This window comes from Lepidochelys kempii, chromosome 23 (assembly GCF_965140285.1).
Source record: "Lepidochelys kempii isolate rLepKem1 chromosome 23, rLepKem1.hap1, whole genome shotgun sequence".
NCBI classification, from domain to species: domain Eukaryota; kingdom Metazoa; phylum Chordata; order Testudines; family Cheloniidae; genus Lepidochelys; species Lepidochelys kempii.
The window spans coordinates 17,265,720-17,332,652 of record NC_136402.1 but is presented as its reverse complement, the minus strand read 5'-3'; the positions used below and the strand labels follow the sequence as shown (position 1 = coordinate 17,332,652).

Here is a 66,933-nt window from a genome sequence, read left to right as displayed (position 1 = left end):
CCCACTCTGCACTCTGGGGTACAGATGTGGGGACCTGCATGAAAACCCCCGAAACTTATTTCTACCAGCTTAGGTTAAAACTTCCCCAAGGTACAAACTATTTTACCCTTTGCCCCTGGACTTCCACTGCCACCACCAAACGCTTCTCTGGGTTTATTGGGAAAGCGTTGTTTGGAAACCTCTTCCCCCCCATCCTCCCAACCCTTGCACCCCACTTCCTGGGGAAGGTTTGGTAAAAATCCTCCCCAATTTGCATAGGTGACCAGAGACCCAAACCCTGGGATCTTAGGACAATGAAAACAACATTCTGTTCTTGAAAAGGAACAAGAAACAGTAAAAAGAATCACCTCTGAAATCAGGATGGTCAATACCTTACAGCTACAGCCACACATGGGGGGGGCCCCCCCCCGAAAAGCTTCTGCTCAAATAAATAGGTCAGTCTGGAAGGTGCGACAAGTCCCCCTGGTCTTTTTGTGAACACGGCTGCTACTCTGAACCCTGTATAAATAGTGTTTATCTGTGTGTACACAGTAATTTGTGTATAGTTATATTTTTAGTTTGGGCTTATACCCTGTTTTTTTATATATAGTGTGTGTATCTTTGTTTTATATATAGATCAACTCTATATACATATTTCTCCTTTAATTTGTATAGTTTTTATATATAGTCTATAAGTAGTCTATCGTCAGTGTATGTGTGTCTAGAATAACTTGTTTTATATACACAAACTAGATCTAGTTACATGATTTCGTTTATTTTGCTTAGATATACTTGTCTATGTAGTGTGTAGTTTGACATACGATGTCTTTATACTATCCACAGCATGCACATAATGTAACTTATACGGTGTATATGAATATATGTATACTTGTAAAAATTGATGATAAAATGGGGCATACAGACAGGAATTGGGCATATACACGTGTTATGTGTAATAGAGATGAATTATACCCACACATGCAATCGTGTATGAAATTTTTGGGCATGCAAAATTTTTACCGATTGCCATAGATATCACTTCACATTACACTCATAGAAATAAGAATGTGCATATCATGACTCAGAAAGTTGATTTAGAGTGCGGGGACTGTATGTAAATACTTGTTTAACATGTAGTGTGTATGAATGATGCATACACTATACAGATACTGTGAAATAATTGTGTGTGTGTGTCCAGCTTTGATTAGCAAATTGATTGCATAGCAATTGTATGTCTAGATTTAAATGGAGTTTTATTATAGAGGAAAGTTGTGCAAATGTGGGCATCAAATGTTCTTCAAATTTGATTATCGCATAAGACTTGCATGCCCAGAGAATGCTAGTCTAGAAATTGTATCTCCGTACAATCAAATTTGGTTATAAAAGGGGATGGACGGGAACTGCATGCTGAATGCAAGTTTGATTATAATAAAGCGTCTGCCAAATTGGATTATAAAATGGAAAGAAACGCCATTTAAATAGAAATTGGATTATAATTGGAAAATGGATGTATGGAATCCATGTTTAATTAGGTAAAAGAATGTGTATAGAAAATTGTGTGTAATAAAGCTTGCATTATATGCAGCCACAATATGAAACACACACACGCATCCAATTCTACATGTATTCTGTGATCTAAAATGTATGATAACCCTGTATGCTGATTCCAGGTACGTGTGTGTGCAGGCACGGGTGTGTGTGTCCTCTTTCATCCATTTGAAGTTCTCCAAATGCTCGTCCTCAGATTTACCTCCCACGCTATTCCTCTCCATTTTGGAATTCTTTGCTGTGGGGAGCAAATTCGGACTAGAAGTGGGCTCCGTTTGGTTCAGAGGAAGTTGCTGCCAAAGTGAACTCTGCTGAACCAGACTGAGGTCACTTTCTTTCTGAAGGAGCAACCACATGGGTGGCTAAATCAATTAGGATTAATTCGGACGAACCAAGACATTTCAATGTTAATTCAGATCATCTCCCTGTGTAGATGAACAATCTGTCTTGTTTGTTGAGAGTATAAACTAAAACATGCCTCATTTTGGCTTTATCTTGGCCTGGAAAAATGAGTGTTTTAGTCACTAGAGAACTGCACACTAGTTGTGTGTCTTTGTGACTATGGACACACCTACACACAACCCAGTGCAGCTTGTGCAGCACAGCTGGCCTAAGTCTCAGAACTCCTGGGTTCCACTCACGCTGCTGGCCTGCTGGGTTACCTGGCACAAGCCATTTCCCCTGCACTGTGCCTCAGTTTCCCTCTTAAAAAAGAGAACACTACTGGCTGCTGGTGTGAAGTGATTTGAAATGCTGGCCCATGTCAGCGCTCTGTGCTCATCTGGGGATGTATGCACAGTAGGGTTTTGGGGGGGGGTGCCCAAGGGGCCATCCACACCCCCCCCCAGTGGCCGTCCACACCCCACACAGACAATGGCACTTCTTTGTGACCTCAGCTTCAACTAAGTGCTATATTGTTTGTGTGGGGCAGGGGCCAGGCTGTGCAGCAGGGGTGAGTGGGGTGCCCCCAGCCCCCCTCAAGCCAGGATTTGCTGCGAGGATGGGCTGCTCTATGGGGTGGGGGTGGAAGAGGGCGCCCCCCAGGGGTAGGAGCAGGAGGTGACTGCCCGCCCCTGGCCCAGACAATAGCACTTTTTTTGCTCTGCTCTCTAGGAAAGTGCTCTATCGTTTGGGTGAGGTTCGGGACGGACTCTCTGCAGGGACCAGGACCGGGCGCCCAGACCCTCCCTGGCTGGTCCTGGCCCAAACATTGGCACTGTCCTGCTCTCCCCGCTGGGAAAGTGCTGCATTGTTTGGGTAGGGGCTGGCTGGGCTAGCCATCGATGTCGGAGGTGGGGGGGGCAATCTGTTGCGAGCAGGGGGGGAGTGTGGGCAGGGGCAGGGATGAGGGGGAGAGCGGCCGGGCTGGACTTGAAACCTGTCCCCTCCCACCCCAGCCCCCTATTCCCATCTGACCCTCTGCTGCAGCCTGCCCCAGAAGAGCTGGCTCAGTGTGTCCCTGCTGCCCCCTGCTGGAGGGAATTAGTTCTGTGCGTGGGCGTGCGCAGAGCAGGTGTCCCTGCTGCCCTCTGCTGGAGGTTGAAGGCTCTGCAATCTGTCCCCACTGCCCCCTGCTGGAGGGGATGAGTTCTGTGTATCCCTGCTGGACAGGATGAACCCAGCTTTTTTTGGGGGGGGGTGTCCCTGCTGCCCACTGTTGGAGGGGATGCCACCTGCAGGATGTGTGTGTCTAAAACCAGGGCTCAGCTGCTCTGAAGGCTGGGTGAGCAGCAAGGGCCTGGATCTGCAGCCAGGCCAATGGGAGGTTAGAGATTAGGGGAGTTCAGCTCTGGATAAGGCTCCCAAGGGATCCCTGTTAGTGTGAGCCACACACCAAGGCCCATGGACCCTGACATAGAATCACTGAATTATAGGACTGGAAGGGACTTCAAGTCCAGTCCCCTGCCCTCACCGCAGGACTAAGTATTAGACCATCCCTGACAGGTCCAACCTAACTGCCCACTTGCTGCAATTTAAGCCCCTTTCTTCTTCTATCCTCAGAGGTTACATAGGTACCTGGAAACCGGCTTGGGTCCCCACCATCTGAACATCCTCCAGATAATGACATTGAGAAGAACGGGTTTGGTGTTTAGCTCTATGAAATGCCGGTGGCAAATCTCACTTGGAACACCTGCCACCCTGTTCCGTGTTACGAGGTGACACACAGGAAAGAAAAAAGGGGCCATTGGGATGCACCAAAGAACAAAGTCTTGGTCGATCACTATCCCCATCCGGGTAGAGGACACATGCAGGTGGACTCTGAGCTCTGGGGGAAGGGAATCAAAACCCCCTGACAAGAAATTGTAAGGCACAGTGCTTATAGAAGCATTCCTGATTTGTGTGTTCCTGTCACCTGCTTTAACCTTGTAAATACCTCATTTCTTTTGCTTTGTTAATAAAGCCCTAGTTAATCATAGGATTGGCGACAACCACTGGCGGGTGGTTTGGATAGCAGAGATCAAGCCCACTGCGGTGTTAAGGGAAGTGGGTGGAGGGGTCGGCTTTCCACAACGCCCCCTGTGGAGATGCCTTGAACAAACACTGGAATTGGGGAGTCTCATGTTCTGGCTTGCACTTGAGTGTAAAGGGTAGTGACTTTTCACTAAAAACCTTGTACCAGAACTGACAGGTTGGTTGCCTTCTGCTTTGCGTGCCTTTATAGTGGAAAGCTCCAGTGAACCTCCGAGGTGACAGCAGGTTAGCAAGAACCACGAAGGTGTAATGAATGCCTCTAGGACAGCTGAGCGCTGAGGCCGTGCCTGTCTACACTACGAAATAGGTCGAATTTATAGAAGCCGGTTTTTTAGAAAGTGTTTTTATACAGTCCGTGTGTGTCCCCACTAAGCGCATCAAGTCGGAGTGCGTCCACAGTACTGAGGCAATGGTCGACTTCAGAGCATTGCACTGTGGGTAGCTATCCCAGTCTCCGGAGCCCATTGGAATTCTGGGTAGAACTCCCAATGCCTGATGGGGCAAAAACATTGCCCCTTCCCTCCCTCCTTCCATGAAAGCAACGGCAGACAATCGTTTTGCGCCTTTTTTCCTGGGTTACCCGTGCAGACGCCATACCACAGCAAGCATGGAGGCCGCTCAGCTCACCGTCACCGTACGTCTCCTGGGCGCTGGCAGACGCGGGACTGCATTGCTACACAGCAGCAGCTCATTGCCTTGTGGCAGCAGACAGTGCAGCATGACCGGTAGCTGTCGTCGCCGTACTCCAGGGTGCTCTTTTAGCCAACCTCAGTGAGGTCGGTCAGGGGTGCCTGGGCAAACATGGGAGTGACGTCAACCAGGTCATTTCCCTTTTAAGTTTCAGAACAAGAAATTAGACCAGATTTGTTTTGTATTCATTTTCTCCCCACTCCCTCACTCTGTGAAATCAACGGCCTGCTAAACCCAGGGTTTTGAGTTCTATCCTTGGGGCCATTCTGTTTCTCCTTGATGCAAAGCCCCCCCCTTTGTTGATTTTAATTCCCTGTAAGCCAACCCTGTAAGCCATGTTGTCAGTCGCCGTCAGACAATCGTTTCATGCCTTTTTTCAGCGCAGACGCCGCAGCACTGGGAACATGGAGCCCGCTCAGATCACCGTGGCAATTATGAGCACTATAAACATTTATCCAGCAGCATATGCAGAGCCATAACCTGCAACAAAGGCGAAACCAGGCGAGGCGACTGCAGCACGGTGACGAGAGTGATGAGGACATGGACATAGACTTCTCCCAAAGTATGGGCCCTTGCAACATGCACATCATGGTGCTAATCGGGCAGGTTCATGGCATGGAACGCCGATTCTGGGCCCGAGACACAAGCACAGAGTGGTGGGACCGCATAGCGCTGCAGGTTTGGGATGATTCCCAGTGGCTCTGAAACTTTCACATGCGTAAGGGCACTTTCATGGAACTTTGACTTGCTTTTCCCCTGCCCTGAAGCACAAGAATACCAAGATGAGAGCAGCCCTCACAGTTGAGAAGTGAGTCGCAATAGCCCTGTGGAAGCTGGCAATGCCAGACAGTTACCAGTCAGTTGGGAATCAATTTGGAGTGGGCAAATTGACTGTGGGGGTTGCTGTGATGCAAGTAGCCAACGCAATCATTGAGCTGCTGCTATCAAAGGTAGTGACTCTGGGAAATGTGCAGGTCATACTAGATGGCTTTGCTGCAATGGGATTCCCTAACTGGTGGGGCGATAGACGGAACCCATATCCCTATCTTGCACCAAGGCAGCAAGTACCTAAACCGCAAAGGGTACTTTTCAATGGTGCTGCAAGCCCTGGTGGATCACAAGGGACATTTCACTAACATCAATGTGGGGTGGCCAGGAAAAGTTCATGACACTCGTGTCTTCAGGAACTCTGGTCTGTTTAAATGGCTACAGGAAGGAATTTACTTCCCAGACCAGAAAATAACTGTTGGGGATGTTGAGATGCCTATAGTTATCCTTGGGGACCCAGCCTACCCCTTAATGCCATGGCTTATGAAGCCGTACACAGGCACCCTGGACAGTAGTGAGAAGCTGTTCAACTATAGGCTGAGCAAGTGCAGAATGGTGGTAGAGCATGCATTTGGACATTTAAAGGCGCGCTGGCGCAGTTGACTGACTCGCTCAGACCTCAGCGAAACCAATATTCCCATTGTTATTGCTGTGGAGCACACAGCAAGCAATCTCTGAGAGTAACGGGGAGACGTTTATGGCGGGATGGGAGGTTGAGGCAAATTGTCTGGCTGCTGGTTACACACAGCCAGACACCAGGGCGGTTAGAGCACAGGAGGGCGCGGTACACATCAGAGAAGCTTTGAAAAGCTTTGAAAACCAGTTTCATGACTGTCGTCCTGTCCTCCTGTCCTCCTGTCCTCATGTTCATTAGCCGCTTTGCTGTACTGTGCTACTGTGTCCCTCCACACATTCTGCTGAGCTCTGTCAGTGCCGCACGACTGCATGAGCTCAGAGAACACTTCATTGCGCGTGCGTCTTTTTCACCGCCTTAGCTGAGATAGCCTCTGAGACAGAGGAGGGAGGTGGAGGGGAAAAAAGGGAGAGAAGTATTTAAAAAGATACATATTACAGAACAATGGTTATACTCTTTCACAGTGAACACCACTATTCACTTTACATAGCACATGTGATTTTGGTACAAGGTCGTATTTTGCATCTTATAGTGAGTGCCTGCAACTTTGGTGTTAGAGATCACACACGCAGGGCCGGGCAACAGAATTCGGCTTGCAGGCAGCCATGGTAAGCCATAGTCTTTTGGCTTCTGCAACCTTCAAAACAGCTTTCAGAGTAACAGCCGTGTTAGTCTGTATTCGCAAAAAGAATACATGAGCTTTCGTGAGCTACAGCTCACTTCACTGGATGCATGCTCAAATAAATTGGTTAGTCTCTAAGGTGCCACAAGTCCTCCTTTTTGCTTCATAACAGCAGCACCCTCCTTTCCCATACCAAGCAAAGCCTGTTGAGTTGGCCATTTAGTGCTGCGGTTTTTGTGTTAATATGCAGCAGCAGAAACCAAACTAACCACCCCACCCCATCCAATTTTCTGGGATGATCACTTTACTCCTCCCCCCACCGCGTGGCTGGTATCAGGGAAGATCCCTGCTAGCCAAACGCGAACAGCTCAGCGCCAATAGCAGCCCCCCCCCGCCTCATGGCTAACTGGGGGGAGGATTTCTTTTCAGCCACAGGCAAACAGCCCAGTAGGAACGGCCTTCTCTGAATGTCCCCTTAATTAAATTCCTGTATTTCAACCAGGTTACCATGAATGATATCACTCCTGAGGATAACACAGATAAGAAAAGGAGGACTTGTGGCACCTTAGACTAAGAAATTTGAGCATAAGCTTTCGTAAGCTGAATGCATCCAATGAAGTGAGCTGTAGCTCACAAAAGCTCATGCTCAAATAAATTTCTTAGTCTCTAAGGTGCCACAAGTCCTCCTTTTCTTACATTTAAAAAGTTACACTCACCAGAGGTCCCAGGTCCCTTCTCCAGCTTCGTTGGGTTGGGAGGGTATTTCAGTCAGGGTGATAAAAAGATCCTGGCTGCCAGGGAGAACTCTGTGCTGTGCTCTCAAGCTCGTCCTCATCTTCCCCATCCACAAAATCCACAGGCATGGCGGAGAGTACCCCATCATTGGAGCCACTGACAGGGGTGGGGTAGTGGTGCCCCCCCTCAGAATTGCATGCAGTTCAGCGTAGAAGTGGCATGTCTGGGGCTCTGTCCCAGAGCGTCTGTTTGATTCTTTGGTTTTCTGGTATGCTTGTCTGAGTTCCTTAAGTTTCACGCGGCACTGTGTTGCATTCCTGCTGTAGTCTCTGTCCATCATGGCCTGGGAGATTTTTTGAAATGTTTTGGCATTTCGTCTTTGGGAATGTAGTTCTGATAGCATGAATTTGTCTCCCTGTACAGCGATCAGATCCAGTACCTCCCGTTAGGTCCATGCTGGAGCTCTTTTTCGATTCTGGGACTGCATGGTTACCTCTGATGATGAGCTCACCTGGCCAAACAGGAAATGAGATTCAAAAGTTCCTCAGGCTTTTCCTGTCTACCTGGCTAGCGTATCCAAGTTCAGAGTGCTGTCCACAGTGGCCACAATGGCGCACTGTGGGATAGCTCCCGGAGGCCAATACCGTCGAATTGCATCCGATGTCGATTTCAGCACTAATCCCCTCCTCAGGGAGGGGTACAGAAATCTGTTTTAAGAGCCCTTTATGTCAAAAAATGGATTCGTTGTGTGGACGGTGCAGGGTTAATTCGATTTAATGCTGCAAAATTCGACAAACTCATAGCGTAAACCAGGCCTTAGGGGTTGGCTGAACAAGAGGTAGGACGGAGTGGACTTGTAGGCTCTGAAGTTTTACACTGTTTTGTTTTTGAGTGCAGCCATGTAACATCTACATTTGCAAGTTGCACTTTGACGACAGATTGCACTACAGTACTTGTATGAGGTGAACTGAAATCATTTTTACTGTGCAAATATTGGCAATAAAAATACACTTTGATTTGAATTACAACACAGTACAATATATTTGAAAACATAGGAAAACATCCAAAATATTTAATGAATTACAGTTGGTATTCTATTGCTTAACAGTGATTAAAACTGATTAATATTTTTTAATCACCATTGAATTTTTTTTAACAAAAAAATGCATCAGTTGAATTGTTTGTGGTTTGAGGGCTACCATTGAGAACTTCCACCATTTTCCCTAGGTGACCATATGCGATATCCCTCTCCTGAGGGAAACGGATGCTGCAAGCATCTTGAGTACAGACCTCATCCTTATGCTGCAAGCCACAATGATGCCAGCGGAGTTAATACAGCAGTGGGGTGGGAAAGTGCCATCCTGTGGCGGAGAAAATAAGGCAGCCCTTCCCAGAAACCTGCAAAGGATTGTAAAGTACCTCCATGAAAGGTTCCTAGAGGATTATTCCCGGGCCATTCCAGTGCACATAAGCACCCGCTGCATAGCTGGAGTGCCCACTGATACCCATTTCATTTTTGTTCAGATTAAACAGCATGTAACCCCTACAGTTTGATTGGTCGCCAACTGGCCCCGTGATGGGCTCCTGGGTTAAAAGCAGTTCTTGCCTGCCAAGGGAGAATGGAACCTCTGCTTGCCTGGCCCCCATTCTCCTCCCCTTCATGTTGCTGGAGGTCGCCGGGGCCTCCTGGGAGGTATCCACAGAGCTTTTTGGGGTAGGGGTGGGGTTGCCGCCACAAATCTTCAGCTCATAAAAGCGGCACGTCTGGGGAGCAGAACCAGGACGACTGTTCGCCTCCCTTGTCTCCTGGTACGCTTGCCGGAGCAGTGCTGCGTGTCTCTTGTGTAGCCCTTTCCCCCATACTTTGGGCAATTTTGGCATAGATGTTAGTGTTCTGGCTTGGAGCTCTACCTGCAGACTTTTCCCCCCACTCCTCCCAACAATAAGAGCCACCCCCTGTCTACTCCATACTGGAGTGTTTGTGGCCTTGAGTCTCCATGATCAGTGTCAAGGTTCCTCCCCCACTCTGAACTCTAGGGTACAGATGTGGGGACCTGCATGAAAAACCTAAGCTTATCTTTACCAGCTTAGGTCAAAACTTCCCCAAGGTACAAAATATTACACCCATTATCCTTGGACTGGCCGCTACCACCACCAAACTAATACTGGTTACGGGGGAAGAGCTGTTTGGACGCGTCCTTCCCCCCCAAAATACTTCCCAAAACCTTGCACCCCACTTCCTGGACAAGGTTTGGTAAAAAGCCTCACCAATTTGCCTAGGTGACTACAGACCCAGACCCTTGGATCTTAAGAACAATGAATAATCCTCCCAACACTTGCACCCCCCCCTTCCTGGGAAATGTTGGATAAAAAGCCTCACCAATTTGCATAGGTGACCACAGACCCAAACGCTTGGATCTGAGAACAATGAAAAAACATTCAGTGTTTTACAAGAAGACTTTTAATAAAAAATAGAAGTAAATAGAAATAAAGAAATCCCCCCTGTAAAATCAGGATGGTAGATATCTTACAGGGTAATTAGATTCAAAAACATAGAGAACCCCTCTAGGCAAAACCTTAAGTTACAAAAAAGATACACAGACAGAAAGTTATTCTATTCAGCACAATTCTTTTCTCAGCCATTTAAAGAAATCATAATCTAACACATACCTAGCTAGATTACTTACTAAAAGTTCTAAGGCTCCATTCCTGGTCTATCCCTGGTAGAAAACCAGCATACAGACAGACACAGACCCTTTGTTTCTCTCCCTCCTCCCAGCTTTTGAAAGTATCTTGTCTCCTCATTGGTCATTTTGGTCAGGTGCCAGTGAGGTTACCTTTAGCTTCTTAACACTTTACAGGTGAGAGGAGCTTTCCCCTGGCCAGGAGGGATTTCAAAGGGGTTTACCCTTCCCTTTATATTTATGACAATCAGATTTAAGGCTAGGGCGCGGCTTGTTTCCTGTGTACCTGGCTGACCCGCAGTGAAGTTGAAAGTAACCTCCAGCGCCGTGACAGCAGAGCTCTATGGGACACCTGGAGGCCAATTCATTCAAATTGCACAATGCAGCGGTTACACGATGTCGAATCTTCAACTGCTATGCCTCTCGGGGAGGCAGAGAACAGAAGTAGACTTTTATAGGCCACTTAGGTCAGCAGAAGGGACTCCTAACTACTTTGTAGGGTGGACCAGGCCTCAGCTCAGAGCCTGGAAGATCTCACAGTCTCAAATAGTGGAGGTGGAGACACTCCCAGGAGCGTGAGGCGGCCATGCAGCATGAGTACAGACCTGGTCCTCATGCTGCAAGCCACAATGATGCCAGCAGAGTTAATACTGGAGTGGGGTGGGCCATACAGCATGAGATGCTGCGCCTTCTGAAATCCCTGCTTTGAGCAGGGGGTTGGACTAGATGACCTCCTGAGGTCCCTTCCAACCCTGATATTCTATGAAAACCCATCAGACATCTGGAGGCATCTGCTTGAGCTTCAAGAAAAACAGCTTGAGGCTAAACGCCCTCTACACAAGGGCCTGCGTGGCCCAGTTCCCCATTTCCCATAAACTTAGCACCTTACCTCACCTCCTGCAACGAGCAAAAGGCAGGTTTTTGAAGACCTTCGATGCGTTATCCCAGACTGGCCGGCGTGGTTTCTCCCCTCTCAGTTTTAATCACTGTTTACCCAAGGTTACATGATTTGGTTTCAGAGTAACAGTCGTGTTCGTCTGTATTCGCAAAAAGAAAAGGAGGACTTGTGGCACCTTAGAGACTAACCAATTTATTTGAGCGTGAGCTTTCGTGAGCTACAGCTCCCTTCATTGGATACATCCGATGAAGTGAGCTGTAATATGCTCAAATAAATTGGTTACTCTTTAAGGTGCCACAAGTACGCCTTTTCTTTATGATTTGGTTTGTGCAACAACAGTCAAGGTTTCAAAAATGAAACACGCTATTGTGGGGGGCATTGGAGGGAGATGCAGGGAGACTGATGCAACAGCAGGAAAGGCATTGGAATGCAGATAAGCAGCGCACATGGTTTTTTCAAAGTCTCCTGCAGCCTTATTGCCCTGGTATCGGGCTGCTGAAAATTCGCTGCCAGCCTATCTGGCTCCCTGTCCCACCCCTGCGGAAACATGTCTCCCTTCACAAGAAGACTGCACAGCTGAGAAAGGTCCATGCGCAGCTAAGCCAGGCTTTTGAAAACACAAACATGGGGTGGTTTGGGGTTCATAGTGGAGGAAGGAAACTGCATCACGGGAGGTCAAAGCCACGTTCCCATTCCCCCTTGCCGTTGCAAGCCTTACCTCAAACCCAGGCAGCTAGTTGCACTGTGGGATAGCTACCCATGGTGCACCACTCTGCATCAACATTAGCAAGGATGCTCGCCACCGAATAGACATGCACATCCGACACTGCGGAGGCTGGATGTGGATTTAGATTTAAGTTGGCTTAATTTTGCTGTGTAGACATACACACAAATGAGGTAGTCTAAGGGTGTCTCAGCTGCTTTACCTTTGTTTAAGCTTTTCCTTTAATAAATCTCCAGTTAATGATAGGGTTGGCTGCAAGTGTTGGCTTTGGTGTCACATCTAAAGCGCAAGTGACCTGGGGAGTTCTTTGGGACTGGAGTAACCACACTATTGTGATTTTGGGTGTAAGGGACCATCTACCACAGGGAACTTTGCCGAGGTAGCAAGATAGCCTAGGGGACACTGGGGTCTGTTGTAAAGCCTGAGTAGGTTTACTTGGACCTGCTTCAGTGCAAAGGGCCTGGACATAATGGCCTCTTCTCTAATATTTGGTGTTTATGCACCAGGCAGGTTTCCAGGCATTACTGCAATGGAGCAGAGTTTCTGTATAAAGTACCCGTGTTAAAAACACTCTGCTAACCCCTGCGGTGCCGATGAACGGGGGTGGGGTGAGGGAAGACCCTGACCCTCAGGTTGAGGTGCAACAAATCAGAAATGCAGAGTGCATTCTGACACCACCCCACCTGATTCTCAAACACTGCACCCCTCACCTACCTGCAGGGTCTGATTGCAGCAGGTCGAGCGCAGGGGGGCTTTGAACCCTGGTCCTAACAGCCTAGAGGTGTGCCCTGTTTCTTCTTGGAGATGGAAGGTATCTAATGCTACATCTTCCCGTCCCTGCCCTGCAAGATGCCAGGCTTTTCAAATAAAGAGCTCTTTAACCTAGCAGGGAAACCCACCTCCCTTGAAGTTAAATCCAGCCACATTTGAGCTGGGAACAAGCCCCCCATTTATAAGGGTGACTGACCTCAAGAGAAGGTTGTCTAGATCAGGTGTAGGGAACCTTTTTTCTATCACAGGCCATTGGCCCACAGGGAAAAAAACAAAAACAATTGCAGGCCACACAGAAAAACTAAATTACTTTTTACTTGAGAGAAATATAAAATGTTCAACTCACCCACCTGGGAAGGCTCAGAGCTTCACTCTGTGGCAGGGCGAGCTGGCGCTTGGGGATCCAGCCCTGTGGTGGGTAAAGGACCAGCTTGGAGCTTCCACCAGCGGTGGGGTGAGCTGGCACTTGCGGCTCCAGCCCCGCGGGGGGGCATCACAGAGACTTGCCGAGGGCCAGAGGAAATTAAGCAACAGTGGATGCAGCCCACGGGTTCCCCACCCATGGTCTAGATAATATTTAGTCCTGCCCTGAGGGCAGGAGACTGGACTAGATGACCTCTTGAGGTCCCTTCCAGTCCGAGGATCTCTTCAATGTTTGGCAAATTGAGACTTGACTTCAGCCACTTCAGTGCCCAATAACAGGAACGCAGGTGAATTTCTCCTGTCTGATACCAAGATTGTCCCAGGAGAGACAGATCCTTGAAACAAATGATAGCCACCATTCTCACAGCCCTTCTAAGTACCCTTCTGCATCATCCAGTCCCTTAGTGTCCTCAAGTGTGCAGCTCGCTGCTCCATCACAAATGGCGGGACAGTGAAAAACACCCTTCCCAGGAAGGGAAACCATTGATGGGTTGAGATCTGCATTAGGCCAGCCTTTGATCCTCTAATGCTCTGAGAGGCTCCCAGCCCTGGACAGCTACTATAAGATGGTGACACCCTACTAGACCCTACTCCCCAAAACCAGGGATAGAACTGAGTCTTGGATCTGCCCCCAAGACCCCACTCGCCTCCCAGAGCTACAGCCATAACCCAGGAGTCCTGGCTCCCAGCCCCCCTCCTGCTCTGACTTTCCCCCATCCCCAAGATCAGCTCCCAGCTCTGCTAATCCATCCCGATGTGAGCTTCCCCCCAATCAACTCCCCTCTGGTGCCTCAACCTCCCAGGAGACCCAGCCACAGAGTGACAATCACTCAACAGCTGGAAGCCAGGGGGCTGCTGGGATGGTTCCGGCCCCCAAAGGCAGCCAAGCACAGACCCCATCCCTAGCTTTGGCCTTGTTCCCTTCTACCCCAGCAGGGGATGAAAGGGTTTGTACTGGCCACGAGATCCCACGCCCGCTGCCTTTAGCCCAGCCCCGGATGAGCATCACCATGCAGGCCACAGCTGTAACACCAATGCTGACATACCGGGTCCCCGCCCTTTCCCCAGTAGGATGCGGCCAGGCTCGCAAGGCGGAATAAACCCCACCCAAGGGCAAAGGGCCCTCTGCCACCTGCAGAACCAGCCAGGAAAAGCCAAGCTGTATCAGAATTGGAAGAGGTGCAGACACCAGCAACCAAAACAATCAGGGGCATGGAACAGCTTCTGTATGAGGAGAGATTAAAGAGACGAGGACTGTTCGACTCGGGGGGGGGGGGGGGGGGGAAGAGAGAAGGGATATGGCCCACCGAGGTCTATAAAACCATGCGTGGGGTGGAGACAGTGGGTAGAGAAACACTAAGTGTTCTTTACCCCTTCACATGACGCACAAACCAGGGGGCACCCGTGAAACGAACAGGCAGGTTTAAAACAGACAAAAGGAAGGATCTTCGCCCAACGCAGCCCACATGTGGAACTCCTCACTGGGGAATGTTGTGAAGAACAAAAGTAGAACTGGGCTCAAGAAAAAAGCTCCTGGAGGACAGATACTTCAGTGGCTATTAACCAAGATTGTTAGGGAGGCAATCCCATGTTCCAAGTGTCCTTAAATCTCCCAAGTGCCAAAAGCTGTAGACAAGGGATGGATCACTTGATAATTGCCCTTCTGCTCATTCCCTCTGAAGCACCTGGCACTAGCTGCTGTTGGACAGGATACTGGGCTATATGGGCCACTGGCCTGATGCAGCTCAGCTGTTCTGATGCGCCCATATTGTCCCTTTTTATCTGAGCAGCTAGCCAAACTCAGGCTTCTGCAGGAGAAACTGGTGCTGGAGTCAGCTGGCCACCCCATTTCTATTTCCAGAGCCCCTGAACAGGTTCCTTGCTCCTAGCCTCTTTCAGCCAGCCCTCTGCCCAAAAGCTCTCTCAGGGCTCTCTCAGGGCTGTTCCCAGGCTTGTGCTACCAGCTCCCGTCTCTTTGTGCTCCTCTCTTCCACCCTTGGAAATTGTCAGTGTGCAAAGTGGCTGCCGAGCGGACGGACAGACATGCCTTATAAAGAGAATGCACTGGCAGGCTGAGGGGGCCCAAGACCAGCTCTGGGTGGTCTCCTGACACCCTAGTATTTCCCTGCCCTCCCTTACCCACTTTGGCACAGCTGCTTTGAAACGGATGGCTAAAGGATCTGGAATTGAGCCTTGGAGGTCAGGCTGCCCCCTAGGGAAATGTCAGACCTGCCCCCTAAAGAAGGGCCATAGCTTGTATTAGCTGTAGAACGCACCCTGGAGGAGGAATGTGGAAACAGGAGTTCTCTCAAATCCCATGTGGGTTGGCCTTGGCCTGGGTCTCACACACTAGCAGAGAATTCTGCAGGTGGCCCATGCCAGGATAGAGCTAGCTACACACAGGTCAAATTCAGCCCTGCCCAACAAGGCTGAGAAGAGCCCTTCCTCGAGTCCAGGCCCGGCTGGCATACCATCAGGAACGCAACCCCATGCTTGGGGCAACTCTAAACCTCTGACTACCAGAAGCCAAGGGAGGCAGATGGGGGTGAATTACTCCATAATTGCCCTGATCTGTACGTTCCCTTAAGACAGGACACAGGGCTAGATGGCTGCTTTTATGGATGCCTTTTTCACAGCCGCCTCAATAGCTCAGTCATCCTGCGATCCAATTCCCGTCGTCCCACCCACTCCATCCCATCTTCTCCAACATCCACACACCCGTCCGACTTTGGCTGTCTTCGCTACAGGCAAAACGTCAAGAGCAGAGTTTTGTTTCGGACTGTCTTTAATAGGCTCCGTAAAGCCGAAGAACTGAATACAGGAATTCCTTCGCCACTTCAAAAAACACAGTATCAATGGAATTATGAGCGCTTCTTCCAGTAAAAAAAAGGGACGATATAAACAAACATTTTCGAGAACCTCTCGCGGAAAGCTTTTGCAAATCTAAGCTCGGGCTTGGTTACATCTCGCAGGAAAAATACCTTTTGCATACGAGTCGTGAGTCTCCCTTTGTTCTACCTGAGAGATTTACCTCTCCCCTTCCTACAGGCTAAAGGAAATTTACAAAAACTACAAAGGTGTTATAAAAAAAAAGTGAAAACCCCTCCACAGCTCACGCTCTACAGGTCAGTCAGGCCCCACCTCCCATTTTGGCCAATTAAAAAGCCGAATTGGAAACGAACAGATAAACAGATCCCCAAATGCTTAACTCCTGAAACCAGCCTGATCTTTGCTTTGCAGGGGATGGGGAGGTGGAAGGGAGGGGGACCCCTGGAACGGGTCTCTCCTCTCAGGGCTGCATGTGACCAGGCTACAAAAGGGAAAGTACAGGCGGATGTAACAGTAAGATTCAGCGAAGCTCCAAAAATCTTTATAAATACGGCCATTGGAAGGACGATCTCAGTTCGGGAAGGGCTGTTGTTCATTGCCGGGCTGAGGATAAGAAGCAGGTAGAATGGTAAAGGCACTGCCGCACACAGATATGCCGGCGGCATTTCGCACCCCTGCCTCCTTCCCTGGCATTTGGGGGGGGGGGCGCGGGGGAGAGGCGCATGCCTAGGAGGATGCTGTTCTTAAAAGGACCCTGGTAGCTAATGGCGCTCGAGAGAAGGCACTTATTTCCTCATTTGGGCATTGTCTGTAGTCCCCACTGATTTGGAGTAGGTCCTACGTGAAGGCGGGGAGTTAAATCCCCCTACAAACTTACAGTTTGGCGGGTGTTTTCCCCCAGTCGCGTTAAAAGGCAGCTCTGGGGTTTTATAAGACGGCCCAACAGCACCCCTTTAAGAGAGAAGTTGGATGGATTAAAAGTCCCTGGTGGGTTAGAGTCTCCACATGCATTTAGGCTAGACGGCAGGCGGGACGGACAGAGACTGGGCAGCCCAGCCAGGCCGGTTCCTTCGGCACAGACTTACCCTAGTTGTCATAGCTGTCTCTATAGGAGCCTCCAGAGTAGCGGTCCCCATAGCCTCCTTGATTCCTGTGGGGAGAGCAAGACGTGAAACCAGGACCCCAGCCAGGGGATCTCAGTTGCAGTGGGGAGGCTGCAAGGGATCTAGTTAGATCAGATGATGGAAGGCTGGGTTCTGGTTCCGGGAAGCCAGGCAGTAGAGTCACACCTGCTCTCCGCCCGCCTCTTGCTCTTCCAGCGTTGCTTCCGTGCCAATTCCACACAAGCAGGCAGCGCCAGGGTCACAGCCCCGCTGCCAGAGGTGGCCTGTGAAGGCCACAGGAAACTGGGGAGGGAGTCGGCTGGATTCTCTCCCCAACATGCCACACCACGAGCTGGCTGAAGGGCATGGGACAGCCCACGCCACATGGCAGAAGAGCAAACAGGGCTCCAATCTCAGCTGGTCACTAGTTACAAACAGACCATCTGGAATAACCCCCCCCCACCCCAGATCACCCTCTAGTTACTATCAAAAACCGATCACAGCAACCCCCTCCCCACCGCAGCCCCCCATGCCCGCTCACCTGCTGCCGTAGTAATCCCTGGACCCGCCGTAGCCTCCACTTCGGCTGTCATAACGGCCGCCGCCATAGCCTCTGTCCCCACCTCCTGCAGCGGAGAAAGAAGGAGGGGGCATTTGGCACTGGCTGCACCTGGCCATTGGTACCGATAGGCACGGTCGGGGGGAGGGGGACCGACGACACTCACCTCTTGAGAAGCCACCACGGCCTCTGCCCCCTGAAGAGCCACGGGATGATTTCCCAGCCTGGTCAACTCGGATCTGGCGCCCATCCACAGACTGGGAAGAGGAAAGGATGTGGTTAGAGGCAGCTTTGTATACCTGGCAGGGAAGGGGGGCTGTGACAGCGCTGGCGGTGGGGGAGAGCCCACGGCAATGAGTGCCCAACCCCCGAGGCATGTCCTTTTGGCCACGCGTCGAGACAATGACTGTAAGACGTCCTCACGCTTCAGGGCTGCAGCAGGCTGGCTGCTGAGTCAGGCCAGATGGATTTGTTGTGGCCCGCCCACCACCTGCTTTTCTCTGAAGCATGAGGGGGTCAATCACAGCTGGGGCCGGTACTCTGAGGGGGCAATCCCCCTCTCAGGGGCTTGGCAGCCGTGTCATGCTCAGAAAGGAATTTCCCACCTAGGGTGGACCAGCAGGGGCCCTGAGGGTTTTCACCTTCCTCTGCAGCACAGGTCACCTGCTGGGACAGTCAGAGAATCTCACCTTGCCAAATCCCTTCCCTTTGTGGCACCTTGGTTTCTCTGCCTCCCACGGGCTGAAGTGCTTTGGTCTAACTAAAGTCTCGGGCAGCTGGGAGCAACTTAATGGCTGGGGCTATACAGGAGATAAGCCTAGATCTTCTAAGCTGCAGGCAACCATGTCTGCTGCCTGGTGGGCTACTGACCCCCAGCCGCTTTGCTGTCCGCGACTGGCTACCTCCAGAGCCACGGTCCAGTGAGGGTGTCTGGGGGGCACAGAGTGGGCTTGGAAAAGCTTTTAACCCAGACACAGGGGTGGCCGGCTTGCCTAGTTCCCAGTCCCCTTTACTGCATTTGAGCTGCTGCCCATGGGATCCCCCACTTACAGGGCTGCCAGGAGTTTGTTTGGTACAAGAGCAGCTAGCTTTGGGGAGACGGGGCAGAGGCAGCCCCCAGTCACACAGTGACAGATGGCAGACCACGGGTGCTCTGGCACCGATGACTGATTTGGGGGGCGGGGGGTGGAGGGAAATGGACGACAGGAAGTGCGATCATCTCCCCCAAGGACTGGCTCCCACTCACCTCCCCATTCATAGCTCTCATGGCATCCTTGGCATCCTCTGGACGGCGATAGGTGATGAAGCCGAAGCCTCTGGATCTCTGAGTGTCCCGGTCCTTCACTACCACCACTGGAAGAACGAGGGACAGAGCGTCAGCACCCCCAGAGGGCCCCAGGACACACTCCATGCCCACCTCCCATCAGGCCATGGAGCCTCCTCACCCAGCCAGGCACCGCCTTGCTTGGAGCCACAGGACACCCCGCCAGAGATCCCAACATATGGACCCGGCTTTGCAGCATGGGTGCTGCCCCCAGGCTAGCTGCAGCGAAGACATGCCCTAGAGACCATGCTGACAGCACCCCCTGGCCACGCCCATTGGAAGGGCGGGCTTTAGGGCCCATCCACACAGAAATAGTCAGGAACAGTGGCTGGGTTTCACATTCACACCCTGCCTTGGTCTGAATTAATTCCGAGCCCTTATAAGCCACTGGTTTCTGTGCACACAGATGGGGGCCAGGGTCATAGTGGGGTGCCTGCACTTTCACCCCCCCCCCCCCCGTGAGATAATCCTCCTAACATAGTGTCTGGTCAAACCCACCTGCAAGGGCATCCTGGAGCCATCTCACTCATTTTGTAGTGCCAGGGATCCAAGATGCAGAGGGAGACAACCTGGGGAAGGAGTCCAGTGACTGGCAGCCAGGACTCCTGGGTTCTACGCTTGCCGGGGGTGTGTGTGTGTGTTTGGGTGTGCTCGCTCACTTTAAGAGGGGGATGAGACTCCTGCTCTGCACAGTGCTTTACGAGTCAGTGCGACACGCTGGAGACACCAGACTCCAGCCGGCAAGGGCAGAAACAGCCAAAGCAAGAACAGTGCTGGAGGGCACGGGGGTAAAATGGGACCCAGCTGGGGCCACCACTCCCACCCTGCATTGTCCCAAACTTAGACCAGTGCAGGAGAACTCCCGCTGCAGCCTGTGTGGGCAGGGGATGGACTACAGAGACGAGCAAGAGCTCTCTGCTGTTTGCTCCAACGCTTCCTCTCCTGCTTCATTCCCCTCTGCCCTGCCCCTTCAATTCAATGTCCCCTTTCGCTTTCCTTTAATTTATATTTCACTGATACCCTCCAAAAAAAAAATCATATTGTTTGCTATCTCTCTCCTGGCAGGTTCAACCCTTTGTCCCACCCTGCTCCTCTGGGCTAGGACTTTCTGCTCTCCTGCGCTGGACAGACACAGTGAGGACCTGTTCTTGGTTGGCCCTTAGACTCAATAGTAACTAACAGCTTAAAAATGTTTGCAGTGTAGCTGTAACCAGGTTGGTCCCAAGATATGAGAGTGACAAGGTAGGTGGGAAGTAATATCTGGCAGAGAGAGAGAGAGAAGCTTTCCAGCTACACCGGACAGCTGTGCCCAACAGAAGATATTACCTCGGCCACCTTGTGTCTCTCCCATCCTGGGACCACCATGACTAACACTACACTGCCAGCACCGGGATGCTACTGCTTGAAAGTGAGCTGGGGTTAAATCGTAGTGTAGTCTTTGTAATAATTAAATTGCTCTCGCTTGAGCTACTTTCAGACACAATCTTCGCCTGCCACAGGATTACCTGACTGGTCCGAGCCCAGGTTATGGTCGGAAGATGCAAAGCGGATTCCCACAAGTCTCTATTCTTGTTACCTAGGGCTGGTTGAATGAGCCCAAGCAAGCCCTGTTTTTGGCCCAAACCTGAAAACCTCCTATACTTTTCAGCCAAAATATCGATGCCTTCCCTGCAGGAAAAAGGCACTTTCCATGAAGAGATCCAGTTTCCTGTCTGGCCCCATTGTTAAAACAGAACCCCAGAAATATTTAAGCCACGCTAACTTCTCCTCTCCCAGCACTTCATTCACACACCTGCCTCCATTTATGCCAAAGCAGCTCCCATGCTAACAAGCAGGCTGCATGGTTTACCATGTCCGTGGCAAGGCCGAGTCAGATGTCACCAGGCTCCTAGCGAGGGGAGGGAGGTTTCCTGCGGTGGGGCTGGCAGACAGGTACTTACCCTCTGCAATGTCACCATATGGGGAGAAAAGCTGCTCCAGGTTCTGCTCATTGGTGTCGAAGCTGAGCCCTCCAATGAAGAGCTTGCCTTCGTCAGATGCCATGACTGAAGTCACCTGCAGGCAAAGCAAACATGTGGTCAATCAGGACAGGGCCTGGCAGGCGGGGAAAGGCCTGGGGCTGCAGCAACAGTTCTTTAGCAAAGAGGCTCTGAAATTTACTCGTGGCTTAGCAGAAAAATTGCAGTTTAATAGCCCCGGCGGCACATGTGGTGCCTGTGTCAGTTCAACAAAGTGGTATATTTAGCCCAGTATTCCTGCCCGGTACCCCCCACCAGTTGTCCCATCCAGGCAAGTACTCTTCCCACACCCCATCCTTGCTGCCCCACATTAGACCAGTTGTCCCACCCTGGCCAGTTGCCCTGCCGGAACACCCAGTGGTGGATCAGACTGGTGGTCCTGGTTTGCCTGGCATATCATCTCCAGTGGCAGGCACTATTCAAGCTCTTCAGAGAGCCAGAAACTCAGTGCAAGTGACATCATAAATGAAACGAGGGGGATTTTTTGTGTGTGTATGAGACTTCAGAGCTGCTACAGACCAAGTTATTCTGTGTTCCATTCCACCGTCTCCCTTCTCTATGCATCATACATGAGCAATTTGTGTTAATTTTTGAGGCCCTTTCATGGCCCATCCGCCCTCATTTGGTATCGACGCACATTTCCGCTTGGCCCATGGCACTAGCCTGCATCTCCCACTGTTACATTTTCAAAAAAGCCCTGTCATGCTGTCCTCCCCTCACACTTGGGAGTCCTCCCTGTAAACATCTACAGAGCTACCCCATTATCTATTGTCAAATCCCTCCTTTGCCACGATACCTACAAAAAAACCGACCCCCAACCCCCCAAAAGTCTGGCCGCTGGTGTGCTGAAACCACTGCCGATCAATACTGCCTCATTGTTTCCTTGTACTCCCCCATCTGCTTGTCTCCATCTGTTGTCGCTCCTCTAATACTTAGATGGTGAGATCCTTGAGGCAAGGATTATCTTTTTGTTCTACATTTGTACAGAGCCACACACACAAACCAGTGGAAAAAATACCACTACCAATAGAAATGTACAGACAAAATAGGTGCTGCTTGAGAAAGGACCGGAGTTAGATTTAAAGACTATCCGCTGTATATTTGCGCATGTGGGGGTTCAATTAAGGTTCAAACAGGTTAGCTCTAATGCCCCACAACTGTGAAAGCTTGAAAGAAAGAAAAAAACAAAACGCTGTAGGACACACAGATACCCGCCAAAACCAACTGAGTTCTACCAAGCTCAGGGGCTCGGCTGGCTGCTCCTCCCGCGGGGGGCCGGATGCAGCGAGATGGGAGATCACCCTCAGCTCAGACAGCGGCAGCCGCGCAACACCCCCCTCTCACGAGCCAGCTGCATTTTGGGGAGCAGGGGAACAGCCCCCAGGGCTCCCAAAGGGGGAGCTGGAAGCGATGCTGAGGGGGTCACCTGTAGCCCCCAGGACCCCTCCCTGAGGGATCAAGACTCCGCAATGCGGGGGGGGGGGGAGCTCCCTCCAGGCTTGGGGGAAGGGCGGCGCCCCCTCCGTTATGGTGGAGAAGGGGGGGCTCCTACCACGCTGGGGGGCCGGCGTTGCCCCACAATCCCTAGCGGGGGCGAGCGATTCCCCCCCCCCCCGACTCCCATTAAGATGGCAGCGAGCACGTGGGGCCCGGTCGCCGCACGTGGCGACCACCGTAGGCTTCCTCAGGGCCGCGCGCGCGCGCGCCCACCCAGGCGCATGCGCGGCGACGGCGGGCCTTCCACCGCCCACCCATCGCGCCTCGAGGCGAGGGGCCCCCGCAGGACCGCGCATGCGCGGCGCGACCTCGGCGCGCGCTGCGCAGCGCTTCTTCCCCCTCCCCCCGCCGCCGCCGCCACCACCAAGGTCCAGCCGAGGCGGCGGCGAGCGGCGCCATTTTGACCCCCCGTTCCCGCTCCCCTCTCCCCAGCCACGCCGCCCCCCTCCTCGGCCTCTCCCCGCTCCCGCGAGCAGGCGGGCGGCGGCGCTCACCGGGATGGGTCGGAGCGGAGCGGAGCGCGGCGGACCTGCTACTGCCTCGACGTCCGCGGGAGAAGCGAGAATGAGAGCGAGGCTACGCAGGCCACACCCCTTCCCGCCACCGAGCGCTGATTGGCGGCCGGAAGCGGAGGGGGGCGAAGCGCCCTCCCCCCTCAACGGTCACGTCCTATGAGCGCGCCGCCCATTGGTCAGCGAAACAGGGGCCACGCCCCGTCCCGGGGTGGGGTCTTGATTGGCTAGCGGGTCGCCCCCGCACAACGCAGGGACCGTTGATTGGCTGAGTAGGAAACAGTCAGGGAAACAATAAGTCCACGCCTCCTGACTGCCTAATTGGCTGGTACAGAGACAGACAGCGGCAGGGCCACGACCTCTCACCGCCTGAAGCCCTGACTGGCTTATGGAGAAGCCGCCTTACTGCCGGGAGCGCTGATTGGCTGAGATGGCCAGCGCTGGGAACAGGCTAAGACCACGCCCCTTACGTGACAGTAACGCTCATTGGCTGGCACAGATTGACAGACGGCACCAAGGCCTCGCCCCTCCCCCATCTAGAATCCTGATTGGTCGACGGTGAACGAGGCCGGGGCCAGAACCGAAGACAGGACTCCGGACTGGGTGGAGGGGGCGGGGCTAAAGCCACGCCCACTTCAAATCTCCCTGCCCATGGCATGGCCCCCAGGCCCTGAGAGCTGGGGGGGAGGGGGATAGGGGTGAGAGCTAGGGGGGGGTAGGGGTGCGATCCAGCCCCCATAACCATGGGCCCCAGGCCCTGAGAGCTGGGGGAGGGGTTAGGCGTGAGATTGATCCCCCCCATAACCATGGGCCCCAGGCCCTGAGGGGGGTGAGATCCAACCCCCCCATAACTATGGGCCCCAGGCCCTGAGAGCTGGGGGGGGAGGGGGATAGGGGTGAGAGCTAGGGGGGGGTAGGGGTGCGATCCAGCCCCCATAACCATGGGCCCCAGGCCCTGAGAGCTGGGGGGGGGTTAGGGGTGCGATCCAGCCTCCCCATAACTGTGGGCCCCAGGCCCTGAGAGCTGGGGGGGTAAGGGTGCAATCCAGCCCCCCATAACTGTGGGCCCCAGGCCCTGAGAGCTGGGGGGGGGGTTAGGCGTGAGATTGATCCCCCCCATAACCATGGGCCCCAGGCCCTGAGGGCAGAGGGGGGTGAGATCCAACCCCCCCATAACTATGGGCTCCAGGCTCTGAGAGCTGGGGGGGGCACAGAGGGGAGAACCAGCCCCCTCATACCCATAGGCCCTAGACCCTGAGAGCTATGTGTGAACAAGCCCCCCCATAGCTATAGGCACTGAGAGTCTGGGGTGGTGGGGGTTAGGGAGTGAGAAGCAGCCCCCTCTGCAACCATGGGCCTCAGGCCCTGAGAACTGGGTGTGTGAACCAGCCCCCCCATGGGTATAGACTCTATGCAGTGAGAGCAGGGGAGGAGAAATTAGGGGTGAGAACCAGCCCCCCAACAGTCTCAGGCCCCCACACTGGGACTGTGCTCAGAGTTGGGTAGGATGCCTGGCCTGCCTAAGCTTCCCTCTGGACTTTGTCCTGTAGGCAAAAGGCAAGAGCCACTGGGGAGGGCAGGTGCCAAGGGGGGGTGTTACATCCCCACCTGGGGGGCTGGCTTAAGGGGCTTGTTAACACCACTAGCAGGATTTGGATAGGCTGGCACATGGCCCTGATCCTCCTGGCCCCCAGCAGCAGGTACCACCTCTACCCACTGACTGGCTCCGATCACACCGGGGTGGGGGAGAAGCTGAGAGGCTCCGTCTCAGAGGGGTGGAGGGCACATGGCCTGCCCAGCAGGCAGAGCGTGACCCCTTGGGGGACTGCCTCACTGACCAGGTTCCTTCAGGGGCCTGTTTAACAGCCAGGGTGTAGCAGCCAGCCTAGGGAGCTGTGCCAGGCCCCCAGCTGGCAGCCCGGCCTCCAGGCTCTCCTTGGTGCGAGCTCCACCCCGAGTAAGCCAGCCAGACCGCCCCAAGGATAGACCCAGCTCAAAGGTGGCTCTGCCTCTCTCCTGTCCATGCCAAGAGGTTTGGGGCAGCCCCCATGCTGACTGAGGAGAGGCTGATGAGTTGGGGGCAAAGCTAGCTTGGTTTATGATCATGAAGGGGGGGGGGGGGAAGAGAGGAAGAAGGGTGTAGCCTACAGCTCTTGCTCTCAGGGCCCCTAAGCCAAGAGCTGGAGATGGGGCCGCTGGGGTGTGTGCACACACTCACAGATAGCAGTACAGGCCCAGCGACATGGGGGATGAAAGGGCTTTTCCCAACAGGGGTTGGAGGGAAGACCCCAAGCCTGACCCTCAGTCCCTTTGCTCTAGTGCATGGCTGGGCCTGCTCCCTTGCCAGAGATCACCCACTCATCACCCGCAGGCTCCAGCTGCCCCTTGATTTACAAACCAGGCCCAGTTTGGCCCATGCCTTCCGACATGCAGCAGCGCATTACAGGAGAGCCAGCCACTGTGTTATTGTAGGGTCTCTCCTCAGCCCTCACTCTGTAGAGGGGGTTTGGAAGCAGAGGGCTGGTGGAGTAGAGGGCAGCTCAGCAGGCTGCTTTGCTAGGGCCAGGTCTCACCCCATGGTGGGGGAGAGCATCACACGCCAGGCTAGTCCGAACAACTGGTGCAATGTCACAAACACACAAATGAGGAAGTAGGCTTAAGAGGAAGCCTGCCAGGAAGCTAACTCCTCCCCACAGCCAGCCCCACACCTTCTGGCAACAATAAACCCACCCCATTGACACACATGGGGCCTCTGGAGGAGCAGCCAGAGACTGTTTGATGGGCAAGACACTGGTGCCTTCCAGCCTGGAAATCTCAGCCAAAGGCTGCTGCTGAGGGCAGGCTGGCTGGGAAAACCCCCAGCAGCCACCCAGGAACTCAGATACTGGGGCAGGGAGTGGAGAGACATTGCTCCCTCAAGTCCTGGGCAGTAAGAGCCAGGTGGTTAGGCACTTCCCTGTCAGTGCCCACAGGCCTTGGGCTGCTCGCCCCCTTCCAGCCACAGCTCTCCCAGCCTTGTCACCGAAGCAGCAGTCATGGGAGCCCCTCCCATGCCCAGCAGTGTTGTGCTCAGAAGGAAGAGAGCAGAGGCAGAGCAGGTGCCTGCTGGCTCTGGAGAGAGAGCCCAGCTGAGGCTGGCCGGCCAGCCAGAAGTTGGAAGCCCACACTGGCTGTCATCCCCTAGAGGAGCTTATTTTCTGCGCCTCTGACAGGGGCTTGCTTCCTCCCCTGGGGAAAGCGGCTGCTTTAAGAGGAAGGAAGCTGCCAAGCTCCGAGCAGGCTAAATAAGGTACATTCCTGGGCATCTGCTCAGCCCACACTGTCCAGCAGCTTGGAGCTACTGAGAGAAAAGAAGGAACATGCAGCCCTGGGCTGCCAGCTGCCTTCCCTTTTCAGGCTGCGGCCGTCACCCCCTCCCTAGGCCTTACTCCACTGAGCAGTGTGGACAAGAGTGATCTGACACAGCTAACTCCCTGCATCAGCTCCTCTTCTGGGCTGGCACCAGACTGGCCCCCCCAACACAGGGATAGCAAAGCAAGTCCCCCCCTCCAATGTTCCTCAGCCCCCAAGAAGGCTCACCACAGACAATGGGTCCAGCAGCCTTTATTGTTACACTAAAAAGGACTCTGGCCAATGAAGGATTTGCTCATTTGTGCCCTTGCTGGCTAACAGGCTCAGCAGGGCCTGACTCTCCCCACAGCAGCCACTGGGCCCGTCCAGCTCAGGCATGCGGGTGCCCTTGTGGCAAACTCCTGTGTGTGCCGACCACCTGGAAGGAGAGATGGACACAGGTTTATGCTTCAGAAGGGTCCAGGCAGGTGATTTTCTTTCCAGGATCAGGGCTAAGCTGCTAACTTTGTCCACCCCACTTCCAGCTAGTCACTTGACGCCCTCCTCCATCCGCTCCCATCCCAGCCCAATGGTATATGGGACCACCCCTGTTTCGTAGCCATGGTGGAGTTATGCCATTTGCCATGATGTGGCCAGGATCCGTACCTGGGGTCAAACTGTCTGTTTGAATTTCCGATTCCCTTCCTTTCAGGGTAGTGCAGCTGGTGCCCTGTCCTCTTGCACCTGCCAAAGCAAAGCAGTGTTACTAGCCCGTCTCAACTCACCCAGCACATTACAAGCCATTCACTGAACCCGGCGGTCTGAGCAGGCTACTCCAGGACTGGCCAATGCCACCCATTGGCCAGCCCTGGAAAGTCAGTCACTATGGAGGCTCCCCCCGTCCCCACGTTTTGAGAATCCTACCCAAAAGGTGTCTATTTGTCACCAGCGCATAGCAATTTAACCTGGCAGGTCCAGAGGCACCAGCGTCCCCTCCACCCGCCCGCTGCACTGGGAACAGCCCCTCCCAGCAGACGAGTCCAAGGGCTGCACAAGGCATGGATTAAAATCTTGGACCAAACGGCAGTGATTGCGAGGGGGAGGCTGGGTGTTCGGTACAGTCCAGACTGCCTCCCCCCACTCCCACAGCAGTAGGGGTTAGGCACAGCTCAGACAGGCCCCCAAAAAGAGTCAAGTCAAAAAAAAAAACAAAAAACCAGCGTTAGCCCTAGGGAACGAGCTGTGGAGGAGAGAAGATGCGGACACGAGCAAAAGAGTTACCTCGAATTACAGGACTATATCCACAAATGAACTAGGCAAGAGAGCAGCTTTCGTCTCACACGGATCGCACTGAAGGAGAGTCACAACACACTTCGGGGTCTCGAAGGACACTGGTTTCCATACGCTAGCAGAGAATGCTCACAGCGGGTAAGATCAGGACAAAGCTAGCTACAACAGGCCCACCTACCCCTCTGACACCAGCTGGCTGTCTCTGACCCTAGCTCTGGGCTAACTGGGCTGCCAGGTCCAAAGAGCAGCGCCTCTGACTGCTCGGCCAACAGATGGAAGTGTTAAAAGGAGAACAGAGGGACAAGACACCCCCCGAAGGGAGGTGGGGAGGGAGGCAGCATGCTAACAGGATGATTTGACACCATCCTGCTGCTGTGGGCTGGGAAGACACCTCCCAGGTTCATCATCAACTATGGACAAGGCTGCTGGATTTAATCTCGGCCACGCACTCCAGGTTAGCTTCCCTTGCACCCTGGGAAGGGCGAGCAAATACACCCTCCCAGCCAGTGTCACAACAACAGAGCGAGGGGCATCCATACCCCCGGCATATGTGCCAGCTCCAGGAGATTCAGTGGTTGAAGTTACGGTTTCTTTTCCAGCTTCTTTTGCCACTGCTACCAAGAACGGAGGGCACTAATGAAAGATGTGATGTGCCGGCTGAAGCTGAAGCAACTTCAGTTAGGGATTCGTGCTGTTTAGGAACTGAGCAGCCTAGACAATCCAAGATCCTCCGGCATCACTGGACAGCCAGCTGCATCGTTTTGGTTTCTAAGGAAACCAAAGACTTTCCTAAAAATCACCTAGACCACCAAATCCAATTGCTAGCGCTTCCAGCTTAGGCTCAAGCACTTTCGCTTTGTGGCTCATGCGGCAGCACAGACCGCAACGTTTGGATTGCAAGACGCTGCAGGGAGCACCCAAGGAGTCATGGAAACCGGAGCTGGTATTAAGGCTAAGTTTGGAGCCAGATTGGAGAATGCTTGCCGGTTTAGTTGGGAATTTGTCCTTGATGCAGCCGCAAAGCTTCAGAAGGAGAATTAGACTGCAAACCCCTTTCGGTATTTTAAGCTGCTCAACAAGGCAGACAGAGGGGATAACGGGCTTTAATGTTTGTGCTACACTGACAGGAGATCAGGGCCAAGCTGCCTTCTGGTTCCACATACAGTGACATTTAGGTCAGTGTACATGGGATCAGAAAGTCTCCTCTACCCTAACCTCACTCCCATCTCTGTCTGTCTTGTGCAGTGCAATGAAATGTCAAAATGTCGAGAGCAAAGAGTTCGTTTCAGAACGGTCTTTTAATAGGCTTCGTAAAGCCAGAGAACTGAATACAGGAATTCCTTCACCACTTCAAATACAATACCAATGGAATTATGCGCATTTCTTCCAGTAAAAAAAGGACAATATAAACAAACATTTTCAAGAACCTCTCATGGAAAGTTTTTGCAAGTCTTAGTTCTGGGGGCTGTTACATTGTACAGTGAAAATACCTTTTATCTGATGATCGAACTTACGAGTCACTTGTGTCCCTTTAGATATACCAAAGGCTGCCGCGCATTTCACCCCTCCCTTGCTATACACTAAAGGAACAGAACTCCAAGGTATCATTGCACTTGTCTTAGAAAATCCAGCTTGCGGGAACAATGTGTTAAAGTGAGTTCAGGGCCCCGTCTTGGCAATTTAAAAGAAACCTTGGGTTGTTGACAAATCAAAAAGGAGAAAAATAAACCAGATTTCAAAAATGCTTTAAAAAACACTCAAAAATAAACAGAGCTTTCTTGAGGAAAGTCTCAATGGGCCATCTTGTAGCAGAAGCTGTCAGGCTGCGTGTGACAAGACTACAAAAGGGAAGATACAGGTAGATAACTAAACAATAAGATTCAGCGAAGCTCCAAAACTCTTTATAAATACGGCCATTGGAAGGACGATCTTGAGTCAGGAAGGGTTTTTACTCGTTGCGAGCTGAGGACAAGAAGTAGGTACAATCGTAAAGGCACTGTAGCATACGGACATGTTTGTAGCATTTCACCAACTCCTAGACTTTTTTGGGCTCAGCGAGGCTAGGAATCTCCAGGACTCCCCCTCCCCCAGTTAGCTAGTCACTTGGACGCTCGATGGCGGTCATTGGCATTAAATGGAATTCTAAGCCTCCACATGCATTTAATGTTAGCTATCGACCAGGGTCACGGAACCAAGGCCTGGCAGTAAGTCTCAGACAGGCTTGTTAAAGGCGGATAAAGAGTCGTCCCAGATAATACGCCTCAAGTATGGCCACTGCTCAGCACAAGATGGTGCGTTGCAAAGGTTTTAAGTATACCTGCTAAGCAAGAGAAGTGCTGTATTTCATTCTCTGAGCTTCACCTACCTTAGTTGTCATAGTTGTCTCTGTAAGAGCCTCCAGAGGAGTAGCGGTCGTTATATCCTCCCTGACTTCTGAAAGCAAAGCACAACTGTTTTACACTGACTCCAGACACCCTCGATTCTAAGGGCAATGGGAACTCTGATCTAATCTGACCCAAATAAAACAGGCCAGCCAAGATTAGTTTAAGCAGGAACCTAAGTTTATTTAAAAAAAAGCCAATTTTGAGTTCAAATGTAGCAGTGATGGAGAATGCCCCACAGCCCTCACTCAGTCCCAGTAGATAACATCCCTCTCACTTACAAACCATGTGCCTTATTTCTAAAATTTGTCTAGCTTCAACTTCCAGTGCTTGGATCATGTTAGACCTCTTCAATTGAGCACAGCTCGCCTAATATCAAAGTGTTGGTCCCTATGTAGGTACTTACAGACTTCAATCAAGTCACCCCTTAACATTCTCTGTTAAGCTACACAGAGCTCCTGGAGTCTTACTAAACGAGTTTCTAATCATTCTGGTGCCTCTGCCTGGGTCCTCCCCTCTCCAACTGGTCACCAGCAGGGTGCCAGCCACCTCTCTGCATGAGTTACCTGCCGCCGTAGTCCCGGGACCCACCATAGCCTCCACTTCGGTTGTCATAGCGGCCACCACCATAGCTTCTGTCTCCGCCTCCTGCGGCACAAAGGACAAAGATGTGAGTGCTCTTCCTTCCAAGGGCCAGCTGGCTTTCAGCTCAGATCAACATGGCTGCTAGACTCACCTCTGGAGTAGCCGCGGCCTCGTCCTCTGCCTCCGAATGAGCCACCTCTGGATCCACGGGAAGATTTCCCAGCATGATCAACTCTGATCTGACGCCCATCCACGGACTGCAGAGGAACAAGACATTTAAGAAATGGGGAGCTAGGCGCACAGGGGGAGCGGATTAGGCACCAGCCCCCATCAATGCGGAAAGACTCACCTCTCCATTCATAGCCCTCATGGCATCTGACGCATGTTCCGGGTTGGCAAAGGTGATGAAGCCAAAGCCTCTGGACCTCTGCGTGTCTTTGTCTTTAATTACAACCACTGGAAGGAGAAGAAATAAAGGGTGAGGACCAAAAAAATATTTAAGCCTATGCAATTGGAATTGGCCTGGGTCTACAGATCATCCTTACTTAGTAAGGATGTCAGGTAACCATGCTGGTCATCGAGATACCCCAGCACCTGACCACACTGCTGTATCTGAACCCGTCATGTGGTATCACCAGACAGCCTCTTACACCAAGACCTGTACAACTCTTAACTAGGCAGCTGGTATTAAGGCTTAGAACAAAACAGCTTTTTTGGAGCAGGGGTCTAAGCACCCACTGCAATGAGGTCCTGGGTACATGACACCCCCCCCCCAGTGCGCCAGCAAAACCAATTCTCCTCACAGCTGTAGGAACCAGGTGCATAGGCATAACCGGATCCTGACCTTCAGAGATGGGTCCAAAAGAGCCGAAATGCTGCTCCAGGCCTTGTTCATCGGTCTCAAAATTCAGACCCCCAACAAAGAGTTTTCCTTCTTCAGAAGACATGGTGAGGAAGAGTCTGGGGAAGGAGATGCAAGGTGGTTAGACGGAACAGAGGACAGCTGCACCAGGGCTTCTCCCTACCCAGCCTGGGGACAGTCCCCACATAGAAGGGGGGAGAGGAGAAAAGTAGACACTGCAGCAGGGGAGGCACTCTCTCCAGTATCAGACTCAGCCCTTCCTGCCTTGGTGAGATGCCCTAGAGCTCTCTTCGCCCCCCCCCTTTCCCGCCATTTCCTCCCAGGGGCAGGAAGTAATTAAAACTCCTTGAGAGCAATTGAACACCATTGCTCTAGGAAGAGCCCCTTCTCCCTGGGGGCCTTATAGATCCTGAAATCCTCAGCATGTTCCTCAAAGCCCTATCACTATCTGCTCCCACCCTACAGGAAGAAGGGATTCGAGGATTGAGTGGACCATTATAGGGAGCAGCACCAACAGTTAAAGCCCAACAACACACCCTTAAAGCTCCCCATTGCTTCTAGCTCTCTGGTGGAGGGAATGTAACCACCAGCTCCTGGATGGATCTGCCAACCTCCACAGTACAGCTGGTAATCTAGCGAGAGCTATACTCACAGGGTGACCCCACAGCCTCCCACCCCAGGCTTCGGGCAGGGTACGCTTCTCAGATGACCCACTACTTAAGCGGTCAATCCCCGACAAGGGTTGTTCTCAGGCCCTCTCCTCCAGATCCAGCCCTCATCCAAGCAACCCCAGGGACCCACCCCCCATGAAACAGCCCCCCCGCCCAACCCAACGGAGTATCTTCCGGGACTCCGCCCCCATCCCCCGCACGTGCCCTTCGCCCACACCCCGATGAAGGCCGCAAGGCCCTAGCTTCCCCTTCCCCCACGGAGGCAAACGCGCCCCTCCCCCCACGGGCCGCCATCTTGTGCCCCGCGCAGAAGAGATGGCGGCGGCGGTCACGTGGCCGCAAGCGCGAGGCCAGCGCCACACGGCGCGCCGACCACTCCAGCGCTCCGGAACTCCTCCGCTCCGTCCCCCCCCCGGCGCGGGAACGGCCCCCGAGAAGACGACGCCGCAAGGGCCTCCCGCGCATGCGCGCCCACCGTGTCCCACCCCCCCCATGGAACCCCCCCCCGGCCGGTTGAGACTTCCCCCGCGCATGCGCGCAACTAAGGCCTTTCGCGCCCCCCCCTCACAAAAACCGAAGAGAGCCCCCAGGCCACCAGCGTTTTACTCGAGCCCCGCATGCGCGTTTTAGGGTCGCCACTGCGACCTCAACAACTCCCCGACAGGCAGGCAACAAGCCGCCGCCATTTCCAGCGCCGAGCGGGGAAAGGCCCCCTGAGCGGCACGCGGCCTGCCCCCACTCACCAAACAGACCTGTCCCGGGCTGGAGCTGCTGAGAAGGTGGCCGAGGTGCCGCCCGGCCGAGCCTTATATAGCGGCCCCGCCCACCAGCCTCAGGCCACGTGACGCGCAGCCGGCGCTTCCATTGGACCGGCGCCGAAGCGCGCGCGCGAGGGAAGGGCGCAGGAAGGGAGGAGCCAGCCGAACGGCGCCCATCCGGGACCTTGGCCGGCGGCCTACATCCGGGTCCTGCCCAACCGCCATCGCGCCCCACCTCTTCCCGCCAAGCCGAGCTCAGGGGAAAACCCGGGACCTGCGCATGGCTCGGCTCGGCTCGGCCCCCGCCACTGGCGCACATCCGGGTCCTTCCCATCCCCGAGCCGAGCCCCGAGCCCCGAGCCCCGCCCCTTGCTCGGTAACCCCGCGCTGAGCCCTGCCTGCTCAGCCGCGTCCACCTCCTAAAATAGCCTAGCCCCACCCTCGCGGGGACATCCGGGTGCCCTCGATACCTGAGCCCGCCCCCTGCTGGAGACCCCCCTGAGCCCCGCCCCGCCGGGCGACATCCGGGTCCTTGCAAGAACTCGCTCCTCCCAGCTCTGCGCGTAACCCTGCGAACATCCGGGTCCTACCCTCCCCGCGCGCCAGGGTTACCATAACAACGCGGCCTGGTCTGCGCTGAGACCTTCCTGGCCCGGCCGCGGCCTGGTTCCGCCCAGCCCCCGAGACCCTCCCGAAACACCCCGCCCTGAGAGACCCTACAATAACACCCTCCTATGCGGCCGAGAGACCCTCCCATAACACCCCCCAGTGTGGCCGAGAGACCTCCCAGTAACAACCAGCCCTGAGAGACCCTCCCGTAACACCCCCCCATGCAGCCGAGAGACCCCTCCCATAACACCCCCCAGTGTGGCCGAGAGACCCCCCAGTAACAACCAGCCCTGAGAGACCCATCCCCTAACACCCCGCCCGGAGAGACCCTACAATAACACCCTCCCATGCGGCCGAGAGACCCTCCCCTAACAACCCCCCCGTGTGGCCGAGAGACCCCCCCAGTAACAACCAGCCCTGAGAGACCCTCCTGAAACACCCCCCCATGCAGCCGAGAGACCCTCCCATAACACCCCCCCCATGCAGCCGAAAGACCCTACAATAACAAACCCGCCCTGAGAGACCTTCCCATAACAAGCAGCCCTGAGAGACCCTCCCGAAACACCCCGCCCTGAGAGACCCCTCCCATAACACCCTCCCGTGTGGCCGAGAGACCTCCCAGTAACACCCCGCCCTGAGAGACCCTACAATAACACCTCCCCCATGCGCCCGAGAGACCCCCCCAGTAACAACCAGCCCTGAGAGACCCTCCCGAAACACCCCGCCCTGAGAGACCCCTCCCATAACACCCTCCTGTGTGGCCGAGAGACCCCCCAGTAACAACCAGCCCTGAGAGACCCATCCCCTAACACCCCGCCCTGAGAGACCCTACAATAACACCCCCCCATGCGGCCGAGAGACCCTCCCCTAACAACCCCCCCGTGTGGCCGAGAGACCCCCCCCCCAGTAACAACCAGCCCTGAGAGACCCTCCCGTAACACCGCCCCATGCAGCCGAGAGACCCCTCCCATAACACCCCCCAGTGTGGCCGAGAGACCCCCGAGTAACAACCAGCCCTGAGAGACCCATCCCCTAACACCCCGCCCTGAGAGACCCTACAATAACACCCCCCCATGCGGCCGAGAGACCCTCCCCTAACAACCCCCCCATGCGGCCGAGAGACCCTCCCCTAACAACCCCCCCGTGTGGCCGAGAGACCCCCCCCCAGTAACAACCAGCCCTGAGAGACCCTCCCATAACACCCCCCCGTGTGGCCAAGAGACCTCCCAGTAACAACCAGCCCTGAGAGACCCTCCCGTAACACCGCCCCATGCAGCCGAGAGACCCTACAATAACAAACCCGCCCTGAGAGACCCCTCCCGTAACACCCCCCCATGCAGCCGAGAGACCCCTCCCATAACACCCCCCAGTGTGGCCGAGAGACCCCCGAGTAACAACCAGCCCTGAGAGACCCATCCCCTAACACCCCGCCCTGAGAGACCCTACAATAACACCCCCCCATGCGGCCGAGAGACCCTCCCCTAACAACCCCCCCGTGTGGCCGAGAGACCCCCCCCCAGTAACAACCAGCCCTGAGAGACCCTCCCATAACACCCCCCCGTGTGGCCAAGAGACCTCCCAGTAACAACCAGCCCTGAGAGACCCTCCCGAAACACCCCGCCCTGAGAGACCCCTCCCATAACACCCCCCCGTGTGGCCGAGAGACCCCCCCAGTAACAACCAGCCCTGAGAGACCCTCCCAAAACACCCCGCCCTGGGAGACCCCTCCGATAACACCCTCCCGTGTGGCCGAGAGACCTCCCAGTAACAACCAGCCCTGAGAGACCCTCCCGTAACACCCCCCCATGCAGCCGAGAGACCCTCCCATAACACCCCCCCCATGCAGCCGAAAGACCCTACAATAACAAACCCGCCCTGAGAGACCTTCCCATAACAACCAGCCCCGAGGGACCCTCCCATAACACCCCCCCATGCCACCGAGAGACCCTCCCATAACAAACCAGCCCTGAGAGACCCTTCCCTAACAACCCCCCCATGCGGCCGAGAGACCCTCCCATAACACCCCTCCGTGCGGCCGAGAGACCCTCCCATAACACCCCCCTGTGCGGCCGAGAGACCCCCCAGTAACAACCAGCCCTGAGAGACCTTCCCATAACAACCAGCCCCGAGAGACCCTCCCGTAACACCCCCCCATGCCACTGAGAGACCCTCCCGAAACAAACTAGCCCTGAGAGACCCTTTCCTAACAACCCCCCATGCTGCCGAGAGACCCTCCCATAACACCCCGCCCTGAGAGACCCTCCCGTAACACGCCCCCATGTGGCCGAGAGACCCCCTCCCGAGTAACAACCCCCTCTGAGAGACCCTCCCGTAACACCCCCCATGCAGCCGAGAGACCCTCCCATAACAACCCACCCTGAGAGACCCTCCCATAACACCCCCCCACCATGTAGCCGAGAGACCCTCCTGTAACAACCTGCCCTGAGAGATCCTCCCGTAACAAACCTCCTGTCTGATCCAGGAGCCGGCCATGTTGGGAGCTGCCCAGGACAACGGAGAGCGGTGAGATGCGCCCGCCAAGCTGGGCAAGCCGGAAAAGGCATTTCAAGACATGTGGGAGACTGAGCATCCGTGGGAAGCGGGCCAACCCTCAGAGGTGGGGCTGTCCCAGGGCCTCCCCTTGTGGACAAGCAGGACCCCTTGGGGAGGCTGCTCCAAGGGAGTGACATGGTGGGGGGCAGACATTCCCAGCTAGGTAGAGCTAGGTGCCTGCTTGGAGCCTGGACTTAGGTGATGCAAGACACAAGAGGGGCAGGATTTTTGTGGGTCACGTGCTGGGGCGCCCATCTCTTTCTGCTCGCTGTAGAGAGAGTCCAGGCCCCTAACTTGGGCTCTGTGGGTCACAGCGATTTTTCAAGGGACCTAGAAGGGCAGCATCACAAGGCCTAAGTCCCTTTGGGGGTCCAGGCCTAATGTCCTGGACAGTGCTCCATCGCCCTCATTTGATATGCGTACCTCATCCTTCTTCTAACCAAATATGGGACACAGATGTTGAATGACTATGTCTGCCTTTTCTGTACCATCATTAGCAATTTTTCCATCTCTGTCTATGCTAGAGTGTATTTTGTTCCTGATATGCTTTAAAAAAACCCCTCCTTATTGTCCTTAGCCAGCTATGGATGTTCCTCTCTTGCCTTTAGTTTCCCTTATCAATTTTCTACACTTCTAATTTATATTGATTACTGTTTATCTCATATTTTTCCCCATTTTTTATATGTAGCTTTGTAAATGTCTAACTGATACCTTCATTTCCCCCACTGAAAGAGCATGGGCTTTTAGCCAAATGTACCCACTTTCTTGATTTCTGGAATTGTGGCTTTTTGGTCATCTGAGGAACTTTTCCTCGAAAACTCCCCAGGTGCATTCATATTTTGCAATCTAATTTTTTTCTTCCAGTCTATTTCACTCGTAATTTTTCTCTGCGTTAGGAAATGAGCCCATTCAAAGCACAGAGGAAAAAATATGTTATAGGTTGGAACATCCTGTTTGCCCATATTGAATGATTGAAGAATAATAATAATAATGGGAGGTGGCGCAGCTCAGCGCCGGATGAGCCATCGCCATGCGGTGGTATGTGCTGCTGTTCCCCAGCTGCACTGCTCTAGAAGTGGCTGCATCTCAGTATCAGGCGAACCATCCCCAGGTGGTGTTATGTGCGGCTGTTTCCCAGCTGCCCCGCCCCAGAGGTGACTGCATCTCAGTGCTGGGAGAGCCATCCTCGTGTGTTGGAATGAAGGAGACGGAGCCAGAGGCCTTTCAACACCTTTATGTCTGTTCCATGCTGCATCCAGCGCCCCATGGGTCTCAGTTCCAGTGGGTGGCTGGGTCCAGGCTGAGGGAGATGACGGAGGGTGGGGGGGCAGGGGGGGAGGTCATAGCGCGCAGGGAGCTGTACCAGTCCTCGGGGGCACGGGGGGGTGGCGGGGGGTGGGTGCACGGGAACTGGCCAGGGGGAGGCGGGAGCCCTGCGGGGTAGGAGGCAGGGAAGCGGGGGAGGTGGTGGTGGGGGGCCAGGGTCGGGGTGTATTGGTACTGCCGGGGTGGGGGAATGGGTACTGGCCCGACCGAGAGGACCCGTGGAGGGCTGGGCTTCAGCAGGGCCCGTTCCTGTTTCCGCTGCTTGGCCCGGCGGTTCTGGAACCACACCTGGAAAGAGAGAAAGACACCGTCCAGACCCAGCCGTGTTACCCCACGGAGCCCCTCACACAGGAGTGCCCCTGGCTGGGACTTCAGTGATGCCTCACCCGGCACAGAGTGCGGCCACCTCTGGGGTGGGGCGGCTGGGAAACAGCCACACAGAACGCCCTCCAGTGCCTAGCACTGACTGCCAGGAGAGTGCGCCCCCCTGCCCAGCCTCCCGCCCTGCAGCCCTCCACCTGGTACCTGGATCCTGGCCTCATTGAGTCGCGTGGCCCGGGCCAGCTCCTCGCGGACGTAGATGTCAGGATAATGGTTCTTGACGAAGGCGGCCTCCAGCTGCTCCAGCTGCTCCTGGGTGAAGCTGGTGCGATGGCGCCGGCGTGTGGGGGTGGCGAAGTGCAGGGAAGGGGGAGCAGCCGGGGGTCCCCCCGCCAGGCCGGGCATCTCTGGGGCCTTCCTGAAGGGGGGGCTGATAATGTCTGAGAGGGAGACGGTGTGGGGTAAGGGGGCTGTCAGGACCTCAGCTGGTGCCCCTCACTTCCGACCAGCAGCACCCTCCTAGCCCAGCCCTGCCAGCTCTGCCGGTTCCCCTCACTCCCGACCCACAGCCCCCTGCTAGCCTAGCCTTGGGCTCCCCACAGCCCTGCCCGTGCCCCTCACTCCTGACCCGCAGTCCCCTGCCAGCCCAGCCCTGACCCCCTCCCCAGCTCTGCCGGTGCCCTTCACTCCCGATCCGCAGCCCCTGCTAGCCCAGCCCCGGGCTCCCAGCCCCGGGCTCCCTGCCCCCACCCCCTATAATTTAAACCGGGGGATATTTCTAACCTCTGTCAGTGCGTTCTCCTGCAATGTGCGGTGCCCCCGTGGCAGTGTGCTGTGCCCCCTGGTGGCCCAGCATGGGTAAAAGCCCTAATACCTCCACCGCAGGGAGCGCTCCCCCTGCAGCTCAGTGCACGGAGGTCTGCGCCGCTGTGGGGGCGCGTTGCAGGCTCTGGGGGAATGTCTCCACACCCCAACAAGGTCCCTTCTTGGCAGGTCAGTGGCAGCCTCTGAGAGTCCTCCCCCCCAGTCCCGCTGGGGACATGTAATTCCCGGCTGTGATCCCCTGGATTAAGTGGGGGGAACCTGATCACCCCTCCCCACCCGGCCCATCAAACCTGAGAGCGTGAGAACGCAGCGCCCCGGGGGACACAATGCACCCGGGAGGCTAATTAGTCTGGGACGGGTGGGGGGGACAGGGACAGGGAAGGAATTTGAGCCCCAGAGCGTCTGTGCCAAGCAGCTTTCTCATTAACGTGTACATGACCTGGGGCCACGGACCTGGCTTCCAGCCCCACCACTGTAATAACCATTAGACCCCCCAGCCTCCTCCCCCCCCAGCCAGGGAGAGAATCCAGGAGTCCTAGCTCCTAGCCCTCCCTCCCTGCTGTAACCACTAGACCCCACTCCCACCCTCCCGAGCCAGGGAGAGAACCCAAGGGTCCTGGCTCCCAGCCCCCACCCTGGTTCTGCATGGGGGAGGAGTAGTGACAGGCCCCCTCCCTGGGACCTCACTCACGGTTCAAGCTGCCAGCCCTGCCATGGCTGCAGAGGATGTGGGGTCAGTGCTGGGTGGCCGGTCTCAGCACTGGGGGACAGGACGGTGTCGGAAGCAAGAGCGGACTAACAGCGTTGGGGGATAAGGTAGGACCCAGAAGTCCTGGCTCCCAGCCGTGCTCCCCCGCTCTAACGACTAGATTCCCCTCCCCTCCCTGGGGAGAGAACCCAGGAGTCCTGGCTCCCAGCCCCCTCCCCCCCACTCTCACCACGAGACCCCACTCCCCTCCCAGAGCCAGGGAGAGAACCCAGGAGTCCTGGCTCCCAGCCCCTCTGGCTGTAGAGCAGTTCCCCCATCTTTCTCCCTGAACTCTGACCCCCCTTTCCTCCCTTTCTCTGCCCCCTCCCTAGAAGGGACTCGTCCCTGAAGGCTGGAGGTCCCCACTTACCGGCCTTGGCGCTGACAGGTTGGGGTACCCGTCACCTAACCCCGCACCCTTCCTGCACTCCCTCCTTCTCGCCCTGTGCCCCATGTGCCCCCACCCCAAACTTTTAAGTCGTCTCTGAGTCCGCCCCTCCCCTCTTGGGGGGTGTCTGCATTGACCAATCGGTTCCCCCTCAGTGGGGACCATCCTCCCTCAAGGCAGGTCCTGGCAGGGGTGGGTCAGGGCAGGATCAGTGTGGGCCCCAGAGGGCCCCATGTGCTGCAACCCCTAGATAGCTAGGGGGTAGCTGTCGGGCGGGGGTAGTTAGCAGTGTATGTGTGTGTGCCCCCTACTGGAGGGGGTGGGCCCTGCTCTGTGTGTTGGAGTAGTCTGCACTGCGGGGGAGGTCAGTTAGTGGGGGAGAGGCTGGGGAGGCCCAATCGGGGGTCATTGTGGGGAGGTCCATGGTGGGGGCGTGGAGTTTGGGAGGCTCGGGGGAGGGGGGGGCTCTGTGTGTGGCAACTCCCGCCCCCGTCCCCTGGGATAAGGTTCCAGTAATCAGGGCTGCCCATTGTGAGTGTAAATCCACCGAGATTGGGAACAGCCGTGGAGACAAAACCAGCCCCCTTCTGCCCCAGCCCTGCCCCGCACCCCAGCCCTGCCGGTGCCCCTCACTCCCAACGCGCAGCCCCCTGCCAGCCCAGCCCAGGGCTCCCCCATAGCCCTGCCGGTGCCCCTCACTCCCAACCCACAGCCCCCTGCCAGCCCAGCCCAGGGCTCCCCCATAGCCCTGCCGGTGCCCCTCACTCCCAACCCACAGCCCCCTGCCAGCCCAGCCCAGGGCTCCCCCATAGCCCTGCCGGTGCTCCTCACTCCCAACCCGCAGCCCCCTGCCAGCCCAGCCCAGGGCTCCCCCACAGCCCTACCCCTCACTCCCAACGCGCAGCCCCCTGCCAGCCCAGCCCAGGGCTCCCCCATAGCCCTGTTGGTGCTCCTCACTCCCAACCCGCAGCCCCCTGCCAGCCCAGCCCTGGCCAGCGCCTGGCACTAGGGGGCCCAGGTTGTGAACAGCTGCTGGATTTTTTTTGATGGCTTTTCCCTGCTGGCCTGTAATGGGCGGGTTAGAGGTTGAGCAGCCTGCCCCCTTTCCGGCTGCCCTCAGCATGGTAAGGCATCGAGCAACCGCCAGGCAAACGGGTTTCCTGTTCTCTCTGGAACAAGCTCTGCCATGGAACCCAGGAGTCCTGGCTCCCAGCCCCCCGCTCTAACCCACTGGACCCCACTCCCCTCCCAGAGCCTGGGAGAGAACCCAGGAGTCCTGGCTCCAACCCTCCCTGCTCTAACCCACTAGAACCCACTCCCCTCCCAGAGGTGGGGAGAGAACACAGGTGGCCGCTGTGTGTTTGTGTGTCCCTGACGCCCCCTGCTGGAGGGGATGGACTCTGCTCTGCGTGTGTGTGTTTGTGTGTATCCCTGCCAGCCCCTGCTGGAGGGGTTGGGCCCTGCTGTGTGTGTGTGTGTGTTAATGCAATGAGGTTGAAGCACTGACTCTTGTGTTCCCTACAGAGCCAAGAGCTAATAGTGATTCCTCCATCAGCTCCAGGTCTCTGCTTTTGGGACAGGAGCTGAGTTTTGGATGGACAGCTACTGAGATGCAACCACCTCTGGGGCAGGGTGTCATAAATATAAAGGGAAGGGTAAACCCCTTTGAAATCCCTCCTGGCCAGGGGAAAGCTCCTCTCACCTGTAAAGGGTTAAGAAGCTAAAGGTAACCTCGCTGGCACCTGACCAAAATGCAGGGGAAAGCTCCTCTCACCTGTAAAGGGTTAAGAAGCTAAAGGTAACCTCGCTGGCACCTGACCAAAATGACCAATGAGGAGACAAGATACTTTCAAAAGCTGGGAGGAGGGAGAGAAACAAAGGGTTTGTGTGTCTGTCTGTAGTCGTCTTGGCCGGGGAAAGAACAGGAATGGAGTCTTAGAACTTTTAGTAAGTAATCTAGCTAGGTATGTGTTAGATTATGATTTCTTTAAATGGCTGAGAAAAGAATTGTGCTGAATAGAATAACTATTTCTGTCTGTGTATCTTTTTTGTACCTTGGGGAAGTTTTGACCTAAGCTGGTAAAGATAAGCTTAGGAGGTTTTTCATGCAGGTCCCCACATCTGTACCTTAGAGTTCAGAGTGGGGGAGGAACCTTGACATGGTGAGAGGAGCTTTCCCCTGGCCAGGAGGGATTTCAAAGGGGTTTACCCTTCCCTTTATATTTATGACACAGGGCAAGTGGGGAACGGCCACACATGGGCTTGCCTGGCGCTGAGCTGCAGCCACCTCTGGGGTGAGACAGCAAGGTAAGAACAGCACAGCAAAGCCACAAACCTGGGACGGGAACTGAAGGACTCTCCGTGTTTTTTTGACTGAGGTTCCTGAAATAGGGATTTGGCTGAGCCAGTGGGGGTCAGAGACTGCACTCGGTACCATTGTGAGCCTCTCGTCTGACCTCCTGTATCACATAGGCCAGAGACCTGCCCCGAATGAATTCCTGTTTGATCTAGGGCAGAACTCTTAGCAAAACTGACCATCCTGATGAAAACCTCCGGGCTGGAGAATCCACTGCCCCCCTGGGGAAGGGTCCTGAGGGTTCATTGCACTCACGGCAAAAACTTGCACCTTATTCCCAGGCTGCATTTGTCCGGCTTCAACTTCCAGCCATGGGCCAGGGTTCAACCTCCTGCTGCGGTGCTGACGTTTGTTCCCCACAAGGGACTTAAAGACGGTGATTGAAACACTCAATATGTCGGGACTTTTGGGCTAAAGAGCCAGAGATCAGAACTGGCACCCCCCCAGCCCCATTCCCTGCCCCCCTGAACCAGCCAGTCCCCGCCCTGGGGCCGGTGGGAGCTGGTGCCCCCTAGAGGGGACAGGCCCCGGCCCTGGCCCCATTCCCCACCCGCTGAGCCAGCCAGTCCCCATCCTGGGCCTGGATCAGGGCCGGTGCCCCCTAGAGGAGACAGACCTCATGTCTCCTCTTTGGCTGTCTTTCTTTGGCTCCCTGATTTCCAATGGTCTAACGATTCTCTCTTACTTCCTTTACAAGCCCCCCAGGTTTGTTACAGCTCCCGGCCCGGGGCTCACACGCTTACAGCCAGAAACACAAGACACCAGCCCAACCCTAGGCTGCCCCCCCGCCCCGCTCTGACCCGCAGTCCCCCGCTAACCCACTCCTGTTTCCACCCCCAGCTCCAGCAGAGACCCTGCTTCACGTTGTCAGGGATGCAGCGTAGTGGGAACCGGGTCAGTCCCAGGATCCTAGAGACACAAGGCGGGGGAGGTAAGAGCTGTGATTGGACCCACTTCTGTCAGTGAGAGAGGCCAGCTTCCGAGCCCTTCTCTAGGGCTCCCGCTACCATGGGCCTCTGCTCCCCTCCGGTGGCTTTTTTATTTCCCCTGCTCAGAAGGCCAAGAGGAAAAGTGACATCCCACCTGACTTCTAGTGCCCCCGCTCCAACCGGGGTGGGGGGGGACTGTATTCGGGCATTGGGGGGGCATGAGAAGTGGCTGCTGCCTTCAGAGCTGGGTGGCCGGAGAGCGGCGGCTGCTGGCTGGGCACCCGAAGGGAGGGTGGCCTGGCAGAAGATTTCTTGCCTCCTGTGCACCTGGCTGGGTTTGAGTCAATGCCTTACAGGGTTTAATAGTTAGTGAGAGGTGCATGTCGAGTACCCAGGAGTCCTGGCTCCCAGCCCCCCGCCCCCCTGGGCACCAGGGCGGGGTCGCTCCATGCCTGGTGCAGACGCAGGTCGTTTGTGGACAGGGTCATCGACCCAGCTACGGCCTCTGGCAGAGGCGGTCGAGCTGCGCCTGGGGAGGGCCCTTCCCCCCGGGGGGTGGGGAGCGTCGCTGCTACAGCGCCCTGGCTGTGGTGTGGACGTACTCGAGGAAACTGGCCTGGTCCTGGGGGGTCGGGGGCTGCCAGCCCCTTAGTGCTGTCTGGGGTGGGGCTGAGCTCCCAGTGTCTGGCATGGGGGGAGGGGCAGCACCCCCTTCCCCCACCGTTAATTGATGTCAGGACACGTGGAGTTAACCCCAAACCCCAGCTCCAACCCCCTCACGCCCCATGCTGCATCCAGGAAGCTGCCCACCCAGTTACACACACACAATGCATGTGGTTGTGTGTGTGTGTGTCTGTCCCTGCTGGAGGAGACAAGCCCTGCACTCTCTGTGTGTGTCCCTGGCCCCCCTGCTGGAGGACACAAGCCCTGCACTGTGTGTGTGTGTGTGGGGGGGAGGGGCGCGGAGGGCGTGTGACGAAATGGGAATTTTTCGTAATATTGTGAATGCCTCGGTTTCCCCTACGTGGCACCGGGCTAACGAGGCTGCGGGAAATGGTTGTTTGCTCTGCGCAAAGACTCAGAGATCCTGGTGTGACTGACGCCTGTCTGGGCCCAGACAATTGCCCAGCCATTGGGTACCGAGAACTAACCACCACGGTCGACCCCTCTGTAGGAAAGCGAAGAGCTAAGGAGGAGGGCCAGGTCACTGTGTGGACTATCGGAAGCACAGTGCCATGGATTTCACAAAAGGCTGGTGTCTTTAGACCCAGAGGCCAGACAGAAATCTGCCTTCATCACCCCCTTTGGGGCTCTTTGAATTCCTGGTCCTACCTTTTGTCTCAAGGGGGCGCCTGCCACCTTCCCGCACCGGGTGGATCAGTTCATTACTGTGGAGGACTTTGCTCGGGCGTACAAGCCCTTCCTGGTGCTCACCGACACTTGAGGCACAGGGCTGGGCGCGATGCTGATGCTAAGTGGGAGAGAGAACCCGTCGTGTACGTGGGCGAGAACTTGCTGCCCCAGGAGCAGAGCTAGGCCCCCAGGGAGAGGGGATGCCTGGCCGTGGGGTGGACTTTTAAAAGGCGGCAGCTGTATCTAACTGGACGGCATGTTACCGTGTAGACTGACCACTCTCTTCTGGCACGGCTGCACCAAATGAAAGGGGCTAATGCCGAGCTGCTGAGACGGAGTCTGATCCTCCAGGGTTATGAGATGCAGGCGGGCCACGTGAATGGATGTGCAAATATTACAGCAGATGCTTTGTCCCGGGGAGGGGTCCCTGGGCTTCCCCAGGTCACGGGCCGTAGTGACCCCACTCAGTTGGGTCTCGAAGGGTGGAGAGATGTGACAAAGTGGAAACTTTTCCTAAGGTTTTGTGTGAATGCTGCGTGTGTCTCGGTTTCCCCTATGTGGTGCATGTTTAACTAGCTGGTGGAATAGGTCGTTGACTCTCTACACTGTGTCCAGACATCTAATAAACCCTCCTGCTTTTAGCACACTAGCTGAGAGTCACTCCCACGTCAGGAAGTCGGGGGTGCATTGCTCCCTTTGGGGGTACAAGTCTTCCCCAGGTGTCCAATCCAGCTGGACTGGTTGGGGGGGGGTTATGGCATGATGCGGGGGTGCTGACAGCTCCGAGGTTTGGTCCCACGGGGCGGGGAAGCCGAGGGGCTCATGCCAGTGAGTGAGTGTGCCCCTAAGGGGCTGCCACACTGAAGGGGATCTGTTCCAGAGCCGGGCGAGAGCACCGGGCCTGTGGATCCATGATACCTTCCAGCCCATCCAAGGACCCATCCATCCCTGCCCCCCATCCCTCCACCCACCCATGGCTGCCCACTCATCCCCCGATCCAACCACCCCATTCTCCCCAAATCCTGTGCCCAACCATCCCCCATCCAACCATACCAGTCCACCCATTACCTCTCCCATCCATCCACCCTGTCATCTCTTCCCACACAACCATCCCTGCCCAACCGTCCTACAACCATCCATCCTACAACCAACCAGCCCTAGAACCCATCTATCACCCCATCCAACCACCCATGCGCCCAAACATCCCTGCCCACCCATCTCACCCAGCTCCCCTCCAACCACCGACACACCCATCAATTCCTGCCCAAACACCCACCCGCCTATCCATCCCCCATCCATCCCTGTCCACTCATCCAGCCTTCCTACCCCCACCCACTGTGATGAAGCGGGACTGTTCTTAATGTTTCCTCTGAATATTGTGGGGGTGCCTCAGTTTCCCCTAATCAGTTCTTAAGTATCTAGGTGGTGGGATAAGGGAGTATGATCGTTGCACAGCCCTAGAGGGCAGGTGTGTGCAGGGGTATGGACACAGAGAATGGCTGACAACCTGTTTCCTGGCTACTGATGGGCCTGGCCCTTCCCCCTACAAGGTGAGAGCTAAAGGGTTGGAGAACAAAGGAATCAGGTGGCCTCCTGGCCCGGGAAAGGGACAAAGCCCAGAGGAGGGGGGGGCTGGAGGGGGAGTCAGTTGGGGGCTGGCTTGGGACATGGAGTGAAGTGCAGACGTAGTTGTCTGGCTCCCTGCCCCTCAAAAATGGACCCGGCTGAGGGGACCTGTTCTCTGCACCTACAAGCTCTGTTTTAGACCATGTTCCTGTCATCGAATAAACCTTCTGTTTTACTGGCTGGCTGAGAGTCACGTCTGACTGTGAAGTTGTGGGGCAGGACCCTCTGGCTTCCCCAGGACCCTGCCTGGGCGGACTCGCTGTGGGAAGTGCACGGAGGGGCAGAGGATGCTGAATGCTCCGAGGTCAGACCCAGGAAGGTGGAAGCCCGGTGAGCTGTGTGTCCTGAAGACAGGCTGCTCCCAGAGAGGAGACTTCCCCAGAGTCCTGACTGGCTTCGTAGGGAGCAGTTCCAGAGCATCGCCCAGGGACTCCGTGACAACTGGTGGCAGCGGTGGGATGTACTGCACCCCGTGGACGGCGCTTCCTGCAGTAAGCGACTGGGGAGCAGTAAAACGAAGGGGGACTGACGAGGACGAGGCGTGCTGAAGGCTCAGAGAGGAGCGGTTTCGGGGGGCGGTTAACCCCTGGGAGTGTGTGACCAGCGAGAAGGACTATGCAGTAATGGGGTCCCCCTGGGGACTGTGGTGAGCAGTCTCAGGGGTGGAGGAGCCTGCGGCTTGGCCCGGGAAGGGAGAAGGACTTTTGCAGTAACAGGGTTCCCGTGGGGATTGCAGTGAGTGGTCCCAGGGGCGGAGGAGTCTGCGGCTCGACCCTGGCAAAGAGGTGGTGACCTCGAGAAGGGCTGGCACACGAGGGGTTCTCCCTGGAAACCGTGGGGAGCTGAGAGCACACAGGCCTGTGAGTCCACAACAGCTTGGGAAGAGCGGAGTGACGGCCTGTCACCATCTCCTTAAGAAGGACATTGTAACCCTGTGCAAAAATAGAGAGGGTTGGGCATTGGAAAGTTCACCAAGGCACAGTTAATCGTGCAGCTGGAGGAGGATGACCGCTCTCAGGGACAGATTCCTGACCCCAAATGGGGCTAGAGCAGGATCTGGGAGCAGCAGGAGTAGTAGCCACGCATCCCCAAGACTCCTGTCTCCGACCAGACGAGGGTCTTCACGATCGGGTTCCCCATCGGGGGATCGGAGACGGACGGGATTGGAGCTGAGTCCGAGAGAGCAAGAGCCCGAGAAAGAGCTGCAGAAGCGGCATGAACTGGCGGTGGGGGAGCGGAGAGGCATAGGGGACCTCCCCGGGGTGAGTGGGGATAGACCCCGGGGGCCAGTTCCGCAGGGAACCTCGAGACTAAATTGCTGCCCCTGATTAAGGGGGGGTGGGGATGTGGATGCCCACCTCACTGCCTTTGAGCAGGCTGGAGATTTGAACCTGGGGGACCCTGCGGAAAAGCCCCGGTGTCTAGCTCCCTTGCTGGGTCCCCAGGCCATAGACTCTGTCAGCCAGATGGGTGGGGATGAGGACAGGCTCCCACTCCTGACCCCAACCTATATGTCTGTGTGGAGTCTCCTGGGGTCGGGCCCCTCGGACCCCCAGTGGGAGCGGAAGGTGGTGGTCAATGGGGAGACATTCCTGGGGTGGCGAGATCCTGGGACAGAGAGAACTGTTGTCAGGCCCTGGGTGGTGCAGCCTCAGAGGCTGGGTGAGCTGGGTGAGGGTCTCAGGGATGAAGCCCCTCGCCCGGCCTATGGCCCAGTTCCCTGTGCAGACCCAGGAGGGGTGGGGCTGGCTGGTTGTTGGGGTGCTCCAGGACACCAGCTGCGAGACCCTGTTGTGGGGTGACTGTGTCTCTTTGGGACAGGATCCAGGTCCTGCTCCTGTAACGGCCAAGGGTTTGAATTTGAATCCAGGGAACCAATTGGCGGAGAGGGAAACGGTCAGTGAAAATGCAGATGACCTGGCTGGCAGGGGGGAGGAGCGGCTAGGCTCAGGCTACCTGCCTGCCTGTGTCTAGACCCCTGCACACACCTGCCCTCTAGGGCTCTGCAATGATCATACCCCCTTTTCCCACCACCTAGATACTTAAGAACTGCTTAGGGGAAACTGAGGCACCCCCACACTATTCAGAGGAAACATTAAGAACAGTCCCGCTTCGTCACCCCGCCATTCCCAGCCACCTGCTTATGCACTCACCCACACAACCCCGTCCACTCATCCATTATTCCGTCCACCCAACCGTCCCTACCCCCTCACCTATCTGTAGATCTGTTCTGACCAAGGCCACGGAACAACGAACAAAGCCTGAATTCCCATCAGCCTTGTAAATATGTAGTTAGTAGGAAAGGGAACAGCAGGCGGATGAGGAACCAGGAGCGGATGGCGAACGTGTGACCAGGGATTGGCTCCCAGGAACTAAGGAGCCGATCAGAGAGCGTGCGAGGGGATGTAGAACAGAGAGTGCGGGCGGCGTCTGTGTGAGGGCGTGTTTATCAGCTGGTGAATGAGTTTGTACTTTGGGTGCATGGTTCACCCTGGACCCTGCCCCTGAGCCTCAGTAGCTCAGGGTCGGGCCCTTGGGTGCCAGGAGAGAAACCTCTGTGTTGAGCCTGACGTCGAGCTGAGTTCTTGGGGACCGAGTGGATAAGGTCCCAACATCATCCACCCAACCATCCCTGTCCGCTCACCCACCCATCCAGGTGTCCACCCGCCATTAGACCCATCCATCCATCTACCCATGCATCCCTGCCCCACACATCCCCCCATCCGTCTATCCACCCACCCTTACCCCAACCCATCCCTCCACCCAACTACCCATCCATCCCTGCCCCCATTCTCCCATCCATCCACCCACCCACCCATTCCTGTCCAGCCGCCCAACCATCCCTGTCCGCTCACCCACCCATCCAGGTGTCCACCCGCCGTTAGACGCATCCATCCGTCTACCCATGCATCCCTGCAACCACACAATCATCCAGTGCTGCCCTCACACATCCCCCCCATCCAACCATCCATCTCTGCCCACCCCCACACATCCCCCCATCCATCCATCCCTGCCCACTCCCACACATCCCCCCCATCCATCCATCCCTGCCCACTCCCACACATCCCCCCCATCCATCTATCCATCCATCCCTGCCCACTCCCACACATCCCCCCATCCATCCATCCATCCCTGCCCACTCCCACACATCCCCCCCATCCATCTATCCATCCATCCCTGCCCACTCCCACACATCCCCCCATCCATCTATCCATCCATCCCTGCCCACCCCCACACATCCCCCCCCATCCATCCATTTATACATCCACTCTCTAATGACTCCATCCATCCCCCCAACCACCCTGTGCACCACTAGAGCACAGCGCCCCACTGAATCCCCCAGCAGAGCCCCCCCACTCCGCATGTCACAGTCCCTGCTCTACCCCATGCCGCCCCTCCACCCCTGGGTTTCCACCCCTCTCCTCCCTGACTCGCTGCGGGCGCTGAGTGACCGGACATTTCCCCCTCCGGCAGGGAGCAGGGGTGGGGACTGTCCCACGCACCGAGCAAGAGACATCAGATAATAATTACCCCCCCCCTCCCCCGCTGACATCCCCCCCCCTTCCTCCTGTCCAGCCTGGCCGGTGTGGGGGGGAGGAGAAGGGTGTGGTGCTGCTTATATAGGAACCAGCGGGGCTGAGCCACACACTGAGCAAGTCGAGATTCTCAGCCCTCGCCTGCCCCATGGTCTCAGGTAAGAGAGAGGAGCCTCCCTGCTGCTCCCCTCCGCTGGGCCCCCAAGACCCCCTGCTGGGCCCCCCGGCACCCCTTCCGGCCCCTCTGCTGTCTCCCTTCCAGCCCTGCCGGTGCCCCTCACTCGCGACCCGCAGCCCCCTGCTAGCCCGCCCCTGCGCTTTCCCCATCTCCAGGCCAGGCCAGAGCAGAAACTGCTGGAAAAGGCTGGGGTTGGTGTAGTGGGGAGCCCCCCATAGCGCCCCCTGTAGGGAGAGGACAGGCTGGGGTGATTCTGGGGGGCTGGGGGTGTCTCCATCTCTCATGGGTCTAACCGGCTCCGCCCCCCCCCCAGACCCCCTCGATCCCAGCATCACCATGAGCCCTGTCGCCTTGAGCCGGCTGCTGGCGGCAGCGATCCTGGTCCTGGCGCTGGGGGACCCCACGGCCGCCTGCAGCTGCGCCCCCCAGCACCCCCAGACGGTGTTCTGCGAGGCCGACGTTGGTGAGTGACCTCTGACACCACCCCCTGTCCCCCAGCACCCCTCTTAGCCCCCCATCCCCCAGTACCCCCTGCTGAGGCTGCCCCCTGTCCCTCAGCACCCCCAGACAGCGTTCTGCCAGGCTGACGTCGGTGAGTGACCCCTGACCCCACCCCCTGTTCCCAGCCCCCCTCTGAGCCCCCTGTCCCCCAGTATCCCCTGCTGAGCCCCCCTTCTCCCTGTCCCTCAGCACCCCTCTGAGCCCCTCTGCCCCCAGTACCCCCCTCTGAGCCCCCCATCCCCCAGTACCCCCTCCTGAGCCTGCCCCCCATCCACCAGTACCCCCCGCTGAGCCCCCCCACCCTCTGTCCCTCAGCACCCCCAGACGCCGTTCTGCCAGGCCAACAACGGTGAGTGACCCTGACCCCACCCCCTGCCCCCCAGCACCCCTCTGAGCCCCCATCCCCCAGTACCCCCTGCTGAGGCCCCCCGCCCCGTGTCCCTCAGCACCCCTCTGAGCTCCCATCCCCCAGTATCTCCTGCTGAGCCCTCCCCACCCCCCCAGTACCCCCAGATGGCGTTCTGCCAGGCTGATGTCGGTGAGTGACCCCCTGAACCCACCCCCTGTCCCACAGCAACCCTGAGCCCCCCATCCCTCAGTACCTCCCGCTGAGCTCCCCTGCCTCCCCAGCACCCACAGATGGCGTTTGACCCCCAGCATCCCTCTGACCCCCCGCCGTCCCCCAGCATTCCCAGATGCCGTTCGCCAGGCGGATGTTGGTGAGTGACCCCTGACCCCACCCCCTGCCTCCCAGCACCTCTCTGAGCCCCCCCAACCCCCAGCACCCTGAGATGTTGTTCTGCCAGGCCAACATTGGTGAGTGACCCCCCCAATGCCCCACACCCCAGCACAGTTCCCCCATAATTTTTGCAGCTCCCCCAAACACCCATAAATGCTTGGGCCCCTCCCCCAGAGCTATCAACCCTCCCCCCGAGCTGAGACGTCCCACCCCCCGCCCCCCGCTGGCCAACCAGGGAGCGCTCCCCCTGTGCCCCAGCGTCAGTATAGCTATTACCCGCTGGAGAGGCCCCGAGCTGATTCTGGGGTCACTGCTCCAGCCCCGACGCCCCCTAAGAGTGTGTGTGTCTGTGTGTGGCGGGGGGGATCCTGCTTCCTCCGAGGCGTGGAAGAACCCAAGAGTCCAGAGTCCCAGACCCGGTTCCCCCGGTTGTCTGTGTCATATCGGAGTTGACTCTGGTGGTTTTAGATGCTGTGAGCCTGGAGGGCCGCTCAGGGTGCCCTGACCCCTGTCTCTTTGCTGTGCAGTGATTCGGGGCAAGTTCATGGGGGTCACTCCACTGAACTCCAGCAGCAACACCCAGAAGTTCGAGTCCTGGATTCGCTACAAGATTAAAATCACCAAGGTACCCGCACCCCCCTGCTCCCCACAGCCGGCCCCCACCAACCCCGCTCCGCTCCCCATGGCACCCCCTGCTGGTCCAGGCCAGGACTGGGGTAGCCAGGAGCTCCCCCCAGAGCCAGGCCCCCTGCCCCGCTCCCCACAGCGCCCCCTACTGGTCCCAGCCAGGACTGGGATAGCCAGGAGCTCCCCCCACAGCCAGGCCCCCTGCCCCGCTCCCCAGAGTGGCCCCTGCTGCTCTGATGTGCGTCTCCCCGCAGACCTACAAGGGGCTCGAGTCCCAGGGGAACGGCATCTTCATAGACTCCTTGGAGCAGGAGACCTTCTGTGGGTACCAGCACCGGGCGCCTCTGAACGGGGAGGAGTACCTCATCATGGGTAAGGCACCCCCACCACCCCAACACCGGCCTGGGGCAGCCCCCGCTCCGGGGACTTCCCAATACCCCTCAGGGCCCCTTGACACCAGCCCCCTTGTGGGGTAATTCCCCCCCATGCTGAGAGATGCCCCCTGCCCCTGGTCACAGATCCACAGGTCTGGAGCTCACTGGAGCGAGCCACTTGACTTCCCCACGTCCTGGGACCGACCCTCAGAGTCTGCAGCCCCCCTGGGTCATGCTGGGAGCCCCTCCCCCGCAGCGAGTCCCCCCTGGATTGGACCCATGGGGGTAGACACCCCCCCAAAGGCAGCGAAGTCCTCCTGACTTCCTTAATCTGGAGTGACTGTCAGCCAGCCGTGTGAATGCAGAGGTTTATCCGCCTGCCTTTCCTCCAAGCCCCTCCCACATCCCTCTCTTCTGCTGAGCAGCCCCCCACGCACCCTGGAGATGGCCCCCTCCCCTCAAACTGCTCTCCCCATTCAGGCCCCCCTCCCTGGCTATAGGCCCCCCAAGACACTGCATTCCCTGCCCAGAGGTCCAGTGTGGGTGGATGGGGGGGCTGTGCAGTGCTCTAGGGGTGCTCTAGGTGTCCTTAGAGGGCTCTGTGGGTCCATGTGGGGCTCGGGGGGGTTCTGGGGGCTCTGGAGGGGCTGTTGGGTGGATGTGGGTCTGTGAGGCTCTGTGGGATTGGGTGACTGTGGATTTGTGGGGGGGGACTCTGGGGGGCTACAGGGTCTGGGGGCTATAGGGGGCTTTGTGGGGGGCTATAGGGGGCTCTGTGGGTCAGTGGGGGGGCTGTTGGTCACTATGGGGCACTGTGCCAGCCACTCCCTCTGCCCTCTCCCCCCAGCTGAGCGGCAGGACAAGCACCTGATTATTTCATTGTGTTCCTTCGTGCGCCCCTGGGGGCGCATCCCCCCCAGCCAGCGCCACGGGATCAGCCAGGCCTACGGACAGGGCTGCGCCTGCCAGGTGAGTTCTTGTGGGATGGGGCCTAGGAGGCCTGGGTGGCAGGGGCTGGGAGTTGGGGGGCGAAGGGTCTGGGGGACTGGGGCTGGGAGATGGGGGCTTGGAGGGCTGGGGGTGTCCCTAACCCCACCTCCTTCCCTCCCCCAGGTGATGCCATGTAACATCAGGCCTGGTGGGGGGAGATGTGGGGCTTGCGGGGGCCGGGTCTATGCGGGATGGGTGTGTCCTAGGGGGGCCTCTGTGGGTTGGTGGGGAAATCTATGTGGGGTGGGCGTGTCTCTCCCTAACTCCACCCACCCTTCCCCCCCATGACTGGCACACAAGTGGGGGGATAGGGTTCAGGGGGCAAGGTCTATGCGATAAGGGTGGGGTCTGTGGGTGGGCGTGGCTCTCTCTAACCCCGCCCCCTCCCCAGGTGGTGCCCTGTGAATTCAGGCCATGCGAGCTGTTGGGCGACGCCCAGTGCCTCTGGACCGATGGGCTGCTGGACCAGAGCTGGCAGGGGCCCCAGGCCCAGCGTCTGGCCTGCCTGCCCCGCCCCAGCCAGGGGGTGCCCCCCGGAGCCGACCCCTTCTGCGTCTGGAAGACTCTCAAGAGCAGACCCTCAAGAGCAGCGATCTGCCCCGGACTGTGCCCCCTCCGAAACACCCCCTGACCTCCACCCCAACCCCCAGAACTGTCACCCCCTCTCCCTTTGACCCACCCCGAACTTTATTCCCCCACCCGAGCTCGGGCTTGGTTAAAATGGTGTTGCTGAGTTTGATTCTTAAATAAATAAATTGCTGGAACCCAGATCCGTGCTGTCGTCTGCCGGCCCAGGGCTGGGGAGCGTGAGAACCCCTTGCACTGAGCCTCAGGCCCAGCTCCCCCTGGCACATACCCCAGAGCACCCCCATGCTCCAATTCCTGGCTGCTCCCCTGCGCCCCAATCCACTGCATCCCCAGGAGTGGAGTTCTGTATGTACAGCTCCTGAGATGCAGCCACCTCTGGGGCAGGGCAGCTGGCAAACAGACACACATAACGTTACATGGGGACAGCTTGCCCGGCGCCTACATGCAGCCACCTCTGTGGCGGGGTGGCCCTTTGTGGGTGGGTGGGGAAATATATGTGGGGTGGGCGTGCCTCTCCCTAACCCCACCCACTCTTTGCCCCCATACCCAGATTAGGATTGGGAGTGGATTGGGGCCAGAACTAGGAGTCCTGGCTCCTAGTCCCCACTCCCCTCCCAGAGCTAGGGAGAGAACCCAGGAGTCCTGGCTCCCAGCATCCTGTCTTGTGCTCTAACTACTAGTCCTCACTCCCTCCCAGAGCTGGGGAGAGAACCCAGAAGTCCTGGCTCCCAGCCCCCCTGCTCTAACCCACCAGAGCCCCACTCCCCTCCCAGAGCTGGGAAAAGAACCCAGGAGTCCTGGCTCCCAGCCCCCCCTGCTCTAACCCACTAGACCCCACTCCTTTGCCAGAGCTGCGGAGAGAACCCAGGAGTCCTGGCTGTGTGCAGATGAGGGGTTGGATCTACCGGCTCCAGGCCGGGGCCCAGTGTGATGTCACAGTGGGTCTCCATGGGGTGGTTCTAGAACCTGGGGCAGCTGGGAGACATCAGGGCAAGGGGCGGGTGTGTGGCTTGGGGGTCACTGGGGTGCCGGGGTGCTGCAGGGCCTGGTAAGCGCCCCACAGAGCCGCTGCCCCTAGGGGACCTGTTCAGCATCGCCTTCCCACCAGGGAAACAGAGGCATGGAAAGGCTTGGGGACAAGTACCTTAGAGTGGATGGGGCTGGGAGCCAGGACTCCTGGGTTCTATTCTGGGGGCATCTAGTGGTTAGAGTGGGGGAGGGGGACGGGTGGTAGGAGCCAGGGCTCCTGGGTTTTCTGGGAGGAGAGTGGGGTCTCGTGGGTTGGAGCAGGGGGTCTGGGAGCCAGGACTCCTGGGTTTTCTCCCTGGCTCTGGGAGGGGAGCAGGGTCTAGTGATTAGAGCAGGGGGGGCTGGGAGCCAGGACTCCTGGGTTCTTTGCCAGCTGTATGCGGGAGGCCAGGGTCATGCTTCTCACCTTCGTCCTGCCTCCGTTCCCTCGCCTTTCTCTCCCCCCGCAGGTGGCACGGAGGGTGCAGGGCCCCGAACCCGGCGTCCTCGCCCCGGCATGAGGGCTCTGGCCCTGCTTCCCGTCCTGGCCTGCCTGAGCGCCGGGGCCCGGGGCGAGGTGTTCAGTCGCTGTGAGCTGGCCCGGCTGCTGCAGAGAGGGGGGCTGGACGGGTTCATGGGGTACCGCCTGGACAACTGTGAGTGCCCATCCCCCGTGCTCCTCCCCCCTCATCCTGCCTCCGGCTCTTGCCCTAGAAGGCTCCCAACAATTTGTCCCCCCAACTATGCTGAATGGGGTCTAGTGGTTAGAGCAGGGGGGGCTGGGAGCCAGGACTCCTGGGTTCTCTCACTGGCTCTGGGAGGGGAGTAGGGTCTCGTGGTTAGAGCAGGGGTGGACTGGGAGCCAGGACTCCTGGGTTCTCTCCCTGGCTCTGGGAGGGGAGAGGGGTCTTGTGGTTAGAGCTGGGGGGGCTGGGAACCGGGATTCAGTTTGTCAGTATCTGTCTCACCAGTGCCAGCTACAGAGGCAAAACCGTCTCCTGACTCCCAGGCATCTCCCTTCTGTTTGCCCGTCCCAGGATTTCATGAGCCCTGTTTTCCCCGCCATGGCCCGGGTCACTCAGGTTGAGTTCCTTGTCCACGGGGGACCCCCTAGATCCTTTCCAGGGTCCCTGCTTTGCACGATTCAGTCCCCAGTTAGGCTGGCCTTCCTCCTTCCTCGGAGTATGGCCTGGCTCAGGTCCGTATGGGTTGAACGGGCCCAACTGACCGAGCCGGCCCAGCGTCACTTCTCTCTGCCTCCAGCCACGCTCTGGGCTCTCAGCTGCTCGGGGTCCCCCTTGCCAGCTGGGAGGGATGGAGACCCCCTTTCTCTTTGCCCTGGAGGCCAAGGGGCTGCTTGAAATGTCTCCCCCCCGCACACCTGACCCCCAGGGCTCTGCCTGGCTTTCTACGCCAGCCGCTTCAACACGGGGACCGTGATGGAGAACTCGGACGGCAGCTCCGACTACGGGATCTTCCAGATCAACAGCCGCCGGTGGTGCAGTGACCAGCGCAGCCGCACGCTGGACCTGTGCCAGACACGATGCCGCGGTACGGCCCCCCTACCCCCAGGGGAGAGGGGGGCAGGGACCCCAGCCCCACAGGGCCACCTTGCTGGGCGAGGTAGGGACTGGGAGAGTCTGGGATAGCTAGATAGAGTGGGGGGATGGGGATAGATGGATAGATAGATAGAGGGGGTGCATGGTGTCACGGAGTCCCTGGGTGATGCTCTGGAACTGCTCCCCATGAAGGCAGTCAGGACTCTGGGGCAGTCGCCTTCCTGTGAGCAGCCTGTCTTCAGGACACACAGCTCACCTAGCTTCCACCTTCCTGGGTCTGACCTCGGAGCATTCAGCCTCCTCTGCCCCTCCGTGCGCTTCCCACAGCGAGTCCGGGGCTCCTGGGGAAGCCAGAGGGTCCTGCCCCCCAACTTTGCAGACAGACGTGACTCTCAGCCAGCCAGTAACACAGAAGGTTTATTAGACGACAGGAACATGGTCTAACACAGAGCTTGTAGGTGCAGAGACCAGGACACCTCAGCTGGGTCCATTTTGTGGGGCAGGGAGCCAGACAACCACGTCTGCACTTCACTCCATGTCTCCAGCGAGTCCCAAACTGAAACCCCCTCCAGCCCCCCCTCCTCTGGGCCTTGTCCCTTTCCCGGGCCAGGAGGTCACCGGATTCCTTTGTTCTCCAACCCTTTAGCTCTCACCTCGCAGGGGGGAAGGGCCCAGGCCATCAATTCCCAGGAAACAGGGTGTCGGCCATTCTCTGTGTCCAGACCCCTGCACACACCTGCCCTCTAGGGCTCTGCAATGATCATACCCCCTTATCCCACCACCTAGATACTTAAGAACTGCCTAGGGGAAACTGAGGCACCCTCACACTATTCAGAGGAAACATTAAGAACAGTCCCACTTCTTCACATATGGGGATAGATAGAGGGGGTGGATGGGGATGGGTAGATAGGTGGGGGGGATGGGGATGGATAGATAGATGGGGGGTTGGGGATGGATAGATAGTGGGGGTGGATGGGGATAGATAGATGGGTGGATGGGGATAGATGGATAGATAGATGGGGGGATAGATAGATAGATGAGGGTGATGGGGATGGATAGACAGAGGGGGTGTACGGGGATGGGGATAGATGGATAGATAGAGGGGCGGATGGATAGATGGATGGGGTGGATGGGGATGGGTAGATAGATGGGGGGATGAGGATGGATAGATAGAGGGGGTGGATGGGGATAGATAGAGGGGGTGGATGGGGATAAATAGATAGAGGGGGTGGATGAGGATAGATATATAGATGGTGGGGGATGGGGATGGATAGATAGATAAATGGGGGGGATGGGGATGGATAGATAGATAGATGGGGGGGGGGATGGGGATGGATAGGTAGGACTCGGCTTTCCCCAGCCATGTGGCCTTTCCTAGCATGACAGACAAACCAGAGTTCAATAACCCAGCTGCTCCACTCCAGAGGTGGCTGCATTTCAGCGTCGGGTGAAGCAGCCCCGTGCAGTGTAGATTTGTCTGGTCCAAGATAGCTGGCCCGGGGGCCTGCACGGGGGGCCTGCCCAGCAGGGGAATCAGGGTCCACACATCCTGACCCCCTTCACACCACATCTCATTCTTTCCCCACAGATTTACTGACTGCGGACCTAGCGGATGACATCAACTGTGTCAAGAAAGTCGTGATGGACTGGCAGGGGATGGGGGCCTGGTATGGGAAAAATTATCTCTCTATCCCCACCCACCCCCTCTATCTATCTATCTATCTATCTATCTATCTATCCCCACCCACCCCCTCTATCTATCTATCTATCTACCTATCTATCTATCTACCTATCTATCTATCCCCACCCACCCCATCTATCTATCTACCTATCTATCTATCCCCACCCACCCCATCTATCTATCTATCTATCTATCTATCTATCTATCTATCTATCTATCTATCTATCTATCTATCTATCTATCTATCTATCCCCATCCACCCCCTCTATCTATCTTTCTATCTATCTATCTCCACTCTTAGCTCTGTCTTTTTGCAACCCTGAGAATCACTGCACAATACAACAAATGGACGGATTACGTAGCACCAGAGAACACAGCAAGTGCAGTGTGATCCATGGTGTTACATAATGTAACACCACACAGGATAATGTAGAACTGACGCTCATTGCGGGATGAGCCATCCCTGTTATGTGCAGCTGTTCTGCAGCCACTCTCCCCCAGAGGCGGCTGCATCGCAGCGTAGGGCGAGCCGTCCCCAGGTGGCGTTATGTGCGGCTGGTCCCCTGCTGCCCTGCCCCAGAGGTGGCTGCATCTCAGTGTCTTCTTTGCTTCTGTCCCCTGACCTTTCTTCTCTGCCCTGTCAGGATGCCGTGGCGCGACCATTGCAAGGGCCGGGACCTGAGTCACTGGGTGGCTTCCTGCAACCTGTGATCTGGCCAGAGGACCTCGGCGCCCATCTCCAAGGACCCAGCTGGCTTCTGCGTCCGGCTCCGACAGCGGGGCTGGGCGAGGGGCCCCCCACGCACAAAGGAGAGTTAGACACCGGGGAAGGGGAAGGTCAATAAACCTGTCCCTTCGAGTGCCGAGTTCGCTGGGCTTGTGGGGTCCCTGGGGTCGGGGCAGGGGGCCGGCATGGGGCGACGGGGTGTCCGGAACAGCAGGGGGCCCTGTCACTGCAGCCAGAGGGACCCCGAGGGAGTTCCAGATGCTGGGGTAAGGGAAAGAGGATGGGGAGAGGGGTCTGATCAGCGAGGGAAGTGTCCCCATGGCGAAAGCAGCCCCAAAGTGTATACCATGTTCTCCCTCTGTGTGCCCCTGCTGCCCCCTGCTGGAGGGGACTGTCCCTGTGGGGTGTGTGTATGTCCGTGCTGCCCCCTGCTGGAGGGGACAGACCCTGCAGTGTGTGTGTGTGCGTGTCCCCATCCCCTGCTGCCCCCTGCTGGAGGGGAGGAGCCCTGCTCTCTGTGTGTTCATGGCTTCTCTGAGTTCAAGGCCAGAGGAGCCCCGCTCACCCAATCTGAGTTCTGGATCTCACCGGCCACCCCCTGGCGCCAGCGCCCCAATCCCCGTGGCCGAACGAGACCCATGTATCAGAGCCCACGGGAGACGAGACTGCGCTGTGCAGAGAGGTGGAACCGGGGTGCACCAACGCCCGAGGCCCCCCAATGGCTGGGCAGAGATTAAGGGAGAGACACCCAGATAATCCCGGTGAATGACCCACATCCCACACTGCAGAGGAAGGGGAACCCCTTCCCCCTGCCAGGTCCCTGCCAAATTGACCAGGGGAAAAATTCCTTCCTGACCCCTGTCAGTGGCCAGTGGGAGCCCTGAAGCATGAACGTTAGGGACATATGATGTAACCCAGAAGGGAGCCCCGGGGCAGCTGAGCCCTGTCCCTGCTCTCACAAGCAATGTCGGCCTGTGACTGCCCTCATCCGCTCGCTTTTCAAAGCAGTTAAATTGTTTGCTCCCAACCCCCCACTCCTAGTTGGGGGCTGGTCCCGAGCCTCACCCTGCTGATGAGTAGAAACCGTTTTCTAATTTCCAGCCTGAATTTGTTCGTGGCATGTTTCTGCCCATTTGTTTACATCGCCCCTTAGCTTCCGTCACTCTTCTCCAGCCCCGGGGCTTAGCCCCCCCCCCCATGTAGCTATCAAGAGTAATCAGAGCCCCCTAGAGCCTTCTTTTTGCTCCCCTAAACAAGGCAGCCTCCCCCAGTTTCCTCCATCCCGCTGGTCAGCCCAGCTGCCCGGTCTCCGCACCTGGGCCGGTTTGGGTTCCTCTTGCCGATTTCCTTCCGTGACGTCCTGAGACGTGAGCTGGAGACATGTGGGCTCAGCAGAACTACCATTAAGTGGCTCTATAAATGGTTAAACAACCGCAAACGAAGAATCATTATTTATGGAAGGAGGAGGGATTGGAGGGCGGTCTTGAGTGGGAACCTCCCTCCAGGAATGGCCAGACTGGGTCAGAGCAAAGGTCCATCTAGCCCAGTGTCCTGTCTTCTGACAGTGGCCAGTGAATGCAGAGAACAGGGAATCATCCAGTGATCCATCCCCAGGGCCCATTCCCAGCTTCTGGCAAACAGAGGCTCGGGACCCCATCCCTGCCCATCCTGGCTAATAGCCATTGATGGACCGATCCTCCATGAGTTTAGCTAGTTCTTTTTTGAACCCTGTTATAGTCTTGGCCTTCACACCATCCCCTGACAAGGAGTTCCACAGGTTGACGGTGCGTTGCGTGAAGAAATACTTCCTTTTTTTTGTATTAAACCTGCTGCCTGTTAATTTCATTGGGTGACCCCTAGTTCTTGTGTTTTGAGAAGGAGTAAATAACACTCCCTGATTTGCTTTCTCCAAACCAGTCATGATTTTACAGACCTCAATTGTATCCCGCCTTAGTCGTTTCTTTTCTAAGCTGAAAAGTCCCAGTTTCGTTAATCTCTCCTCATACGGAAGCCGTTCCAGACCCCTCATCATTTTTGTTGCCCTTTTCTGAACCTTTTCTGGTTCCAATCTATCTTTTTTTGAGATGGGGCGACCACATCTGTATGCAGTGTTCCAGATGTGGGTGGGCCATGGATTTATATAGAGGCAATAGGATATTTTCGGTTTTATTCTCTATCCCTTTCCTAATGACTCACCATTCTGTGCGATTTTTTGACTGCCGCTGTTTTCAGTCTCCACCATGACTCCAAGGTCTTTTTCTTGAGTGGCAGAAGCTAATTTAGAGCCCATCATTCTCTATCTCCCCACAGGGATCTGTTCTGGGCCCGGTGTCATTTAACAGCCGTAGGGATATAGAGCAGACTGATCCAATCTGCAGATGACACAAAGCGAGGGGGGGTTTGCAAACCCTTGGGAGGACAGAATTAAAAGTCAAAGGGATCTTGATAAATTGTAGGACTGGGCTGTAGCCAGCAACATGAAATTCAACAAGGTGCCCCACTTAGGGGACTAATTTAATAACGGGCTCTTTAATCTGGCAGACAAAGGTCTAAGTGACAACAGGACAAGTGCAGAGTCCTGCACTTAGGACGGAAGAATCCCAGGCACCACTACAGACTAGGGACCGAATGGCTAGGCAGCAGTTCTGCAGAAAAGGACCTGGGGGTTACAGTGGACAAGAAGCTGGATATGAGTCAGCAGTGTGCCCTTGTTGCCAAGAAGGCCAATGGCATTTTGGGCTGTATAAGTAGGGGCATTGCCAGCAGATCGAGGGACGTGATCGTTCCCCTCTATTCGACATTGGTGAGGCCTCATCTGGAGTCCTGTGTCCAGTTTTGGGCCCCCCACTACAAGAAGGATGTGGACAAATTAGAAAAAGTCCAGCGGAGGGCAACAAAAATGATCAGGGAGGCTGGGGCACATGACTTACGAGGAGAGGCTGAGGGAACTGGGGTTATTTAGTCTGCAGAAGAGAAGAGTGCGGGGGGATTTGATCGCAGCCTTCAGTTCCCTGAAGGGGGGCTCCAAAGAGGATGGAGCTCGGCTGTTCTCAGTGGTGGCAGATGACAGAACGAGGAGTAATGGTCTCAAGTTGTGGTGGGGGAGGTCTAGGCTGGATATTAGGAAACAGTGTTTCACTAGGAGGGTGGTGAAGCCCTGGAATGGGCTCCCTAGGGAGGTGGGGGAATCTCCATCCTTAGAGGTTTTTAAGGCCCGACTCGACAATGCCCTGGCTGGGATGATTTAGTTGGGGTTGGTCCTGCTCTGAGCAGGGGGTTGGACTACATCAGGGGTAGGCAACCTATGGCATGCGAGCCAAAGGCAGCACGCGAGCCGATTTTCAGGGCACTCACACTGCCCGGGTCCTGGCCACCGGTCCCGGGGGCTCTGCTGCTGGCGTGGGGTACTGGCCGCCGGCCCCCTGCCAGCCGGGGTTCCATCCGCTGGCCCTGCTCAGCCCGCTGCTGGCTCTGGGTCCTGGTCACCGGTCTGGGGGGCTCTGCTGCCAGACTGGGGTCCCGGCCGCCGGCCCAGGGCTCTGCAGCTGCCCCCAGCTGTGGCCCACTGGCCCCAGCCTGGGGCAGTGCAGGGTGCAGACAGGGGCAAGAGGGGGCGCAGCTCAGCACCCCTACTTTAAAAATTATTCCAGCGCCACTGTGCTGGGATAATTTTAGGTCCTGATTCGCTGCTTATGTCACTCTCACGCCTCGTGGACCCGCGCGCTGCCTTGGACGTTGAGACTGGAATGTACGTGCAAGACCTGGAATCAGGATTTTCTGACAGATCTCAAGATTTCCAGCGATTTGGCCCAAGGCTTTCTTTTCTAATTCAACCTGAAAAGTTCAACGAAAGGGACGTGGATTTGTCAGTATTTCAGTGGATGGGGGCTGAAGATTTCGAAATGCAGCTCATTCAGTTAAAAAGCTCAGAATTGTGGGCATCAAAGTTTGGAGATCTGCAGAGTGCACGTGAAGCTACCGAGAGAGATCACGGGGCCTCTGGTCTGACCTGCTGGACATCCCTGCCTGTGAAATTTAACAGTTTGAAGAAAATTGCGTTTGCAATGCTTTCAGCATTTGGATCCACATACCTGTGTGAACAGGTATTTTCACACATGAAATCTGTCCTCTGTCCCTCTCGGAGCCAGTTAACAACTGATCACTCAGAAGCCTGTGTGCAGCTTAAAGTATCCAAATACCTGCCAGACAGTGGAAAACTCGGCAAGGAAAAGCAAGGGCAAGGATCACACTAAACTGATAAGATCTGCATTTTAATTTAATTTTAAATGAAGCTTCTTAAACATTTTGAAAACCTTATTTACTTGACATACAACAGTAGTTTAGTTCTGTATTATAGACTTATAGAAAGAGACCTTCTAAAAACGTTAAAATGTATCCCCCGGCACGCGAAACCTTAAATTGGAGTGAATAAATGAAGACTCGACACACCACTTCTGAAAGGTTGCCGACCCCTGGACCAGATACCTCCTGAGGTCCCTTCCAACCCTGATCTTCTGTGATTCTAAGTTGAAGCTAGTCAAATTCAGCCTGGAAAGAAGGTGTCGTTTTTCTAGCAGAGCAATTACCCGTCGGGACACTTTCCCAAAGGGTGCGTGGAGTCTCCCTCCCTGGCCGTTTTGAAATCAAGCTGGGCCGTGTTTCTGCTCCGGGAGTTATTGTGGGGAAGGTCTCTGGCCGGGCAGACAGGAGGTCAGACTCAAATCACAAAGGCCCTGGAATCGGTCGATCTACCAGCAGAGGGCGAATGGCTCTTGGGAGCGACCTACCACCCCACCCCTTAGTGAACGATCGGGCATAGATCGGAGCCAGGGGATCCCCGTGAAACGCCCAGCGCCCCCTGGGCCCTCTGCCCGTCGGCACCGAGAGATCCTTGGGTCGCACTCCGGCCTGGCTCCAGCTGAAGTCACCCCTGATTGCAGTGGGGGTAGGGTGGGAATCTGACCTCACCCCCGCCCCCCGGGTCAATCCGGAGTCACTCCCTCTCATGGAACCCCAAGGGGTGGTTCTAGAACATGGGGCCTTCATGACACCACAGGGCGTTCTAGAAGGGAGGCCACGACCCCCGGCCACGGAGAGCAGGGGGGGCCCCATACAGCTCCCAGCCACTGCCCAGCACCCTCCTGGCCATCTCCATTCGCCCCTCAGCCACTGCCCAGCACCCCTCTGGCCACCCCCATACACCCCCCTTCTCTCTCTCCATCTTTCTCTTTCCAGCGCCGCCCCGACGGTGCCGTTGGCCTGTTCCCGGAGCGCCCCCTCAGCTCCCCTCGGTCCGCAGTCCGACTGCCCCCCGACTCCAGCCCTGCGGGGATGGGGGTCCTGGGGCTGGTGACCCTGCTGGCTTGCCTGAGCACGGGGGGCCGGGGGAAGATCTTCACCCGCTGCGAGCTGGCGCAAGAGCTGCAGGAGAACGGGATGGACGGATACGAGGGCTACAGCTTGGCCAACTGTGAGTGAGCCCTCCGCTGTGTCCCACGGGCTCTTCTATGGGGCTGCGGGTCCCTCCGCATCACCCCCTCATGGGACCTCCCTATGGGGCTGCGGGTCCCTCCGCATCACCCCCCTCATGGGACCTCCCTATGGGGCTGCGGGTCCCTCCGCATCACCCCCTCATGGGACCTCCCTATGGGGCTGCGGGTCCCTCCGCATCACCCCCTCATGGGACCTCCCTATGGGGCTGCGGGTCCCTCCGCATCACCCCCCTCATGGGACCTCCCTATGGGGCTGCGGGTCCCTCCGCATCACCCCCCTCATGGGACCTCCCTATGGGGCTGCGGGTCCCTCCGCATCACCCCCTCATGGGACCTCCCTATGGGGCTGCGGGTCCCTCCGCATCACCCCCTCATGGGACCTCCCTATGGGGCTGTGGGCCCCTCCCACATCACCCCCCTCATGGGACCTCCCTATGGGGCTGCGGGTCCCTCCGCATCACCCCCGTCATGGGACCTCCCTATGGGGCTGTGGGCCCCTCCTGCACCATTTCCTGTGGGACCTCCCTATGGGGCTGTGGGCCCCTCCCACATCACCCCCCTCATGGGACCTCCCTATGGGGCTGCGGGTCCCTCCGCATCACCCCCCTCATGGGACCTCCCTATGGGGCTGCGGGTCCCTCCGCATCACCCCCATCATGGGACCTCCCTATGGAGCTGTGGGCCCCTCCTGCACCATTTCCCGTGGGACCTCCCTATGGGGCTGTGGGCCCCTCCCACATCACCCCCCTCATGGGACCTCACTATGGGGCTGTGGGCCCCTCCCACATCACCCCCCTCATGGGACCTCCCTATGGGGCTGTGGGCCCCTCCTGCACCATTTCCTGTGGGACCTCCCTATGGGGCTGTGGGCTCCTCCCACATCACCCTCCTCATGGGACCTCCCTATGGGGCTGTGGGCCCCTCCTGCACCATTTCCCATGGGACTTCCCTATGGGGTTGTGGGCCCCTCCCGCATCACCCCCCCCCCATGGGACCTCTCTGTGGGGCTCTGGGCCCCCTCCCACACCACTCCCTGTCTCTCTGGGGCTGTGTCCCCCCCCCACTGCTCCCCATCTCTAAGGGGCTGTGCCCCCCCACCGCTCCCCGTCTCTCTGGGGCTGTGTGCCCCCCCTCACCGCTCCCCGTCTCTCTGGGGCTGTGCCCCCCAGGGGTCTGCCTGGCGTTCTACGAGAGCGGCTTCGACACGGCGGCCGTGGGGGCCAATGCGGACGGCAGCACCGACTACGGCATCTTCCAGATCAACAGCGGCTGGTGGTGCCAGGACGCCCAGAGCCCGTCGGAGAACCTGTGCCACGTGCGCTGCCAGGGTGAGGCCGCCAGGGGGCACCAGGCTGCAGGGGGTGGGAGGTTGGGGGGGGGCGTGCTGCAGGGGGCAGGCTGGGGGTCAGTGGGGGGCTCAGCGGGGGGCACCATGCTGCAGGGGTCAGGCAGGGGGTCGGTGGGGGGCTCAGCAGTGGGGCGCTGGGCTGCAGGGGGTGGGAGGTTGGGGGGGGCCGTGCTGCAGGGGGCAGGCTGGGGGTCAGTGGGGGGCTCAGCGGGGGGCACCGTGCTGCAGGGGTCAGGCAGGGGGTTGGTGGGGGGCTCAGCAGTGGGGCGCTGGGCTGCAGGGGGCGGGCAGGAAGCTCAGTGTGGGGGGCACCATGCTTTGGGGTCGGTGGGGGGCACAGCGGGGGGGGGGGGCGCCGTGCTCTGGGACATTCCTGTGCGACGCCCAATCAGGCTTCTAACCACTCCTGCCTCCTGAAGCCCCCCCAGGATCTGGGGTATGTTCCCGGCCTGCTGATGGGCTGCGGTGGGAACAGGCACCCTTCCCTTCAGCGGGCACCGGGGGGGGGGCAGCGGGGATTCGGGGGGGAGGGGGGTGGATTTGGCTGAGGTGTGGTTGGAGCAGATCTGACCCCCTCCCCTTTCATCCCAGCCCCCCCAACTCTGCAGCCTCCCCGAGGGGGCCCATCCCTGCCTTACCCTCCCACCTTTGCTACTAGATTTACTGAACCCCGACATCAAGGACGACATCAACTGTGCGAAGAGAGTGGTGCAGGATCCTCAGGGCATGGAGGCTTGGTAAGGGGGCTCCCTGGGGGTGGGATATTCTCAACAGAGGAGCTCTGCATCTGGGCACCGGGCAAGACCTCCCCATGAGGCGTTGTGTGTGGGTGTTCGCCAGATGCCCCGCCCCAGAGGTGACTGCATCTTAGTACTGGGCGAGACAGTCCAATGTGGTGTTATATGCGGCTGTTCTCTGACTGCCCCATCCCAGAGGTGGCTGCATCTCAGCACCGGGCAAGCCATCCCCATGTGTGGCCGTTCTCCATCTGTCCCACCCCAGAAGTGACTGCAGCTCAGCGCCGGGTGAGCCCTCCCCATGGGTTATCTATCAGTGCTACTGTGCTGGTGAACCGCCATCTCATCTGTCACTTCCCCTCCCTCAGGGACGACTGGAAGAACCACTGTGAAAAGCAGGACCTGACTGAGTGGATTGAGAGTTGTAATCTGTGAGGCCTGAGCGTGTCTCCCCCTTGGGGGGGGGCAGTGTCTGTCCACACTGTGTCTGTCTGTTTGTTCACACGAATGCTCCCTGCACTGAGCAATCTCGAAGGAATTTATAAACCCCGTTGGATGAAATCTTCTTGCTGTGTTTCTCTGGTCAGATGCCCGCGCAGGCTGGCAGGGCCCCCAAGAACCCGGTCTGAGACCCTGTGAAGTGAAATCAGTGAAGTGAAGTGAATGAAAACCCTCCAGTGAAAACAGATCAGGCCCCTGGGCCCACCCCAGCCCGGTATCCAGTGCCAGAACCAGCAAAGGAAGCTGGAACCCCTTCCCCACCCGTTGCCCACACCCCTTCCATTCCCTGTTACGGAGGAAAACCCCTCCTGAGCCCCAGCCCAAGGGCAGCTGTGCCCTGAAGCATGAGGATAGCCCGGTTTCTTTCAATGTGGATGCTAATATCCCTTCTACCCGGCTGAAATACACACAGTGGGAGAGATCCCTGCCACCGCTGTGAGACAAGCTGTGTTTTCACGAGGGAAACTGAGGCACGGAACAAGTAGTGACTTGCCCAAGTTCAGACAGGTTGTCTCAGAGCTGGGAGGGAAGACAGGGGCTTAGAAAGGCCTTAGCCCCCCTACTGCCTCTCCTCCCAGCTGTGGCT

General features: G+C 56.8%; 5 protein-coding genes across 18 annotated transcripts; 3 read left to right on the top strand and 2 right to left on the bottom strand.

Moving 5' to 3' along the window:
• Positions 1-15,775: 15,775 nt before the first annotated feature.
• LOC140901905 (RNA-binding protein 3) lies at positions 15,776-22,939 on the bottom strand. Of its 2 annotated transcripts, none has more exons than XM_073321348.1 (7): positions 22,833-22,939; positions 20,764-20,878; positions 18,746-18,852; positions 17,666-17,756; positions 17,482-17,566; positions 16,923-16,987; positions 15,776-16,440 (listed from the first exon to the last, which is right to left on the bottom strand). In XM_073321348.1, exons 2-6 carry the CDS (start codon positions 20,864-20,866, stop codon positions 16,924-16,926), a joined length of 450 nt encoding a protein of 149 aa, XP_073177449.1. In that variant the 5' UTR covers positions 20,867-20,878; positions 22,833-22,939; the 3' UTR covers positions 15,776-16,440; position 16,923. The 2 variants fall into 2 exon arrangements, with proteins under 2 accessions (XP_073177449.1, XP_073177450.1); XM_073321349.2 differs by having other exon boundaries at positions 16,340-16,788.
• Positions 22,940-26,437: 3,498 nt separating this feature from the next.
• On the bottom strand, positions 26,438-32,819 carry LOC140901906 (RNA-binding protein 3). Of its 4 annotated transcripts, none has more exons than XR_012155983.1 (8): positions 32,713-32,819; positions 31,281-31,396; positions 30,786-30,892; positions 30,588-30,693; positions 30,418-30,499; positions 29,836-29,903; positions 26,847-26,924; positions 26,438-26,619 (listed from the first exon to the last, which is right to left on the bottom strand). XR_012155983.1 is itself a non-coding variant. In XM_073321350.2 (7 exons), the coding sequence occupies exons 2-6, from the start codon at positions 31,381-31,383 to the stop codon at positions 29,837-29,839; spliced, it is 465 nt and encodes a 154-aa protein (XP_073177451.1). In that variant the 5' UTR covers positions 31,384-31,396; positions 32,713-32,819; the 3' UTR covers positions 28,750-29,432; position 29,836. The 4 variants fall into 4 exon arrangements, 2 of the variants coding, with proteins under 2 accessions (XP_073177451.1, XP_073177452.1); XR_012155984.1 differs by having other exon boundaries at positions 29,836-29,900; XM_073321350.2 differs by lacking the exons at positions 26,438-26,619; positions 26,847-26,924 and adding an exon at positions 28,750-29,432.
• Positions 32,820-33,779: 960 nt separating this feature from the next.
• Positions 33,780-53,476, top strand: LOC140902007 (metalloproteinase inhibitor 1). 9 transcript variants are annotated; one of them, XM_073321571.2, is made up of 9 exons: positions 33,780-35,859; positions 41,732-41,804; positions 42,135-42,229; positions 42,694-42,784; positions 49,789-49,938; positions 51,243-51,340; positions 51,597-51,714; positions 52,564-52,685; positions 53,098-53,476. In XM_073321571.2, exons 4-9 carry the CDS (start codon positions 42,727-42,729, stop codon positions 53,335-53,337), a joined length of 786 nt encoding a protein of 261 aa, XP_073177672.1. In that variant the 5' UTR covers positions 33,780-35,859; positions 41,732-41,804; positions 42,135-42,229; positions 42,694-42,726; the 3' UTR covers positions 53,338-53,476. The 9 variants fall into 9 exon arrangements, with proteins under 9 accessions (XP_073177672.1, XP_073177671.1, XP_073177675.1 ...); XM_073321568.2 differs by lacking the exon at positions 33,780-35,859 and adding an exon at positions 41,357-41,444; XM_073321572.2 differs by lacking the exon at positions 33,780-35,859 and adding an exon at positions 41,389-41,461.
• A 1,240-nt stretch (positions 53,477-54,716) lies between these two features.
• LOC140902165 (lysozyme C) lies at positions 54,717-58,409 on the top strand. Of its 2 annotated transcripts, none has more exons than XM_073321930.2 (4): positions 54,717-54,958; positions 55,695-55,925; positions 57,450-57,528; positions 58,187-58,409. In XM_073321930.2, the coding sequence occupies exons 1-4, from the start codon at positions 54,820-54,822 to the stop codon at positions 58,251-58,253; spliced, it is 516 nt and encodes a 171-aa protein (XP_073178031.1). In that variant the 5' UTR covers positions 54,717-54,819; the 3' UTR covers positions 58,254-58,409. The 2 variants fall into 2 exon arrangements, with proteins under 2 accessions (XP_073178031.1, XP_073178030.1); XM_073321929.2 differs by having other exon boundaries at positions 54,749-54,958; positions 55,695-55,853.
• A 5,191-nt stretch (positions 58,410-63,600) lies between these two features.
• Positions 63,601-66,429, top strand: LOC140902043 (lysozyme C, milk isozyme). The gene is made up of 4 exons (XM_073321664.1): positions 63,601-63,739; positions 64,931-65,089; positions 65,768-65,846; positions 66,215-66,429. The coding sequence occupies exons 1-4, from the start codon at positions 63,601-63,603 to the stop codon at positions 66,279-66,281; spliced, it is 444 nt and encodes a 147-aa protein (XP_073177765.1). The 3' UTR covers positions 66,282-66,429.
• Positions 66,430-66,933: the final 504 nt, after the last annotated feature.

Coding starts and splice junctions, on each gene's coding strand:
- LOC140902007 (XM_073321567.2), top strand. CDS start 35,909: ATGTGGGAGACTGAGCATCCGTGGGAAGCGGGCCAACCCTCAGAG. Junction 49,939..51,242: donor GTTCTGCGAGGCCGACGTTG/GTGAGTGACCTC, acceptor TTTGCTGTGCAG/TGATTCGGGGCAAGTTCATG. Junction 51,341..51,596: donor ACAAGATTAAAATCACCAAG/GTACCCGCACCC, acceptor GTCTCCCCGCAG/ACCTACAAGGGGCTCGAGTC.
- LOC140902165 (XM_073321930.2), top strand. CDS start 54,820: ATGAGGGCTCTGGCCCTGCTTCCCGTCCTGGCCTGCCTGAGCGCCGGG. Junction 55,926..57,449: donor GGGCCACCTTGCTGGGCGAG/GTAGGGACTGGG, acceptor CTTTCCCCACAG/ATTTACTGACTGCGGACCTA. Junction 57,529..58,186: donor TGGCAGGGGATGGGGGCCTG/GTATGGGAAAAA, acceptor CTGCCCTGTCAG/GATGCCGTGGCGCGACCATT.
- LOC140901906 (XM_073321350.2), bottom strand. CDS start 31,383: ATGTCTTCTGAAGAAGGAAAACTCTTTGTTGGGGGTCTGAATTTTGAG. Junction 30,893..31,280: donor TTTTGGACCCATCTCTGAAG/GTCAGGATCCGG, acceptor TTCTCCTTCCAG/TGGTTGTAATTAAAGACAAA. Junction 30,500..30,587: donor AGGCCGCGGCTACTCCAGAG/GTGAGTCTAGCA, acceptor TTTGTGCCGCAG/GAGGCGGAGACAGAAGCTAT.
- LOC140901905 (XM_073321348.1), bottom strand. CDS start 20,866: ATGGCATCTGACGAAGGCAAGCTCTTCATTGGAGGGCTCAGCTTCGAC. Junction 18,853..20,763: donor ATATGGTGACATTGCAGAGG/GTAAGTACCTGT, acceptor TCGTTCTTCCAG/TGGTGGTAGTGAAGGACCGG. Junction 17,757..18,745: donor TGAGAGCTATGAATGGGGAG/GTGAGTGGGAGC, acceptor TCCTCTTCCCAG/TCTGTGGATGGGCGCCAGAT.
- LOC140902043 (XM_073321664.1), top strand. CDS start 63,601: ATGGGGGTCCTGGGGCTGGTGACCCTGCTGGCTTGCCTGAGCACGGGG. Junction 65,090..65,767: donor GTGCCACGTGCGCTGCCAGG/GTGAGGCCGCCA, acceptor CTTTGCTACTAG/ATTTACTGAACCCCGACATC. Junction 65,847..66,214: donor CCTCAGGGCATGGAGGCTTG/GTAAGGGGGCTC, acceptor CCCCTCCCTCAG/GGACGACTGGAAGAACCACT.